Here is a 60,948-nt window from a genome sequence, read left to right on the forward strand (position 1 = left end):
TAAAGTGCTTGCCTTGCAAGTCAGAAAACTGAGTTGACTCTCTAGATCCCACATTAAAAAAAAAAAAAAAAAAAAAAAAAAAAAAAAAAGGTGTAGTGTTCCACACTTGTAGTCCCAGCTCAAGGGAGGCAGAAGCATTGTTGCCTTCCAGCCCACTGGCCAGCCAGCCTAGCTTGCTTGGTAAATTCCACACTTGTCTAAGACTCCTCTCAAAAAAAAATAAGATTGGCCTGGGTATTCACATCTTTAATCCTAGCACCTATGAAGCAGAGGCAGGCAGGTCTGTCTGAGTTTGAGGCCAGACGAGCCAGACTGCTTCCAACAGTATGAACCCGAAGATGGATGGATCCTGAGGATGCGATTTGAAGTTGTCCTGCGGCTTTCATGCACAAACACACAAAAAGGGAAGACATTCCCAAGCCAAAGCTAGTGTGAAGCAGGCTCACTGTGCATTGGTTTCCAACTTTTCTAAGTCAAGCTGGAGAGAATGTCCCTGAACAAATACAAACAGCAACGATGCGCCAGAGGCCTGGAATCCCTTGTGAGCTGGCCCTCCCAAGAACCAGAAAAGCTGCCCAAAGTGGCAGGAAGCTGCTTACCCTTGCTGCACCTCCACCACAGCCAAGCGGGGCCAGAAAACACCGTGTGTTTTCATAATTGGTGTATATGACAATTTAATCCTTCGGGCCAACATATTAAAGGGTCTTCTGTTACGGAGGAAGGCTGGACCAGAAACTAGGCTCTTCTGGCACCCCAGGACTCCAAAGTACTGCTACATCCTGGGACAGGGATGAGCCCACTGATGTTGAATGAATAGCAACCAGACATAAGAGTTCACACTGACTCCATTTACATAAAACAAATTTATATTGCCTTTGGAAAAGGGGTTACAGATATGTTCTAATTTCATTGTGGCTTCATACATGAAGAAATATACCAAAGCAATTTTAAACATGAACAGTATAAGCCGATTTTATCATTTAAATTATTTCAAAAATCACAGTGAGACAACACTTTTAAGCAAATTTGCTAAAATTTGAGTTAGATATCAGTCTGTAAGAGGATGGGAAAGTGGAGACGGGTGGATCTCTGGGACTGGCTGGCCAGTCAGCTTATCCAGGCAAGCTTTATGCGAATGAAATACTCCATCTTAAATGACAATGAGGAGCTGGGTGTAGTGGCACATGCTCTTAATCCCAGCACTTGGGAGACAGAGGCAAGAGGGTCTCCAACTTTGAGGCCAGACTGGTCTACATAGAATTCCAGGACAGCTAGAGCTACATAGAGAAACCCAGTCTTGAGCAACCAAAAAACAAAAAAAAAATCCAGAACCCAACCCCATACCCAAGGTGGACAGTGCCTCTGAGGCATAAACATCAGAGGTTGTCCTTGATTTACAAGCACACACTGGTGGTGGAATTCAGGCGTTAGCTGGCCTGCCTCTGTCACCTGGCAGAATGCACTCAGGCAGTGCCCTGGCCAGCCCAGGGTTCCAGGGCTCCTTGTCTGTACTCAGGTGCAAAGGACCCTTTGAAAGACAGACCCGCCCACTTTCGCCCTCCTCCCTTCTCTTTCCCGCTGTCCTCCTGGAGCAGACAGCACTTTGCTTCTGTCCTCTCTGTCTGTCTCTTTTCCTCTTTCCTCCCCTAGCCTTTCTAATAAAACTTCTCACCCAGGCTGTCTGCCTGGCGTGCTTGGCCCCCGCCTGAGTCACCGTCGCTTGCCCTGGAACCCACCAAGGTTCGTTCCCCTCACGCTTTATCACTAACACTGACAATACTATTGTTAGTAAGGGTGTAATTGGAATATTCTTCTTGGTGGGATACAAAATAGTAACCTGTTTGGGAAAGTTTGACAGTTTATTATAAAGTTAAACATACTCCAAGGGAAAGAGATGTTCACATGAAACCCTGTACATAAAATGTCCATGGCAGGTTTAAAATAAATACCTAAGTGTCTTTTAGCTGGTAAACGAATAAACAATGTGCAGAACAAACACACATGGAGTAACTCGGCAACAGAAGGAAGTGAGCCGCGATGCATTCGGCAGCACAGACCTGAACAGCAGGTATTGGAATGAAAGGAGCCTCACCCAGAAGTCTACAAGCTAATTCCACCTGCACAGCAGTTTAGAAAAGGTAAGAGAAGAAACGAGAGCTGCAGTTGCTAGGAGCTGCATTGACGGAGGAGCTGAGAAACTGGAGGAAGACGGATGGTGGCGTTTGGGGCCGTTGTGTATTCTTTTACCAGGGGACGCAGAAGTGTTTATACAAAGGGATGCATTTTAGTTTTCTTTTAAAAAAGGCATCCCAGAGCTATGCGCCCTCTTCCTACAGATGCAAGAGACTGTTACATAGCAAATGGCACTGATTTAAAAGGCTTGGCAGTGTTATGCTGTGAGAGCATAAACATTCACAACTGTTCTTGTATGTTTAAATATAATCTTAATCCCCGGGTCATGCAAGTATAAACCCAAATGAAACCTTATTGGTAGTTACCTTCAACACAACTGATATTGGTGCTCTCAAAAGATCCAAGTGTCTTTACTATGTTAGGTCAGTAGAAGAGACCAGGTGTATCATTCATGTAAGGTTAAACAATTTAAGAGCTCATGCCTGCCAGGTCTAGAAAATGTCTGAGGTCCTCTAGGAAGCAGACCCTGAGGCAAGAGCAAGTCCCTGCTGTTTTCTGCAGTAGAGTGGTGAGGAAAAGGTCCTCAGCAGGGAACAAAGCTGATTGACAGAATGTGTTTGTTGCCCAGCTTTAGCTAGACAAGAAAAGACACCAGGCAGACCTGGCATGGTATTCTTAGTCTGTACTTTCTCTAGAAGGCTCATTAGGCAAAAACTAAGCAAGTAATACTCCACAGGAGGACAGCGAGGGTGTTTGCCTGCTAGACCGCTCCTGTCCTCCCCCGGGGGAGTGGATTTTACACCTTTTGGACGCCCCCCTCCCAATCGCTGCAGCTCAGTAAGACGGATCCAGTGGCCTACTGTGTACCAATCTGCTTTACTTGAAAGTGGGGTCATATAATGAAGAGAGAGGACTCGATACCAAATTGGCTTGGGAATCTTTGGTTTGGTTTCTTAAGACAGGGTTTCTCTGTGTAGCTCTTACTGTCCTGAAACTCCCTCTAGACTGGGCTAGCTTTGAATTCAGAGATCTGCCTGCCTCTGCCTCTGGAGTGCTAAGAAGTCAAAACAGGGTGTACACTCCCCTCCTCTGCAGAGGGGACTGTCATACAGGATGGGTTCAGGGACTCTTGACGTGCAGACACAGAACCTGAAGTAGCGTGATCTATAAATTCAACGAGACAGTACAGTGTGTAGAGAGAGAGCACTCATTTGGGTAGGATGGGTATGGTTGGGAGAAGACTAGAGAGTGGTTCATACTGTTGGGTATGAATGGCTGGCTGGCTCAGAGACCACAGGACACACCGCAGCCAAACAACAATGAAAGACAGGACAGGGAGTATGACCTAGTACGCCACAAAATGGCTCACTCAGACAGAGGGTACACAATTCACAGTAAGCATTCAGACTGAGGACACACAGTTTCACAAGGCTGGAATTCAGACACAGGGTGCTGGAAGCTAGCTTGTGGGCAGATGAAGAAAGCCTTGGCAGGGAAAGGAACATGGAAAGGACAAAAGCCATTTCACACTTCCAAGCGGAAAGGAACACATATGAACTTGTTTTCAGAATACAATTCAGGGAAGCTGTTAGTTTTAGTGGGAAGAATGTTTAATTAGGATCCCACATGGGATCCCTCATAATGTGAGTGTATTAAAGCTATAATAGTCAAGACATGAAATAACTTTTTTTATTATTAAAGAGCCAACTCTTATAAATTAAAATTCAGAGCCGGGCATGGAAGCCTGTACCTGTGTCCCACTGTTGAGGAGAATGGGGCAAGAAGATTGAGGCCTGGAGTTCAAGGCCAGCCTGGGCAACATACTGAGGCTGTTTTTTTAAAATACATATAGATGATATCTTTATCAGAAAAAAAAATTCTTTTATACTTTATTATGTTTATATAAATCATTTAGGTATATAAATCAGAAGGGAACTGGAGGTATAACTCAATAATACAGTACATGTCTAGCACACATAAGCCCCTGGGTTCAATCCCAGCACCCCCCCCCCCCAGCCCAATATCAGGGGAAAAAAAATTAGAAAAAGAAATCAACCTGAAAAGATTAAATAAAAATATATAGTTTAATCAAAAGTTTCAGTAAAGAAATCCCATGTCCAACTAGAGGTTAAGTTGCCCCCGGGTTAGGGGTTAATGCTAACACAACAGCATTAAATAAGATGTCTCAGCAGTTAGAGCAATAGCTGCAGTTACAGGACCCAGGTCAATTCCCAGCACTCACATGGCAACTCAACTGACTATAATTCCAGTTCCAGAGGGTCTGGCACCCTCACCCTTAAAGGGTGAGCCCTGACCTAATGACTGACATCCTTGGGAAGAGAGCATCCCAGCCTCAGCCTCACAGCACCTGTGCCTGTGTCAGCACATCATGGGAGGGAGTCAAGACCGAATGGGGAAGAGCTGTAGTAGACAGAGGCCACATCAACAGTGAGGTACCAGCCATCTACAAAAGCCAGTACTCGCTGACTCTTTCATCGTGCCCCACATCCAGAACTATGAGATAGAAAATTGCTGTACATTGCATTGCCAACCTGACACACCACCACGGCAGCCCAACCAACCAGACTTGGAACCTAACCTGAACATTTTAGCTCCAGTAAAGTAGTCAAACCAAAAGGGTCCATCACTCACAGAGATCGTTTATCAGATATCGAGGATGAATTTGTGATGGATCAATGGCCAAATGGAAGAGGCAAAAATGTGAAGGAAAGGGGAAGACTTAAAAGAACCCACAACCATGGAGTACTATGGCTCATGGTGACTAACATTTACCTAGCAATTTTAATGTTATCAAAAGCTAGGAAACAGCTGTGAGTTAGGTAGGCTGAGAGCTAAATCCTATGTGCATAGGAAGACTTCATCAACACTATTGCCACAAACTGGAAAATCAAGAAAGGTGGCCTGTAAGAGTATTACTTAAACAGTGGAGGAAAATACACAGAACGACGCAAAAGAACTCCAGCTGGCTACGTCAGACCTGACAACTGGACAGCACAGAAGATGCATTTTACACGGTCATCTCAGGAGCCTTTAAAATAAAAATATAGTTTAAAAAAAAAAAAAAAGCACTACACAGACCTCCAGAAACTTTTTAAAAAGCAGCTGCTTCTTCTCACTGGCCTTTGGATAGTGTGACATGGACAGAAGCCAGATCAGTGTGTGTAAGGTTATCCAATAAGCGAGGTTTTTAGCAAGGTATTAGTAATCCAAAGATAGGGGACGAGACAGGTGGCAGAGCTCATGCCACACATGCCACGGCCCTCTGCAGGCAGTGTCCTCCACAGAAGCTGCTTGCCAAGGTGTCCTTACACCTTCGAGACTGGACACACTTCTCTACCCCACCCAGCTTTGGACTCTTTTGCTCTAGTTTCTTACAATGCTGAACCTTCGCAGTATATTCTGGGGAAGATTCTGCAGGAGAGGGGAAGCACTTTCAATCTGTAAATGTGGCGAGTATAGAGAAACCTTAAGAGCCATCACTTGAGCACAGAGCAGATTAGCAAGAACAGATAAACTGCTGGGTTTCCTCAGGGTCCGACCCCACAGGTTCACAGACAGAGAGAAAATAACTACCATTCGTAGCATCACTTGGTCAGTTTTAGAAATCCTCAAAATCAGAAGGCTGTAGAGATGGAAGCCAATTTGCCAGGCATTCATCAAACACTTGCTGTGTCAAGATGAGCAACTTCCTGAGTGATGAGTACTTCCTACAGCTGAAGTAATTAGCACCTCCAAGTAGCCAGAAGTGTTTCAGAGGAAGGGCACCGTTCCAGTGTGGGAGGCCACCGGGCAGAACCCGAACAGAGGTCTTTAGGGTCAGCACCACCCCGTCTTCCCAGATATCCAAGGGTGCATGGTCATTCCTAGTCTGTTCAACCTTTAAGATCTAGAGGGTTTCCCAAGCCTTCTGGACATTTCTTCCATGTAGGTAGCACTTACCCTGTCAAATAAATTATAATTTAACCAGCACTCTGGTTATTTTGCCCAACTTAACAACCTTCTCTGGTTAAACAGCTAACCTGGCAGTTCAATAAGAGGCTGATCAAACTCCAACCCTGACCACGCAGAAAGAGCCCTGCTCATAGTCCCACACACAGAGTAGGTGGCAAAGAAACTGGCTACTGGCTACGTTTTTAGTAGAAAATTTGAATGGTCAGGAAAAAATAAACCCTTGAATACTGTGTCAGTAACAAAACATGGTGAAAACTATGAACCTCTGCACTTACACATACTACAAACATGGGCAGAGGAAATTTACAGGGAACAGAAAAGGCAATTAAAAAATTTCGTAATAGTCTATCCACTCAGAAATCTGAGAAAAGCTGAAGCCTAAAATGACAAGTGTTCTGGACTATTATAATTATTGTACATCCATCAGCAATGCAATTCATCTTTAAACTTAACACACATTAAAGAATAATAAGAGATTTAAAAAAGTTTAAAAAAATGTTTTAAAAATTTTAATTCCTTTGACCTGATTTAATTAAAAGTCATCCAGCTGTCTTCTGTTTGGCTCTGATCTCAGATGGCCCCTGTAACAGCCAAGCCAGGTGGGCCTCATTGGGCCCATCCCCAGTGTGCTGGGTAGAAAGGTCTCTGGTAGCTACCAGAAGTCCACTTCTTATTCTGGGTTGCTTGGCTGCCATTTGGCTTCAGGTTCCAGATGAATCTTCTCTGTGAATAGTCCTCTCCAGCCGGACCAGGAGGAGGGATGAGGCCTCTCTGGTAAACACTCTGGTTTTGTGAAAATTTTCTTAAACAAGAAGCAATAAATCATTATCAAGATTAACATATCATAAGCTTTGTAAAATAATAGAGATATTCTGATTTTACCCTTTCCTACCCTGGAAAACCGAGCAGATAATCACTTATCTTTCCCTTCGTTTTTCATAAAATGGAGCTAGGACTGGAAAGATGGCTCAGTGATAGAGCTCTTGCTGAACAAGTGTAAGGACTTGGGGCTGGCTGCTCAGAGCCCACAGAAAGTTGAGGAACAGTAGCACGTGTCTGCAGTCCCTAGCACCAAGCAGCAGGCAGACAGGACTCCTGGAAGCTAAGCTCGGCCAGCTGGCCTAGCATGTGCAATACAACAGTGGGCGAGTGAAGGGTAACAGGAAGTCGCCTTCTGCCTCGCACGCACGCACGCACGCACGCCCTGTCTCTGTCTCTCTAGCCCACGCACGCACGCACGCACGCACGCACACGCGCCTCTCACGTAGTCACATTTGATTGGCTGTTTCTTTGGTCTCTATCCCTTTTCACCTTTTTGACTGGTGTTACAGGAGGTTGAGCAGCCACGTGGGTGCTGGGAACAAACCCGAATCTTCTGCAAGAGCAGCCAGTACATTTAACTGCTGAGCCATCGCTCCAGTTCCTGCTACTACTTTTTAATGTTATAAACAACCTTTCATGTCAGTGGCTTTAAAAATGTCACAGTATAGTCATGGTTACTTGGCTGTATCAATCACAGGTACTACCAGTTTTCCTACTATCATTATTTTGGGGATTAGCATCTCAGATACTACTGTATGCACAGCACCTAGCTCTGCCTGAGACAGTAGGATTCAAGAAATAGTCTCAACATGGAATTAACCAGGTATGAGCATCTTTATGGCCATTAAAACTGATTCAAAAGGGCTATTCACACTCTCAGCATCACCAGCAGCATCTTTTTCAAAGTGTAACAATGGGGCTGGAAAGACGAATCAAAAGTTAAAGAGCACTGGCTATTCTTCCAGAGGTCCTGAGTTCAAGTCCCAACACCTGATGGTGGCTCACTACCAGCTGTAAAAAGACCTGCTGCCCTCTTCTGGCCTGCAGGGACACATGCAGGCAACACTGTATATATAATAAATAAATCTTTAAAAAAAAAAAAAAAATAAAAGGTAACAATTTGCCAACTTGCTTTAACAGATGTAGCAGGCAACAGCCATAGTTACATAGTTATGGGTTATGTGTTTTAAAATCTCCAGGTCAAAGAGTGGAGATTAGAGATAAGGTCTCACCCAAGATTGCACAGTGAGGATGCCAGAGTAAGAAGACAAATTCAGACCAGCTGACAGTCACGACCCTCAAGTGCTCATAAAAACCACAGCTAATTCAACAGCCAAAAATGTCTTACACGCTACAATACTTTGGGTAGCATCCTGACTAGAGTAAGAAGCTAAGAAGCTAGTATTCTTTGCATATGTCTACAAGAGTGCTTCTGAAGAAGACTGATGAATGAAGAGTACGGAGTACGAAGGTCTGCCCTCCATGTGGGCAGGCACCGGCCACCTGGCTGGGATTACAACACAACCACAAAGGCAAATTCACCCACTCCTCCTCCCCGCAACCCCTCCCAAAGGCTTCTCAGGCCTTTCCTTTGGGGTCCTGCAGACACCTGCCATGCTCCCTGGGTCTCCAGCTTACAGAGGGCTTGTTGAGGGACTTCTCAACCTACAGTCACACAAGCTAATACTCCAGTAAAGGCCCCTTCTCATCTAATTGCACAGTCTCTCCCTTCTTTATCTTCCAATTCTCTGGAGACTCCTAATAAACTGAGAATTTTTCCATTCCCAAGTGAAATATTTGTATGATTTAATCTTTTCAAATCTCTTGTAACAATTTCTATCAGGATTTTACTAACTTTCAACATTTGTTCTTTCTCTGTTTTGGGGGTGGGGTGGGAGTGGGGTTAGAGTCTCATGTAGTCTAGGCTGACATCAAGCTCACTATACTGCCAATGATGAATTTCTAGTCTTTCTGTCTCTACTCCCAGTGCCAGGATTACAGGAGCCACTACCCAACCTGGCTTCGTATTTGTTCTTTAAATGCTAGTCTTCCCTTCCTTGTTCCAAAAACTATGGAGCCTAAGAGTTCATGGTTCTTAAAGCCTAGGGATGGTTCCATACATGCATGTATACACACGCACACACACACACACAAAATAAGATTTTATTCCCTAATAGCCTCATCTAACCTTTTCTGAATTAAATTAAATTTAAAAATAATAAAAGTTCCTTTCCTCACTGCCTCTGAAGAGCGTTTGATCTGCAGAGCAATGTGAGCCCTACTGACTGTCAGGAAGAGAACACCAACTGCTGGTCACTGCTAGTGTGCTTTCCTGGCATCTCAGCTCCAAGGAAGGGAAGCACAGGTACCTGAATGACTGCTGGGGATTGTGGGTCTGGGTAGGAAAGTGCCGGGGCGGCGGTGGACGGCCAGCAGGCTGGTTGCTCCGTGGTCCTTGGCTCACAGGCTTGTTGGCACTGTGGACTTGGCCCTTAAGATGTGCTGAGTCTTCAGGACCGCCGGACTTAGATGTACTAACGTTGCGGGTCCTGAAAGAGAGTGTCCACAGCGTTACCACATCCCAGCTCCTGTGGCCACTTTAGTGACGATGTACTTTGGTTTGTGAAGACAGGATCTCAACTCCCCCATTCCTGCTTGTTTAGGTTTTACTCAGCAAATGAGCAAGCAAGATGCCAGGGTAATGTGCTACTTGAATTATATAAAAGCAGTTTTCCTAACTGTTAGCATCCAGGCACGCCTTGGCCTCACCCCTTGGGGCGCATGGCAAGCAGTACCCTGACTGTATGCACTCACAATCTCTGCCTACTCCCCCCCCCCCCGACTCTTCCTCTCTCCTTGTCCTTCCCTTCTCATGTAATTTCTGTCTGCACTGCATGTTTGTCCCTCACCTGCCCACAGGACTACCCGCTAAGGTCCCACCAATAACACCAACCACAAATCTGACTCAGCAAAACGTAATAATTACTTTCTGACGTGGCGATTCTGCAGGTTTTCAATGTAATTCTGCCTTTCCATGCAGTGCCCCCGGCACCTGTTGAATACTGAGGAGTGGGTGAAGGAGAACAGTTAGAAATAGCTGCACAGGAAGAAAACTTACCCAGAGAAAACAAACCAAAGCTCACATTCACTGACTAATCATTAAGTTGATTCATCTAGCATATCGCTTGCAGATCTATTCCTTCATAGCTTTTGGCAAAAGACCACCTTATATTACTGTTATTTTCTTTGTTTTGGTACTGAAGATCAAACTCAGGGCTCCACACAGGCTGAGCAAGTGCTTTACCATCGAGCCACATCCCCAGCCCCAAGAAGTAATGTTCCTTCCTTCTCTCTCTTCATCTTCTTCTTGGTATCTTATATTGATCATATGCATTCTTTTTTTTTGTTTCCAAAAACTGAAAAGTGGGTCTACACTTCCACCTATAGCTTTTATAGAAAGGGAAAAACAGTGACACCCCCATACTTACATTCAATTGCATCATCTGGCCTCATGCCTTCTACATCAATCAAATATCTAACAAAACAACATAATGTGGGTCACTTAAATATACAAAAAGAAAAGCAAAAATCAAAACAGGTCCAATTTCACTTACAAGTGGAGACATATAAATCCTAAGAAAATACTATATATCTAACCCAACAGTTACTGAATAACATGCCATGACCATAGAAAAAGACTATTTCAGGATTGGCCAACTTCAGAAATTAACACAGGTACTTACATTTAATAACTAATAAAGGAAATGCATGACCAAACTAATAAAGGCAAATGCTTAAAAAGTAGATTCAAGTAGTCATTTTCATCAAAAATACTTTGTGAACTAAAAAACAGGAGACTTCCTTAATAACAACATGTATTAATCAGGAACCAACAACATATAAATCGAGTGGGAAAAATAGTAACACAGCTAAGAATGCCAACTGCGCACGTCAGAGACAGGAGCTACCCGCTGTCACCCACTGTCCCCTCACCCTCACCTTCCATCTACCACCAGGGTCCTGACAGTGATGACCACATCCTTCTACCAAAATGACTTCCAAGAACCATTATACTCCAATTCATACAAAAACCTAATGACTCTACCCCTCTAGAGCATTCTTTACTCAGCAGAAATAGATGGGCTCAATACACCCTAAAAAGGTTCAACAACACCAAACAGACCCAAACGGTGCTTTGCTTGGCCCAGCTCTGGCTCCTGCCTGCACCGCCTTCCCACGGTCTATGCTGCTGTTTCCACACTGCCCGTCTCTTGCAATGAGGTATGTGCTCTATGCTCTCCTACGCTAGGGTCCTGGCTGAGCCACAGTCCAGTCTCTCTGTGTCCCTACGCAGCTAGCACTAGTTCAACCTTCAGACAGTCTCTCCAGCCTTCCACAGAAACGCACCATCTTCTTGATGAGACAGGTCATGGCTGCCCATCACGGTACCATGTTCCTGTCCTCCTCAGCACTTGACAGTGATAGCCCCCTAACTTATTATTTATTATTGAAGTCTTCCTTATTTCTTCAGAGACACGTTAAATGTAACCCACACAGCACAGCAATTCCCTAAGAACCATCACACTGCATCCTAATTCAGAACCTGCAAGTCAAGTGAGGTTCTGCTGAGTCAGTGATATGTGGATCCAAACACGCTCATACCACTTTGATGTTTTATCATACCCCAAACTTCTGATTTGCATGTTCATTAGTATGGAAACACCAGTATAACATTCAAAAATGAGGCCTCCAAATACTTCCACAGGAAGATACCTACTGCACATTAAATTGTAAACCTGAATGTCTACTGTACTTTAAGCCATACAGCTGAACTTCTATCAGCATCGGTGTAGTCTATAATTGTATCGCTGATGGCAGTCTCTGGGTGGAGACAAGGCTGCTCTATACTTCACCCATTTCTATGTAAACTTACACTGCCATTGTAACCCCACAAACACACTAACCACTTTTGGCTTTTAGGTTGTCAACTTACCTGCAAATGAGGTAACCAGTCCTGTTTAAGCCATGGGTGCAGTGGACGCCAATAAGTTTGTCTATAAGACAGGAAATGCAGAATTAAGTGAACAAGATACAGAATTAAGAAAACAAGATACACCAAAACTAAGTTAAAGACAATTTTCTGAAGAATAACACAAATTAGTGAACTATTACTGCTATGACAAAAAAGTGGCTTAAGAAACACATTATTGAGAATCACCTACCAAAATTTCATCGTTGTGGAAATTTTGCAAGTATTGGTTAGACACAATGATGCAAACTATAGATGCATCCATCAGGTGAAAGCTGCATTAGACAAAGCCATTTGTCTGTTTATGAAGCGGAAACTGGGAGGTGTTTGTGCATGTGCAATGTTGACGTCTGAAACTGGGCCTATGTAAGCCAGACAAGCACTCAACAATTAACTACAGACCTCAGCCCACCTTCATTTTTGATGCTAAATAATAATCACAACTGTACTCAGAAAAACAGCAGAAACATCTGCGGTATGTACGGCAGGCCTGCTTGTGCCCTGATCCCCTGGGAGACTGCTTCACTCCTAACCCTGGTCTCCAAGGGGCTGACAAAAAAAGGGGAACACTCCCATGATATTACACATCTATAACTCAAATTTGTTTCTGTGGCCAACACTTTAATACTACCCAGCTGATGTTTTCAAAGACAACAGATATTATCAATATCAAAAGTCTGGAAACTGCACTGGAGAGATAGTGGTTCAGTACTTGAGAGCACATCTGCTCTTGAACAGCACATATTCAGTTTTCCAGCATCTGTGCTGGGCGGCTCACAATCCCCCGTAACTCCAGCTGGAGGGAATCTGAACCTCTGGACTCTGAGTACCTGCATTCATATATGCACATAGCTACAAGCACACATACACAATTAAAATAAGAGATTTTAAAAAGTCTTCAACTACTCAAAACGTACAACAGAGTTCAGACAGAAAAAAAAGAAAGAAACCACAAGGACTCACCATTATCTTTATTTTTCTTTAAAAACTCTTTAACTGCACATTTGAACTTAGAAATAGTGTTGTTGTTGGGTACCTGGTGGCCAACTGTAAGAATTTTCATGTAAGAAATAGTTTCTGGCAAATCCTACAAAGCAAAACAAAGAAAAATGCATATTATTTCACTTGTAGGTATATATGAAAGACCTGGGGAACATGAGTATAAACTGATAATAATCTTACCATGACAGCAACTCTGACTAAAGTGCCCCTTCTTACAAAGCACTGATTTTCACTGAAACTATAAGTCACTAGGTACACAAAACACACCAAATCCCATGTGAAAGAGGGTATATATGGTGTGACTAAAAATTACGTGGGCAGTTCTAATTATGTCACCTTTCTGTGCCTTCAAAAGCAGTCATGAGAGCAGTAAGAGGAAGAAGGGGCAGGTGAGGGGCTGCAGGTGGCTCAGTGCTCAGAGGGGCTTGCTGCTCCTCCAGGACACACTTCGGCTCTCAGCACCCATGTCTGATGGCTCACAGAGGGTCCAGAACTCTTCCGACCTCAGCAGGCACCTGCACACATGCAGCAGACTCAGACACTAAGACACGCAGACGCGCGCGCGCACACACACACACAGAGACACAGAGATACACACAGAGACAGAGACACACAGACACACACACACAGAGAGACACACACAAAGAGGTACACACAGACACACACAGAGACAGACATACACACACACAGACACAGAGATACACACAGACACACACAGACAAAGAGGTACACACAGACACACACAGAGACAGACAGACAGACAGACAGACACACACACACACACACACACACACACACGCAATAGTCTTAGGGAAAAAAGAGAGGTTAGGTAAAAAATACATGACTGTGGATTGAAGAGGAAAGCACTATCATCATTTTTACACACAGTTCCTACTCTATCCACAAAAGCTTCAGAACAATGTCAGTGTATTAGCAAAAGAATATACCTGACACTCACATGTCTGAAAAATTATCCCCACTGAAAGGAAACAACTCTTTCTGCAAAGGCTGAGTCAGGTTGGGGATTGGGGAAAAAAACTGTTAAGATGAGCCTGGAACTCTTTAATGCAGACAAAGTGATCAGAGATGATCAGGACATATCAAAAGATTAAGGCTAAGAAATGATTTAATCTAGCCGAGGAGCTTTGGCAGCTTAGAGCTACCTAGGAAGGGGGTGTCAGTCTTCTTCAGAAGTGAGGCCCTAGGTACTTGGCCATGCCCCAGAAGATGGCATTGCATCCATGTGCACTTGGACAGCGCTAACTTTGAACTTACTGTGGCATTGGGTAGAGCAGAGAAATGGCTCAGAGGGTTAGTTCTTAAGAGCACTTGCTGCTCTTGCCAAGGACCTGGGTTCAGTTCCCAGCACCCACATCAGGCAGCTTACAACCACCTGTAAATCCAGGTCCAGGTGATCTAATGCCTCCTTCTACCATCCACGGGCACCTTCCAGCATGTCGTGAACATACACAAGAGTGGGCAATACACATAAAAAAGAGGACATAACATTGTGCAAACCAGGGGAAATTAGCTGTGGTGTTGGGGCGATTGTCATCAAAACACAAATTATAAAGGCTTGAAATTCTCAAGATTATTTTTCAAAAAATGTTTTAGGAGCCAAACTATCCAACTATCTAAAGAGAGGCCTCCACCTGTGCTCCAACTGGAAAAAGCAACTGCAGGGGAATTTGTAATGACAGAAAAAATTCAATAAATAAATTCTGATTAGTCACTACTGGCAGGTGCTAGGGACCCAAGATACTACTTTGAAAGTTGTTAACCCAGAGGAAAGAATCATGTTGACATCACTGAGTAAATAAACAAGCAGAAACTTCATTAAATGAAACATGAATGATAACATTCACCTTGAATAGCCTCGTGTGGTGGCATACACCTGTATGTAATCCTAGACCCTGGGAGGCTGAGGCAGGAAAATCTTGAGTTTGAAGTCAGCCTGGGCTACACAGCAAGACCCTGTCTCAAAAAAGAAAAAAGAAAAAAGAAAATCAACGTTTTGAAGCTTCAAAGGAATAGGTTAGTCACCAATAATTACTAATACCACAAGAGATAACCACTCATTATATGCCCCAATGGAAGGACACATGAGCAGCTATGAAAATGTCTCATGTCAGGCATGCTGGCACACCCTTATAGTCCTTGTGTCCAGTAGGCTGGGCAGAAGGACCACTTCAACACTGGAGTTCAAGATCAGCCTGGGCAACATAACAACAACCCATCTCAAAATCACAGACACACTGGAAATTGTGTGTCAAACAGCCACCCCAGCTGTCTGTAACCCCAGTCCCAGTGGGACTCACGCCCTTTCCTAACTTCTAGGTCCCAGCATGAATGCAGTGCACAAAAACTCATGATAGCACACAAACACACACGTTAAAACAAATCAAGGCTGTCCAGAAAAGGAAATCAATCTGGTTGTGGTGGTCCATGCCTATAATCACAGCACTTGGGAGGTTGAGGCAGGAGGATCAGAGGTTTAAGGGTGTCCTCAGCAACTGAGGACAGCCCTGGCTATGAGACACTATCTCAAAAAAAAAAAAAAAAAAAAAGAAAGAAAGAAAGAAAGAAAAAGAAAGATCAAGGCAGGAGGAGTACTGTACACCCATAATTCCATTAGAGACTACCGCGGGGGGGGGGGGGGGGCGCATAAGGTCAGCCAGGGCTACATATTAAGACTCTGCCTCGAGTACCAAACCCAAGACAAAACAGTAAGGAAGAAGTGAAGCAAAGGGAAATGAAGAAGGGGGGGGGGGAGGACAGGAGGGAAGCAGAGAGGAAAGGCAGCCCTGAAGCTGGTGTGGCGCCCACTGAGGGAGAACAATGGGCTCCACCAGCACACAGCTAACATTTAGAGAACAGGACAAAGACAACGTGAAAGACACACGGACAGCAACCTGACTTACCACGTGACAGACACGCAACTTCAAACTGAAAGTTTTTATGGCATTTAGGAGCTATCAGGTTGCAAATTTGACATCAAAGAACTGATATTAAGGAACAAGTATTGTATTTTACATATGTACACACACACCAAAAAATGTAGATTAAAAACAAAGAGCACTTCCCCACAACACACACACACACACACACACACACACACACACACACACACACAGAGAAGTGGGGGGTAAGGAAGGCAGAATGGGGTGAAATGTAGGAGCCATAATGAAACACAGCAGTTACACATAACTTAAATACTGAGCCAGAAAAAAAAAGATTCTGGTATGTGCGTCAATAAACATTGGAGACACAATGAAATAATTCACACAAGACAGTATCACACGCTACTGAAGCTGGAGAGGTGGTTCAACAGTTAAAAGCAGTGGTTCAATTCCCAGGACCCACACAGCAGTTCACAACCTTCTGTAACCCAGATGTAGGGGATGCAATGCAGACTTCTGGCCTCCACAGGCACTAGGCATGCTTGCAGTGAACATACATACAAGCAGCCAAAAACACTAATACAAAAACAAACACACAACAACAAAACAACTTTTAAAAAATTACTGGATGGGTGGTGGTGGCACACATTTAATCCTAGCACTCGGGAGGCAGAGGCAGGCAGATCGATGTGAGTTCAAGGCCAGCCTGCTCTACAAACGGAGTTCCAGAATAGTCTGAGTGGTCACACAGAGAAACCCTATCTAAATAAATAAATAAACAAACATAACAACAACAACAAATTCTCCAGGTAAGTATAACGCTCATACAACAATACTTTCACCCTTCTACGGCACACAGATTACAAAAAGCCACGAGTCAAAATGCAGAGAACTGGCGGGACTGTGCCAGCCCAGCCCCAAATGACACATCCAAGACTCAGAGAGCATCTCAGAAGAGGGAGGCAGAAAGATTCTAAGGGCCCAAAGACCAGGAAGCCAGCTGCAAGACTGTATTTTATGATGCAACAGGGAAGGCTCCACTCATGAAATTCCAACAATACGGGTACTTAAACAAGATCCGGATAGTGATGCCAGCTGACATGCCACCGTGGGTGAGAGCAATTGCAGAGGGCTGTAAGGAGTAAGGTTTTCCTCTCCACCCCTAGGTGAACTAGGTCAATTAAGAACGGCTGAGAGAGGGAGACTTACTCTTCAGATATAAGCACCCTAAAGGGTCGGCCCTAAAAAACACACATACAAGCAAAACTAAACAGACTCAGAAGGTTACATGTGTGCGTTCATTTGCTACATACATGTAGCAACAAAAAAAAGAGTTAAGACGCTATGGATTTGAAAAGCAGGGACTGGAAGAGGTTAAAGGAAGAGGAGAGAAATGATGAAATTAATTTTTTAATTAAATTTAAATTATGTTATGAGGTACCAAAACTGGGAGGTTCATGTCATAAAGCAGGTAAGAGGTTACTAGGGGTCTGAAGTGTAGGAGAATAGGGAATGAATGTTCAGAGGTTACAGAGCTTTAGCTAATGAAGAGAGACTTAGGTACAGTACATATTATAGTTCAAGTCATGTCTCTGTGCTGTGTGTGGGTTGTTCAGATTTAACTACATAATCCAAACTGTCCGTGACCTTGTGACCCTCCTGCCTCAGACTCCTAAGGCCTGGGACTGTAGTCACTCACTACCATGTTCACTCTCCAATCTCACTGCAACATGAAATTAGGGAAACTAGTTGCTTTTCCTTTAAAAATATTACTACCCGTGAATGAGGCTTAGTTTTCACATCAGCACAGGATGGGAACTGTTAAATTACTATGACTCCCCCCCCCCCATTTAGGGGTTCTACTTACCTCTGCTTTATAATAGCGCTGAGTATATGTTAAATCAATTATCAATCCGAGTTCTTCATTTTGTTCTTCAATTTTATTAAAAAGATCCAAAGGAGAAAAGCATTCTTCTGGCATAAGCTTAGCTTCGTATTTCTGTCAGAGAGTAAGGTGAGAGGGTAAACCTGCTTCAAAGTCCTGCATCGCGTTATGCATTTATCCCCACCCCCACATAAAACAGGAAAACAGAGGGCAATCAGGACCAGAGCTGAGAGAATTTAAATTTCTGAAAAACACTGGATTAACTCCCACTTACCTTTTGCAAAGGAACTTTGAAAGCGATGAAACGGGTCCCAGGCATCCGCTGTCCAACTGGGAGATAATCTTTCCACCTGTGACAAAAGTTAGTCAGCCTGAATGTCAGCATCGCCTCTAAGACAGCAGGGCGCCTAGCACGCACAGACTGTCCCTTTGCTCTGCTCCGTCCTTCGTCACTCACTCAACCTATTCATCTTCCGTAAATTAACAACCTTTTCCCCGTTTCCCCATCTTGGAAACAGGTACCAGACTGCACAAGCAGGAAATACCTAAAACCAAAACGGCCAGGCCTTCCATGCCCTAACCAACCCAGCCTAGCATCAAACACCAAGGCGATTGAGATTTGAAGACCAGCGACCTCCGCCTCCGGAGCGCTGGAGGCCTCTGGCCCCGCGCTCTGCAGCCGGCAGTGAGGGCAGGGCGCCCGCCGCGGCTCGCAGGGGCCGAGGGGCTGCCCGTGAGCGCTAACGCGGGCGGAACGGGCCAGGCCGCCGCCGAGGCAGCGGGGCGGGCAGCCCGGAGCGGGAGCGGCGCTCACCTTTCCGGGATGTGGTTTCCCACCTTCTTCCTGGGCGCGGCGCGGCCGGAGAAGCCCCGGCCCCGGCCCCGGCCCCGGCCCCGGCCGCCGCGGCCGCCGTGCCACTGGCTCATGTGGGCGCAGCCTCGCCGCCCTCCCAACGCCAGGCGAGCCAGAGCGGCCAGAGTGGCGACCTCCAGGCCGCCGGACGCCGCCGCCGCCGGATCCAGGGCGCCCACGCAGGGACGCGCGGCGCCGCGCCCGCTGCCTCGCCAGTTCGCGTGCGCCCCGGCACGCCGTGATGACGTCACGCGGCGCGCGATGAGCGGTCCGCCCGCCGCGGTGGGTGATTCCGACACCGCCCCCTGTGGCTGGAGGCCGGTACCGCGCCCTCGCGAGTTAATGAGCTGCGCCTGCAGAAGTGCTCAGGACAGGGGAGAGGTAGAGACCAGCAACGCCCCCACCCCACCCCACACACACTTAACACACGCGCACACTCACTTACACACACTTAACACACGCGTGCACACGCGCGCACACTCACACACTTAACACACATGCACACACTTAACACACTCACTTACACACACTTAACGCACACACGCACACACGCACACACTTAACACGCGCGCGCCCTCACACACACTTAACACACGCGTGCACTTACACACACTCACACACTTAACACACGCAACACACTCACTTACACACACTTACACACACACTTACACTCACACACACAACGCACACCCCTTCCCTATTCACGACGTTGTCAATCCTTTACATTCCGTATACTGTTTTTGGCATTTACTTTCCCACACAGGTGTGCCCTTTTTCCGACGAAAATAAATATACCAAAGGTTTTTATACAACATCACTCTGTGCAGACAGAAGCCTCAGGTCCCGAGCACTGAGCAGGAGAAAGGAGACAATGCTGCCTCGGCAGAGCAGTACAGGCGGCTGCATGGTGGGACAGGGGCTTCAATGCACGTGAGACGCGGCTGCCTCTCCCGCCCTCTCTTCTTTCTCCCTTTTCTGACATTAGAACTGTTCGCATTTGTCAGTTCTGTATCTCAGACTGAAGAATCATTTTTCCCAAAGCCAAGAGCCTGAAATGTCGCCTCCTAAAGAGGTACACAGGGAGTGTGAACAGCGCCTGACAGACAAGGTCAGTGTGGAGATCACAGCGACAGGATCGTGTGTCAGCTCTCTGCCTGTGCTGTGCGGCACCAACGGAGTCTGTGATTTTAACAGACTCGTTCATTTGGGTACACTCGGGCCAATATCTCAAAACAGTCAACCTCCAATGGTGACATGTGGAGGATTCAGCTTATGGGCCCACGAGGTGATTTGAGGACAGACATCTGTGACCTTTTTACCGTGTTTACAGAAAGAGACCTGACCATGATGGACATTCCCACCGGAACATACGGTGTGTCAGATCTCAGCCGTGGGAAGTTTGGACTGGGCTTGGCCCTAAAGCAGTGGTTCTCAGCCTGTGAGTCTCGACCCCTTTGGCAAACCTCTCTCTCTCTCTCTCTCTCTCTCTCTCTCTCTCTCTCTCTCTCTCTCTCTCTCTCTCTCTCTCTCTCAAACTATGGTTTATAACAGCAAAATTAGTTATGAAGTAGCAATGAAAATAATTTTATGGTTGGGGGCACCCAACATGAGGTGTATTAAATGGTCATTCATCTTCCCAGCGTGTACAGCGGGCCTGATGGGGAATAGTTAGTTTTGGCTCATGGAGATGAGTCCAGGGCTCTGCCATGCTCCGGTGTGGGGCAGGGATACACTGCTGTGCGTCTGTCTGCCGGGCTGTTCCGTGTGCTGGTGCTGGTGGCATGCCGAGGGCTGAGCTGCTCTGGTCCAGACATTTCCACAGCACTGAATGGAAGAGGTTTATTAATGACATTTTTTACACTATCTCTGAATTAAATGATCTTCAGGAGCAAAAGTGGAGGCTTTATTTCTGATTGGACACAGCAAAGAGAGATGCTGTAGCTGTGGAGCTGGTCCAGCTGTTCAGCCCACTTACAGAACAACTGTGGATGATACACTGTGGGGAACAGACAATGAAGGGGCGTAGTGATATATTATTTATGATTTATTAAAGCTTGGGTAAGGATTCAGAAAAGCAAAGTCAGCCACAAGCATTGAATCCAGGCACACACCTTTAATTCCAGCAGTCAGAAGCTAGGAGGTGGAGGTAGCCACCTTTAATCCTAGGACTCAGGATTGAGAGATCTCTGTGAGTCCAAGGCTACCCAGATCTACACAAGAGTGAATTCATCTAAAAGAGAATTATAGCTCACACCTTTAATCCCAACATTAGGGAAGTGTATACGACATAAACCTCAGACAAGCTTGATATTTTAAAACTGTGCGCACAGACCAACAGGTTAGTTTAGTGACTCCTTGAGCAAACACCTGTGTGCACACACCACTTTGAGACGAAACAGGAAGCTGCCAGGAGTGGGCGGGATTGGTCCCTGCACCCAGCATCACCGGCTCTTCCTCTGCGCTCGCCCCCTAATGTGCCTCCCATGTGGCGGTAGGACAGTGCCCCATCAGAAGGGCCGGAGGGGCTCCTCTTCACACAGGAACCACGCAGGACTCAGACGCAGGACTCAAGACATGGGCTGGAGGCCCCGACAGACAGACTGCTGCACTAATGTCTCAAGTCCTTTCAGGAACTCTTGGAGCTGGAGGCAGAGTCTGCTGTGAGCAGGAGGGGAGCAGAGAGGGTTCGAGGCTGGAGAACAGTGCGTGCTAGGTTACTGCTTAGACGTCGGGTGGTGGAGGGATTTGTCGAGGAAGACACTGAGAGAAGCTCAGCTTATTTCGAGCTCCGCAAATCAGGAGGACAAGCAGATCGGCCCATTTTCTTCCTCCGCCTCCAGACCCGAGTGTTTCCCTGGCCTGATTTGGGGGATCATGGTGGGGCCAGCTGTTGAAGCTCCTTGGGCCTGCCTTCCTGAGTATATTAGACTTGGCTGGCTGGATCCCTGGGAATTCTTTGCTTGCTTTGTCTTCTCAGACCCCAGTAATGTGGGGGAAGAAGTATGGAGTCCATTAGCTTACTTGATGTTCTTTGTCCTTCATCAATGCCATATAAGATAGGTAAATGTACAGCACCTCATAAAAGAAAGCATTTATTGAGGTTGCTTACAGTTTTACAAGTTTAGTTCATCATCATTGTGGGAGCATGGTGATGTGCAGGCAGACGCGGTCCTGGAGATGGCTCTGGACCCTCAGGCAGCAGGAAAAGGGAGTCACTGGGCTTGGCGTGGGTTTTTGAAACCTCAAATACCACCGCTAGTGATACACCTCCTCCAAAGGGCACACCTCCTGTCCCTTCTCAAGCAGTCCTGGTCCTAGATGACCGCGCACTAAAACCTATGACCTACAGGGACCACTCCTATGGAAACCATATCTGAATGCAAAGGGGAAAACTATGTAAGATGGTAAATTGAGCACATTTGATTCTGGAATTTTGCCTAGAAAATAGGATCTCACCTGCCCAGGAAACAGTTTCTTCTCCCAGGTTGTGTCCTTATAACACACTTAATGTGATCAGTTAGTTCTTGATGTGTCAAATCAGGCTCAGATCAATGAGATTCTGGCACTTTACTTCACATCAGCCCAGACTTTTCCATTGAGTTTGGATTCTGAGGAACATAGTGAGAGGACCCATAAAATATGTAAGAGCCAGGGATACAGGTGCAGAGACCCAAGAGAGGCTAAGATCCTGTTATCAATGTGCTAATGTCAAGAGCTCCTGTGTGTATATATACAGGGTGGTGTATGTATCTATGTATATTTCCAACCTGTGTTGTGCATGTTCACTGGTATGTATATATGGCATACTATGCTCATTCACAGAGCTCAGAGGAAGACACCGAGGTGCCCTCTATTCATAAAGCTTATTTCAAGCATACATTAGAAGTTAATGGAGACTAGAAATCGATTCTCTTAAATGGTATATTTGTTAAAAGGTTAAAATATTTTCTGGCCAGGAACCAGTATGGCTGTAAGGGCCCAATGCACCCACTGCTGGCCCACCTTGGCTGCCTCAGGGTTCCTGGAGTACAGGTTGTAAGCGCCTACACTCACTAATCGACTGAGAGGAATGGCAGTCCCAAAGAGTTCCAGACACAAGCCTACATGTCTGACTCTGCTCAGAGGGCGTCTGTGAGAGACAAACGTGTGTTATGAAGTAAGGCACAGAATTTAAACCTAACTGATGACATGTAAAGTCAAGTTCCTGACTCAAGTGAGCTTGCTTTTTGATTGACTCTAACCCCAGATGAGGCTTTCCACCAATGTACAGTTTCAGGTACAAATGAGGTTCCTGACAGAGACAGCACGGTGTCTCCCTAGGTGAGATACTTGACTAGAGCCTGGTACCCTGACACCATGGAAACTGGGAAAGATGTCAGAGCTTACAAGAGAACATTCCTCTGATGGCACTGGCTGGGCTCCCACCAGAGCCTTAGAGGATGCTGTTTGGGGCTTAAACTCTTCACACGTTGAGCCTATTGACGCTCCAGAGCATCACTTGTGAGATAACTTCCAGAACAAAGTGGACAAGCTCACAATCTCTGTGAGACAAGAGAAGACGGCTGCAGCTCTGCGGTCTGTGTCACATTTGTCTCATGTAGACCCCCACGAGATAGTCCTCCTTCCCGCCTTATATTCAACATCAACGGCTCCAATTGTCTAGTCTTGCAACCAAGTCATTCTGATGACCATCTTCCTGCCTGCACTATGGCCACCGAACACAACACAGCACACCACCAAAGTCTGTCTGGCCTAGAGAGAGCACTCTGTTTGCCTGAACATGTTTCCTTGAAGTCTGGAATTGCTCTGAAGTTGTGATGACCTCATCATTGAAGGTAGTGTTTGCTTCTGTCCTCCAGTAAACTTGGTGCCCTGCAAAGGGATGACAGGACAAACACACTGTCAGAGGCAGACCACTGTGAACATCCTCTCCACTGCTTCTGCTAATACTGGCCCTGCCTAAAAGGGGAGCTACCCAGAACACACAGTCATTGTCCATGAAGTTCAAAGAAACTCATATTTTATTTGATATGTGTGTATTTTCAAGCAGATTTATATTCTAAGAATGTGTTATTTAATTCTGCAATAAAAGTTAACTTCTGTGTCATGCTCATGAATCGTTGCTCTGATCAGGCATCACAGAAACAGGATGTGATGTGGGGTGTTGGTGGCACACACCTTCAGTCCCAGCACTCGGGAGGCAGAGGCAGGTGGATCTCAGTGTTAGCGGCCAGCCTGGTCTACACAGTGAGTTCCAGGACAGCCAGGAAACTGTCTCAAAAAAACCAAGGGGGAAAAAATGAGGATGCGATTGTCGGCCAATGGGCTGGACAATGCTGGAGGGCAACCCTGTCCAACTTCTGTTCTTTTTCCTTCCTTGTTTTTTATTATGTCTGGATATGAGTGTGATGCAAGGTCTGGCCCTGAACACACTGAGGAGACCAGGTTGGTCTGGAACTTGCAAAGATCACCTGCTTCTACCTCCCATGTGCTGGGATTAAAGACTCCTGGTGCTGTAAATTATAAAACATATTCTTTGACTTTATTCTCTACGTCTATAACGTGTCTTCATCATATTAATTCCTCACTGCCCTCTTGTATCCTCCTCCAGCTCCTTCCAGAACCCCTATTCCCAATGTATGTTTATTTACATAGACACGTAGAGGGAGGCGTGGGGGCAGGGCGCTAGCCAAGCATCAGTTCTCTGCTTCCACCATGTGGGACCCACCCCAGGGTTACACTCTCAGGCTTGGGGGCCAAGGGCCCAGACCCCTGAGGCCAACCTGTCTGCCCCATTTTCTGATTTTGGACAAGCCACTGAGTTTAATCAGGCCTTTTTGCATGAGCATGCTTATGGGGTCCTATTGGGTCCTGGGCAATGTCCCAGTCTGTACACCCCTAAAGAAAAATGACTCCTCCTTCCCACAAAGCTGCTAACCACCAATAGCTTCTCAGTTAGGGGTGGAGCATGAGCCCCGCCCCATGAATGCTGGAACACTGTGAGGCTTTAGTGGAGGTAAACACAGCTGCTGGATTTTCCTGAGTGCAATGGCCTTGTCCTGTCAAGAAAGGAGTTTCACAGCATTCCAGCCCAGCCCAGCCCAGCCCACATCTATTAATTGTTTCTATTTCATTTTACACCATGCCCCCTTAGCAGTGAAGTAGGGTGTGTGTGTGTGTGTGTGTGTGTGTGTGTGTGAGAGAGAGAGAGAGAGAGAGAGAGAGAGAGAGAGAGAGAGAGAGAGAGAGGTCTTATTTGGGGCCAGATAACACTTGTTCTCAATAATGAGTCTGCCTGTGGAATAACCACTCCCCATGCAAGAGAAGATTCTCTGGCCAATGTGAAAAACAGCACTAATCTATGGACATAAACCAATATTTAGGAGTCGTTTTCCCAACATCTCCATTTAGAACATTGACAGTAACGTATTTCCCTATGAGCATTTATGACCTAGCATGTGGGCTTAAGATCAGATTTAAAGCACCAGGCCTGAATTCTATTCCATGAAGTGGCCAAAATCTCAGCCACAAAGTAATGAGTTACTTCTCTAACAATCATACCATGGTTGCATCTGGGGCCATGTCATTCCCCATTCCCCTGAAGATCAGCATTGCAGCATTCAGAATCCACTGCTGGTCAGAATACTGATGACTGATTTCTCCCGGCACTAGGGTTAGCCACAACCTGCAGAGAGAAAGCTGGGCAGCAAGGAGGAAGTTTTCCTACCAGTTTTAGTTGATTTCTCTCTGTGTTAAGACCAAACTGTGTTATCTTCAACAATAGGGTTTTGCCATCTAATTCCGGTGTGTACTCAAGAGAACAGTAATAGCCTGTGTGATTTTGGAAGCCCCCGGCCTCCCCGACTAAAAATGCATATGGTGTATCTCACACCCGGGACTGGAATTTCTCTGAATAACCCATGGCGTGTGGGAAGCTGTGTGAGGACACCATGCGGGTCCTGTCAAGTGGGTCTCCGTGTTTACTTCCTTCTGACTCAAGATCTTCAGCTTGGGTGTTGAAGCCTTTCCAGAGTCCCAATTACATTCAACTTAGTGGCTGCTTGCCCAGACACCACCCTGCTAAGCTCACCCCTTGACTCTTCCAGGACCACACCCAGGGAAGTGTGGGAAGCTGCCTTTCTTTATGAGCTGAGCAGGTGTCCCAAGGTGGCCTAGAAATTGTGAGACTAACAGGACAAGAGTGAACCACATTAGGCAGGGAATGACTGCTACCGCGATCCTCAAGCACAGCCAGGGGTGGCAAGCATTGCACAGCCATCCCTGCCTGAGGATAGTGAGCCCTCCCTTCTCTGCAGACCAACACTCAGCAAACAGACGGTAGAAGGGAGCCATACTGGTGACCAGGTGGTCACACAGTGCATGCACTGATGCTGTGGGTGTCTCGGCTGGGCCAGGGCGGGCAGTAAGTCTGTAGGTGCTCTCTTTGCACATGCTCACATCCCATCCCCACCCCTGCCCCACAAACCCTTCTTTCCACGGCTCCAGCTCTGTCCTCCCCTCCTGTACTCTCCCCTGCTGCTTGCCGGTCTGGCCTAAGTGAAGACAGAGGCTATATTTTTCACATTTCAGCTGGCCCTGGAGACACATCCCCACCCCACCCAATATGCTGTGGGCCAGTGCAGAGTTAGAGAGAGGTTGCTCTGTTAGTGCAGGACTGGGCTGAGTGTCCCAGGTGACCACGTGTACATGCTCCTAGATCAACAGGACCAGTGCTCTCCAGAACAGCCCTTACTTTAAAGACAGTGCGTGGAGCTCGAGAGAATCAGTGTTTGGGTCTCAACACCCACGCAGTGGCTCACAGTGCTCTGTACTCCAGTCCTAGGGGATCTAACTCCCTCTGGGGACCTCAGCTGTCACCAGGAATGCCTATACCCACACAAAACGAAGTCTTCTTAGTAAGCAAGAAAAACAGTAACCCACATGCACATAACTCTTGAAACTTGCTCCAGCCTATAGGTCTTGCTAGGTGTGCCAAGTCTTGAGGCAGGCCCCTCATTCTGCATTTCCCAGCACTGGGGGACTGCTGGAGCAGCTCCTGGAAGGAGGCCCGGAGGCTATGGGGTTCTGGTGGAAGTCTGATGTGCCTGGCTGCCCCAGGGCTGAAAGACCGTGGAATGCGTGGGAATTTTCAACAAGTGCACATGGAATGTCCTCTCAGCCTCCAGGCAAGACAAAGCCGTGACATCATTCAGTGGGCACCTCAGACCCTGGGGTGGTAGGCAGAGGAGGACACTCCTTCCAGCCCTCCGAGGCCTCACTCTGGGAGCTTATTAGGCCTGGGATGAACTTTGCTTATGCACACATGTTCTTGAATGTAGTAGATGAAGAATTTAAAGTCTCTGAAGGCTCTAAGTTCACTGTGGGATGAGGGAATTCAGCAATGAGGGAGGGGAAAATGCCCTGGGCGTCATGCTGCTTCAGGGCTAGAAGATGGCTAATATCTTCTCCTTACTTTTCACCGAGGCCCCGGCAATGGGGTAACTCATCCAAAAGGCAAAAAAGCAAAAGCTTGCTGGGTATGCTGGCTCACACCTGTAGTCCTGGTACAAGGGATGACAGTTTGTTTCCATGGCTTTTAGCCTGTTTGGCTAAAAGTTAGACCCTGTCTCAAACAAAGGCAACCAGAGAGGAAGTGACTTACCTCCTGAGGTTCTGCTGCTTCTCCAACAGGTGCCGAGAACCTCTCAGGTGCTGCCCTTAACACAGGTGACCATGGCAGTCCAGCTCTGCCCCTGCCATTCTTCCTGTTGGCACAGTAGCATTAGTAGTTGCGGAGTGTATTGGCATTTCTTGAATAGACACTTAGTTGTGACTTTTATTTTTCAGGTAAGGTCTCTATGTAACCCAGGTTGGCCTTGGGTTTTTGGCCATTTTAAGGACTACGGTTGTTCTACCTGCCGCCTGGTCTTGTCCCGCTGCCGCACCAGCCCCAAATAATGCACAGAGACTCTGTATTAGATATTATACTATTGGCCAGGTACTAGTTTCTTATTGGCTAGCTCTGCCTTAGTTATTAACTCATTTGTGTTAATCTATGTATGTCCACGTGTTCTTTTTACCGGGAGCCGGCTGTCGCATACTGATCTCTCCAGACTCTCCATTTTGACTCCTCCTTCCTACTTCCTATTTCCTCCTTGTCTCCTAGTCCCTCCTATCTTCCTTTCCTATTGGCCAACAGTGTTTTAGTTATTAACCAGTATGAGAAACATATACAGAATGACATCTCCCATCAGGCCATTCTCTTGCTTCAGCCTCCTTGAGCCTTGAGATGGGGGTGATATTAGTGATATTTAAACCCGAGCGCTCAGCATCTGGGTACTGCCACTCTGGAGTAGCAAGGAGCCACAAATCAAATCATCACTCCGCCAGCATAGCATCAAAGGTCAGTGGAGAGGTTGGGGACAGGGAAGATGGGCATGAAGGACCCCTTACTGATTGTAACTCTGGGTCAGTGCTCAGGTGGATCTCTAAGCTAACGGCCAGCCTGGTGTACAGAGCCCAGGACAGCTACACAGAGAAACCCCGCCTCGGGGAAGGGGGAACCTAGCACAACATCATCATCAAAGTCAGAGGGATGAAGTCATCTGAAGATACTGGTCCTCAGTAGACTGCTCTCTACTGAGGCCCGCTCTGGCTGCCCTCTGAGAACTTCATACATCGACCACTATATGACATGGATTTATTTATTCGTGACAGTAGCAGCCTATAGCACCGGCCACAATACAGGTTGTGATGTTGGCATTTTGGGGTCTTACCCTCTCACCCAGAGATTTCTGAAAGCGAGAACCCAATTGACAGACCATACACTTGCCATGAAATGACTCCCCATCATGATTTTCAGTCAAGGGAGAACATACTAGAGACATTTGTCACACTATTCTTTAAAGCCTCTTTAAGAGTGTGTGTTTGTGTGCGTGTGTGTTTGTCTGTCTTTGCATCCAAGGGGTTTTATACAAGTATGTGTAGTAAGAGCATGTATATGGGTGAGTGTGTTTATGAGTATGAGTGTGTGCTTGTGTTTATGAGTGCCCATGCATGCCTCTGTGTGTGTGTGTGTGTGTGTGTGTGTGTAGAGACAGAGAGAGAGAGAGAGAGAGAGAGAGTGTGTGTGTGTGTCTATGTGTGTGGGGGCCTGCACATGTTTATTTTGAAGTCAGAGAACTACTTTGGAGTCATTTCTCTTTATCCATCTTTACATGGGTTCAGGAATTCACCTCAGGTAGCCAAGGCTTTCGCAACAAGTTCCTCTACCTGCTGAATGAACTATCAGAAAAACACTACTACAGTTCCATTCCTGTTTATTACAAAGTTCACCCTGATCTTGAATCTCGATAAGGATGGCTGGTAGATTAAAAGAAAGTTTACAGTATACTGTCTTCCAGTTTACTGCCCCTCCCAGCTCCTTCGTACTGTGATTCTGTGCTATATTTTTTTTGACCAATCCTGCTATTCAGTCCCAGGACCCTCTGTACCCTCCCACCCACCCAATAGAGGAGCATCCTATAGAGTCCTCCCAAGAGCCAGATATCAATGGCTCTACTGCTGTCCTGGGAAACTCTTAACACAGTCAAAGGGCACTAGTGCCAGAGAGAGAGAGGAGAGAGGATGGACTGCACTTGGGAGGTGGGAAGACCCATGAGATTTAGAAGAGGGATGCTTCTGTGGATTCTTCCTGCAGGGTGAGGCTGTGAGCTGCAGTGTCTACTCCTCAGCTGCCCCTTAGCGCGATCCTCTGCATGTCCCAAACAGCTCTACCCCATTACCATTGGGAGGTGTACACTGGTATGGGTGTGGTGCACATGTGCCCAGCATGCAGGAGGTGTGGAGGTCAGAGAACAAACATGGGTGTTGGTTTTTAGCTCACATTTTGAGACGAGGTCTCTCAGTGGCTTGAAACTCTGCCACGTGAGCAAGGCATAGCACGGTGCCTGGCTTCTCCGTGGATTCCAGAGATCCAAACCGAGGTCTCCAGGCTCCTGAGGTCGAGCACTTTGCGGACTGCGCCTTCTCCTCAGCTCTCTGTCGCCTTCCCAGCCTCCCCAAAGTCCTGCCTGTCCCACAGTCTTCCCTACAGATCTCTGGGTTAGAGATCAAGGCCCTCCTCGGGTTGTTCATATGCGTCTCACATCACACCTCTAAAATGGTCGCCTGAACTGGGTCAGCCCTCAGGGTCACGCCCTCAGCAATGACTTTCCCAGCTCTGACAGCCTTCTGCACCCTCCCGCTGGGCCCTCCCTCTCCATCTGTCTGGACAGTAGCAGAACCTACGTTCTCTGGTTTAGAAACCACCTTTGCCTCAATTTACCTCCTGGGGCTGTGCAGGAGAAGAGGGATGGGTGCGGCTCCGCTTTAGCCAGTGTTCTGCGTCTGTTTGCTCTATGGATTGGCAGTAGCTAGAGAAGACCCTCTGGTGGCGAATGTGGGAATTGCAGCCCCAAACCCAAGACCTTTCACAGAGCCCAGAGGAGGGAGCATCATGGGAAGGGGTTTTATGAAATATGACATTGAACTAAAAAGAAAACAAAACCTTGAAAACTTCACATATTTAAAGCCGGATTGCACACTCCCAAATCTTCCATTTCAAGAAACAAACATATATATATCCAAGTATAAGTGTGTGTGTGTGTGTGTGTGTGTGTGTGTGTGTGTGTGTATATTTCAGTGTCTGCCCATCCCATGCCCCCATCGCTTGTGGCCTTGGAATCTGATGTCACATATTACCTGCTCATTCATACTAAAGTTCTTAGATTCACCCAGGCATCTCTAAAAACTCAGTAGTTCAGATATAGATTGTACCCATAGATTTCCTACCACTAACACTCAAGTAGGCAATCGTTAGCAATTCAGCCCTGACTCACTTTAGCACTGACACAAGAAGCTAGTGAAAATCACGTGTAAGTCACAACAGAAGCACTAATCAGTGACTTAAAAGCAAACAGAGCTCACGGTAAGCTGGGCCGCAAATACCTGACCTTGCACATGAGGCATGGTGTAACTTGCCGTACCGCGTTTCTCTTATGGTTTTGATTGGGAGCCTAGCCTTTAAGGGCTGAGCTATCCCCCCAGCCCCATACTGAATTTCTCAAGTGCCGTTCTTTAGTGTTCCCCATGAAGTCCACCAGATCAAGCCGGTTCATGCTGCTTTGAAATCTCCTCATGAGAAAGCATGCAGTATGCCTCACCATGTTGCTTTCCTTAAAAAATAGTAATAGAACATGAATAGGAAAGCATACATGTAGTAAAACATGGGCAGAAAACAGCCTTTAAAAATCCAAAGCTTTAGAACAATGGACACAAGAGGACTCTGACCTAATCAGTGTGCTGACCTCATGGCAAGGTCAAAGTGTGGCGGCACACCAGAAAGCAGGATCTTGTTAAAGATGCTGTGCTGCAAGCTTTAAAGCTTGGATTTTTACTTTATTTATTTATTTATTTTGGATTTTTTTGAGGCACGGTTTCTCTGTGGTTTTTGGAGCCTGTCCTGGAACTCGCTCTGTAGAACCAGGCTGGCCTCGAACTCACAGAGATCCGAAAGCTTGGATCTTAGTCCTGCCCCTTCCAGTCGCTCTACATTAGTCTCCTCCCCCCCCCCCTTGATGCCCTCTGCCTCACCACTGCTCCAAAGTGGGGGGAGGGGACACACAATGGTGCTCTGAAACATCTGTAACTCTAAGCCTTTCAGTTACCCCCTGTGGTGTTTGTAACCACGAAAGAATCTGGTTAAGTGAAGAGTAAAGGCAATCCAGGTTTTCTGCGGAACAGACATTCCTCTTAAAGTGCTTTACCCAGCACTACTCAAGATGAAATTATTTTTATGTGAGTAAGTTTTTGTTGTCCGGGTATGGTGGTGCACGCCTTTAACCCCAGCACTTAGAAGGCAGAGGCCATCAAATCTCTGAGATGGAGGCCAGCTTGGTCAACACAGTAAGTTCCAGGATGGCCAGCGTTACCCAGAGAAACCCTGTCTCAAAACAAAAGAAAAAAAGAAGATTTTTGTTGAGCTGCTGTGCATGAGGTCCGGGCTTCAATATCTACCACTTCAAAAAAATTATCTAAGGATACAGTTAAATGGGTTAAGTCGATTAAGAGGATACAGTTGAGATAAGGCAGTATCTTTGTTGTTTTTTTTTAGGTTACTAAATATGAATTATGTGTAAATAAATATCTTTGTGAACAATGAAAAGTGACTTACCACCTACACGCATGCTCATGGGAGACATGACATGAGAAAACATGGTTAAGATTCTCTCTTCAGTGTGCAGATTTCACAACCATTTCTGGACTCTCCTGATATATAAAACATCAAATTGCCAGTTCTGAAAATACAAAAGGAGGCAAGTTGTGTTGGCTCCTTTCCCACAGTAAAACAACAAAACATCTACACAAATCCCCTTTTATTTTCTGGACCTGTACTTTACCTGGCCTTCACTTGGTCTTCTCTCTCCAACTTTTCCGTTTTTTTGCCTGGTCCTGCACCCAAGGTCGGTACAGAATGCTGGAGAGTCAAGATTCTATACTGGCAGTTTGCAAGCAGAAGTTAAGTCAGTTATAACTGCCACACCAGCTTCACCCACTGAAAGAGAGAGAATGGAGCTGGGCAGGTGACTCAGACCTGTGGTCCTAGCACTTCTGAGACTGATGCAGGAGAATCTCTCATGCATTTTAGGCCTGCTCAGGCTACCTGGTGAGTTCCAGACCAGAGTGGGCTACAAAGACCGTGTGTCAAAAAAAAAAAAAAAAAAAAAAAAAAAAAAAAGGACAAGGAAAGTATCTTGTATCTTTGATGCTTGAAAAGCATGAAAGACCCAAATGCCTAGGGAATAAAAACAAAACAAACAAACAAACAAGAAACCAAAACTAAAACAAAACAAAACAAAACAAAAAACCCTGCAGAGTACAGGCAGAATTCCACCCAATAGAAGGAAAGCTTGCAGTCGGCTGCTTCTGGCTCTTTGCTGCTTGCTTCTAGTGGGCAGAGAACATTTTCAGAGCATCTTGATACTGGAAAGAGTGACATCCATGAGTTTAAGAATGTGGAACAAAGGCTTTCCCAACAAATATTTCCCACAATAAAGGAAGGAAAGAGGAAGAGAATAGATCTATGCCCAGCCTGACCTAGCCCAGCACAAAGAACGCATTGTTAAGTGAAATGTAAGAAGTTTAGACCACATCATCCAGAGAGGCACCCAATGGACTTCACCAAACTCCTGACCCAAGCTTTAAAAAAAAAAAAAACTTTAACCCCATTGTTTGGTTCTTGAAAGCTCCCAGCAGTACAGGGACCAGATTAATTCAATCTAGAGGTCTTTTCTCCCCAGGAACAGATTCTGTCCATGTGATAGAACAGGGAGAATGTTATGTGATTGATAAGTCCCTTTATTAGAGAACATTTAAATACTGAACCAGCTCCCTCACTTAAAAGCCTGGGGAGAGAGGGACTGCCATGTCTGTCTGTCTGTCTGTCTGTCTGTCTGTGGAGAGAGGGACTGCCATGTCTGTCTGTCTGTGGAGAGAGGGACTGCCATGTCTGTCTGTCTGTCTGTGGAGAGAGGGACTGCCATGTCTGTCTTTCTGGGGAGAGAGGGACTGTCAAGTCTGTCTTGCAGGCTTCCACCATCATATCTGGTTTAAGCATCCATTTCAACAAGACAAACACACGTTGAAGAACTTCCCAATGAGTGCAAGAACTTAATTTCCTAACTAATTTGTTCTCGGTTGAGTGCAAGAACTTAATTTCCTAACTAATTTGTTCTCGGTGGCAGGAAAGGCCTGCCTTGGGAGAAAATGGAGCTCAGAGCCACGAGCCCATCTCAGTGTTGCTAAGAGCTGTGCCCTGGGAGGCTCGAGCCAGCTATTGGAGGTGTGCTCCATAGCTGGAGAAAAGCACCAGGCATTACTGTCTGCAACAACAGTGCACAAATTCAACACCTTGCTGCCCTTTGCTGTGCTTGAACCTGTAGAGCCACATCACGGTTCACCTTTTTGTCCCTTAGGGTCCCAGTGGGCTCACAACAAAGAGGTCGATACTGCGGTCAGTTTGTCTTTAGAATCATCACACGTCTCCTCACGAGCACGCTCGCCCTCAGCAAAGCCTGAGACAGGCTTGTGCCGTGCCGTGGTGCGGGGAGCTCACAGCACACACCAGCGCGCTTCCCGCGGCTGCTTCTCAGTCCTAGTCCCTGCCTGAAGGCTTTCACAGCAGGAACTTGTCTCCTGCAGGCACTTACAACCTAACAAGGGCGCCCCATCCCACTGCCTTCTGCTCTGAGTCCTGATTGTCTCATGATCGGCGTGGCGTCTCCACTTTCACAATTCATTAGTCCATCCCTGCAATCTTTATCTCAGTAACACCTGCACATCCAAGAATATGTATCGAGTTTGGGACCACAGGCCGTTGTGAACACTGGGCATAGAGGCGTAAGTCATAAAATCTCCTTTCCTTCAAGAAATCGTATTTTAGGAGAATCCCACGGTGGAGGGGACTGTGAAGAGAATTACAACAGGACTAACTCGGGCTGGTGAGATGGGACAGAGGGTAGAGAGGCCTGATGACCCGGGTTAAGCCCCTAGGACCCATAAGGTATGAAAGAAACTGTCCCACAAGCTGTCGTGATCACTATCCCTTGCAGCACGCTCCCGCCCACCGGTGCGCGCGAACACACGCAAGCACACGGTAAAAATGAATGTAAGTTAAAACAAAAGCAGACTCTAGTGACAGAGGGTGGCTGGGAGGCTGCTTGGATGGGTACTCGGTGAAGTTTTGTTCAAAGAGCCGTAAATGTCAGGCTAGACAGCAATTCCCCCATGAAATGTGCAACTGCTCCCACTCCGATGGCGGAGGCATCGGCAGGAAACTGCAGCTTCGGAATAATTCCCTAAACACACGGGATCGGCCCTCAGTTCCGTTCCCTGGTTCTCTCTTCTTCCTGGTTCTTCTCCCTTTGCAGAGAGCTCAGCGGCAGAGCTGGTCCTCATTGGTGGAAGATTGCAGCCCCACCCACCCGTTCTCCACGCCAGGTCTCAAATCCTTGGAGTGTAATTGAAGGAGTGGCGAGGGGTGGGCGTGTCATCGGAGGTGACGTTTCCGGAAGCCCCGACTGTCATCCTTCACGAAAGGTGGGAAGGGTCCCGGGAACGCTGCGGGACGGGGGAAGCGGGCGCCGTGGGACCCCGCGGGGAGAAAGCCATGCGTGTGGGGCCCGCATCCCTGGCCCTGGCCCGCCGCGCGCGGGCTTGCGGATGGCCCTGTCCCCGGGGCTGGCTCCTGACCAGCCAGGCCCGGTCTCCACACTCCTTGCATTTCTGAGAAACCTGACTGAGTGCCTCCTGGAAGGGCACTGCCAGCTGTTAACAGCTGGATCCCTCTCGGATGCACACGCCCCTCTGCTCCTGCCCCGTTCCTGTCTCCTCCCCCCTCCCCCCCATCCCGAGCACCGTCTTTCCTCAGCATGGTTGCCGAACCCCATGTTGACCCAAGCCACTCGGTAGCTTCCGGAGGAGGGTCCCTTCTCTATCCCCCCCACGTGCCTCCCCCCAAGAGGTGCCGAGATGCCCGGCAGTGCCCGGTTCAGCAGTTAGGGACAGGGGCGGGTTTCACACTCGCAGGAGGAGATGTGTTACACTCCCAACGCCACCACATTCCTATCAGCGCCCACATGTTGCTAGGAAAGGAGGAGGGAGGTTTAGTGGGGAAGAGGTACCACCCAAAGGTTGAAGGACGCTAAAGTAGAATTGGCCTAGAGAAAACCACATCTGAGGACAGCTGAGCAGAATTCAGAAAAGCAAACGAGACTAACCTGCGGTTCTGAGCAGGTGGGAATCCTGGCCGAGGGCTAAGGTACAAAGATGGGAAAAAACAAGGCTACCGTGTTCCAGAGTAGGGCTGGCTGGGGTGTTCTGTGATCTTACACACAACCACCTCCATTCCATTCTGAGTTATGTGGAATGATGGTGCCCTGGAGCCCAGAGCCTGAGCCTAGAAAGAAATGCAGACTCACTAGAGTTTGGATTCCAATGATCAGGAACCCCTAGAGGGCCCCACCCCATCTGACATAACTGCCACTTTGCTTGCCTTGTGGGGACAAGTACACATTGAGGTTTCTGCGAGCTATTTGGCCTAGAAAATGGTGAATGCGGTGGACCGAATCAGAGCGTGCTTTAGTGAGCATCGTTATGAACATTTGCCCCAGAAGGAAGTCCCCCTCCCTGCCACACACACTCTGACCTTGTATCCAAAACCGAGGAGGTGTACCGTGGTAAATATCTCCTATTCGCCAGCGATATGAAATGGGCAGCATGAATGAACAGAGCGGTAGGTGTCTGGCTAAAGGAGGAACAAGGAATAAATGGCCGATGCTTCTTACCTCTGCAGCCCTCTAGGTGGCCTCCCACTGAAGAAGACTGAAAAGCAAACAGGAGACCCAACCCTCACTGGTCTATTCCTGGCCGAACTCCTCGTGCTAGCAAATCGTGGGGCAAGGGCTGATTTTCTTTATTTTTTCTTTTTTGCCTGTCAGTCCTCAAATCAGGATTTGGGTGTTTTAGGGGGTAGGAGGGATAACTTACTGATCAGAACCACCGAGCATAGTTTTTTATTTTTCTCTAGTTTGTGTTTGTTTTGAGACAGGGTCTCTCTGTGTAGCCTTGGCTGTTCTAGAACTCGCTGTATAGACTAGACTGGCCTTGAACTCTGAGATCTGCCTGCCTCTGTTCCTCAAGTGCTGGGATTAAAGGTGTACACAACCATGTCAGGCTCTTTCTATAACTCATCCTGTGCTAGACCACTGGGAAGATATGACCCTGGCTTTGACGTTATCTCTTTTCTCTCCCAGGACTTATTGGTCCAATGTCTGACCATGGGGATGTGAGCCTCCCACCCCAAGACCGGGTGAGGATTCTGTCCCAACTTGGGAGTGCAGTTGAGTTAAATGAAGACATTCCACCCCGCCGTTACTTTCGTTCTGGGGTTGAGATCATCCGCATGGCGTCCGTTTACTCCGAAGAAGGCAATATTGAACACGCCTTTATCCTCTACAACAAGTACATCACGTAAGACACCCACAGGTCTCTTTTCCCCTCCTGTGACTGACAGCGCTGAGTCTACCCTGTGCTCGCCTGTGGTCCTCATGGCTGCCAACAGTAGGGAACTTGACAATGTCAGCCATCAGTCAGGGTCCCACCAGGTAGTTTTTTACATGTGAGTTGCCGTTCAAAGGCACAAGACTGATGGTAGCCTTGTTTGACTCAGGAATTTCCCGAGTAGGAGGCTTACTCCTCGGCCTGTGCCCACAGGTCGCTGCTGTTAGACACAAGCGCTAGCAGGTAGCATTGGCGGTTTCTTTGCCGATCACGGGACCGTTGCTGTACTCATCCTGCCCGGAGTCCTGTACTCATCCTGAAGCCTATTGAATGGTGTAGGAAAGAGGTTTCCTTCTTAGTAGCTTCTCTGTAGTCACATAATCACCGGATTACTATGGGCCACTAGCTGTCTGACTTATCACAGTAAGACGTTTCCTGAACTGTGTGTTCATCACAGTTGAGTAGGCAGCGTAAATACAAGGTCTCAAGGCTGTCGCCAGAGAATGACATCTGCAGCCCCCCGGTGACAAGGACGCTGTGTGGCTGAGGTAGGGGGTGATAGGAAAGGTCTTACTTGTCAATTCTAGTCTGAAGTTTAGTGCAGCAGAAGCTACGGAGTTTCCTGTGGCTGAGCAGGGGCTCAGGAGGGATTCCCGGCATCGTCTCCTTGATCTCCCATGGGGTGGTGTGCACTAAGCAGGCACACCGCCCTCCAGTTCTGTTTTGCAAAGAAGCAAACTCAGGGTTAAGAATGAGCTTGGGTTTCCATTTGTAGTGACACCTCCTATTTCAGGCTTCGTTCTAGAACATGGGTTCTACAGAAGACGGTCTCTTGAGATCATAGTAAATCTCCCCTTCCATCCCTCTCTGCACAAGAGACGCCAGCTCTAACCAGTTCCGCGTGTGTCCTCACAGACAGACATACACACATCGGTCATCACACTGCGTTTCTTATCAGTGCATCAGTCCTGACACTGGGTTTATCAGTGTCCTCAGCACTGTTTCTGACACAGCAGGGAATGCTTCCTAGCTCTGTGACTGATCTGGGTGTTAAAGGTTAGCAGTATCCCCCCCTGGCTTGTGCCCACTGGGTGACAGCAGAACCCCTCCCTCCCTCCCTCCCTTCCTCCCTCCCTCTCTCTCTCTCTCTCTGTCTGTCTGTCTGTCTGTCTCTAACCCCAGTGTCTGGAGTTTTCCTGGTTGTTTCCTTTGTTTATAAGAAGAGATAACTAGCTGCTGGATTTGACCCATTAGTTTTACTTTGCCAAGTCCTGGTGTAGACAGGTTGGTTTTGGTTTTGGTTTGGGGGTTTGGGTTTTTGTTTGATTGTTTTAATTTTGTTGAGACAGAGTCTCCCCACATAACCCTGGCTGTCTTGGAACTCACTATGTAGACCGGGTTGACTCACAGATTGTCCTGCCCCTACGAGCTAGGATTAAAGGTATGCTTGACAGCTCTTTGTAGAAACTTGGGTAAGATACAAAGTAGAGTAATACGGAGGCTGCTGAGTGCAGACGGCAGACGAGAAGTGTGCCTGTGCTTCTCTACATTTTAAGATGGGAAATTCTAGTGCATGGGTTTGGTCCCCCCCCCCATAAATAAAAGATCTTGTGAAAAAGAAGAGCTAATGGTCCGAGAGAGGGTTAACTGTAACAGCTGGCCCCTAAGAAATAGAATTGGATGTATTAACGCTGTTGAGAGTCCACGGAGAGCTGCGGATACAGCTCAGTGGCACAGAGCTTATCTAGCAGGCGGGACACCCTGGGTTTGGTCCCCAGCACCAGCAGCATCAACAAAGTGATACTGATGGATGCTTAAGAAATTGGTTTTTCCTTTTTTTTTTTTTTACTATGACCCAGTGTTACCCTAAATGACCAATATTAGCGTTTGTGGGGAGGCTAACATGGGGTGGGGTATCTGCTCCTGTACGCAGTGAGCTAGGCCTGGGGCAGGGTTATGGATGGGGTGGGGGTTGCATTTCATTTACTTGATTTGTTGGGTTTGGGATTTATAATTTGGGCCTGCACTGAGTGGACTAGGACTGAAGCATCGGTTGTAGCCACCCTCTTGTCCTGGCCTCTGCTTTCCAGAGCTTGACCCTGAGTCTGTGAACTGACGTGGGCGGAAGGGAAGTTCCAGCCCAGTGACTCTCAGCTCTCAAACTGGTTTTCCCTTGGTCTTGGTGTGTTCCTGCCAGCGTTCATCAGGCGGCTCCCTCTACCAGTCACTACAGCTTGGGGAGAGGGGGAGGGGGCAGGCAGACATCTACCTCACCCCCACCGCCGTAAGAATCTTGTTCTGGATCTTTGGTGGATGCTTTAGTTGAGGATTTAAAAGGTGCGCCTGTCCTTCCTCCCAGACCAGTTTAGGTATCCTGATGATCTCAGGCATATCTCCGGGCTTGGTAGTAGTTTTCCAGCCGAAGGAATGTGTTGCCTTTTGCAGACCCCAGTATAGAAGAAAGATTCTGAGCATGTGGGATCAGTACATACTTTCACGATGAGCACAGACAATAAGCCAGGCCAGGGATTCCTTCACAGCTTTTTATGGGCATCAGAAGGCTGCACAGAAGGGGACTTAGTATAGCCAAGCAGTTCCTGCCTGCTGTGTTGTATGAGCACCCTCTGACACAAATCCTCTTTCAGCAAATGAGCTGTACTGTTCTGAAGTCACCTGTACTGAAGGCATTTACTAGGACAGGGGCTTATAGGCCAAAGAAGGGGTCTCCTGCTTAGCGCCTCTTTGAACATTAACTTTGGAAAATATGAGATAAGGATCCTTAATGCATCCATCTGTTTTATTGGGTGTCTACTTTCTGAATAAGTTGGTTTCATACGAAAACACTTGTTCATGATAATTTTCCTTCAGATATTAGGAGGGAAGAATTCAAGATAAAGCAAAAATTAAATGGCAGGCTGGTGCCATGCATGTCTCAGTGGGTAAGGCATTGCCATGAAAGTGGATGGCGTTCGATCCCTGGAATCCACGTAAAGATAGAGGAGAGAGCTGACTCCACAACTGTCCACACACAATAGTGATAATGATGATGATGGTGACGATGTCCCATCTATGGACTTGTTCCTACAAGATAGCATTTACGCACACGCGAGCATCCATGCTCCTTTGTCCTTAAATCGTGAATGTAACTGAAGTCTGTATGGGGCCACATGGGGCTTTCTCCCTCTACCTCAACAGTCTCCTGGATCTCTTGATAGCCAGCTCCCTGTAGTCCTTACTCAGATGCCATCTCGTACGCTTCCCTGAGCTACTGCCTCCCAAACCCGCTCTCCAGTCACTGCCTGTCTTCCTTCCCTGTTGATAATGACCACATGTATTCCCGGTGCCAGAGGAGACTGTCAGATCTCACGGGACTGGAGTTAGATTGTTGTGAACCTCCATGTGGATGCCGGGAGGGAGTCAGCCTCAGGTCCTCTGGAGGACCTGCCATCTGGGTGAGCCATCTCTCCAGCCCTAATTGCACTGATCCTTTGATGTACTTTTAAAAAAATGTCTGTTCCCCATTGTACTGGGAGCTCCATAATGTATCCCCAGCCCTCAGAACCCAGCTTGGCACCTTCTAGAAATGCCCAGTAAGTAGTTGTTGGATGAGTGAATGATTGATAACATAGCCTAACATTCAGATATGTAATGATTTATTCAGTTACCCTGCCTTGACAGACGATGTTTTTCCCCTTGCTTTTGTAATTCCATACTGAATCTTCTTGTAGAGTACCTTGGTGTATGCATATATGCTGTACGTTGATCTTTTCCATAAGTTTCTCGAGGCCATATTGTGAGTTCCATGGGTATGTCCATCTTCCGTTTTGAATACTTATCTCCCATGTTTTCTTCCCAATAAGCAAAAAAGGTTAGATCTGTTTACAGTCTTGCTAACACACGAGAACACACATTTTCCTACACCTGCACTTACACTGGGCACAGTCTGCCTCGAAGCCTCGAATCTGCTGGTGGAGCTGCTATCTCACCTCTACTTAGAATTCCCTTCACTGGAGGTGAAGCTGAGCACCGTCCTCCTGTGTCCACTGCCTGCCCCTTCCCATCTTTGCCTCCTTTCCAGTTGCTAGGTGAGGTGCATTTTGCATGTTTGCCGATGCGTCTTTGTTGTGATGGATTTGCTTTCTCTAGTCTGCAACCAGATATAACCCCAAACAAAAGCATCCGTCTGGCCACTGCCGTGTTGTGTTGGCACCTAGGAAGTTTCCAGCCCTGGTGTTAGATCTCCGTGATAATTCTCGCCCCCTTCTTTTGTTCCTGTGTCTACCACCGACTCTAATCGCATCCACGCATGGCAGATATTGGCTACGTGTGCAGGCCTTTAATTTTGTATTATATTATTATTATTATTTAATAGGAATAGTATGGGGAGGTATATGGATAGCTTGCCAGGTGCGTGCTCAGAGGTCGGAGAACAACTTTCAAGAGTCGCGTCCGTCCTCCTGGATGACCCCATCTTGGCCTGACAGGCTTGCACAGCATTCACTTGCCCACAGAGCTACCTTGCCCCTTGTCAGCCTGTGTACTTTGTCAGTTTGTGATTTCATGTTGGGCTGTCTTCACAGTTAGCCTTAGTTAGTTGCATCTGCCTGCAGACCACAGGCTGCACATGCCTGGAAGCTTTCCCACACTTGGTTTGGTACAAAATACTCTCCTCTGAAGGATTACGAGTCCCAGGAAACCTTGTAGTTGGTCAAGGTCACAGGAGCAATAATGGTCAAGGTTTTTCTTGGCCTCCTACCCCTGGCTGCCTGGCATCTGTGTTGCTGTAATAAACCATTCTGACCAAGAGAAGCTTGTTGAGAAAGGGACTTTAGTAGCTTATAGGAAGTCAAGGCAGCAATCGGAAGAGAAAACCAGTGAGGGTACTGCTTACTGGCCTGCTGTCTGGCTCGTGTTCATCTGCCTAGGGATAGCACCACTCACAGTGGACTAGGCCCTCCCCCATCAATTAACAATCAACAGTGTCCCATGGACAGGCCCATCTGATCCAGGCAGTTCCTCAGCTGAGGTCCCTCTCTGCAGGTGTCTCAAGTGCACAGCCCAGATTAGCCAGACAGAATGATGTCTGATGACAGAGGCTCTTTCTGCCATGTCACAAGGAAAAGACCTTTTTCTTTGGAGTTACAATTTGAGCATATCACAGGCTTTCAATTTGGTTTGGGGTTTGGAAGGCCTCTCTCTCTTTCTCACTCTCTCTCTCAAGACATTCTCACTAAGTAGTTCAGTCTAGTTTAAAACTCACATGCCTCTTTGGGGATGGAATTATAGGCATCAATGGATGCTACACCTTTCCTGGCCGTTGTTTTAAATTTACCGTTATATATAATTTTTGTTGGGGTGGAGGCGCCCGCAAAGCGAGAGCGGTGAACTACTTGAATGAACCAGTTCTCTTCCTCCACCATGTGAATACTAAAGGTTAAACTCGGGTCCTCAGCCTTGGCTGCAAGTGCCTTCAGCTCCTTAGCCATCTCACTGGCCCGGGCAGGTGGCTGTCCTTTTTGATATAGGAATCTGGTGTTTGCTGTTACTCCCTGCTTGTTGGGGGGAGGGGGAGTGATCAGGACTTATGCAGGAATAAAGCTGGCAGGGAACAAGGCCTGTGTGCTGTGCCTGGTCTCCCCAGGACCCCCAGAAACTCTTCTTGCAACGTCTGCATTGTCCCAGGGTCTGTGTGCCATTTTCTGTGTACCTTAATCATTCTGCTCTGTTTCCTTAGGCTGTTCATTGAGAAACTTCCAAAACACCGAGACTACAAATCAGCTGTCATTCCTGAGAAGAAGGATGCGGTCAAGGTGGGTCCCTGTTTTCAGCGGTGCCCGGCTCTAAGAGGCATTCATGTGCCCATCAGAGCCAGAGAGCAGAGCTGGGCTGCCTCTCCATCACAGGAAGGGGCGGCGGGGGCGGCGGGGGCGGCGGGGGCGGCGGGGGCGGCGGGGGCAGAAGGGTTCAAATCATGTCACTCTTGACTTGTCCTCTTTCTCTCTTCCTTGGCTGACATTAGAATGTTCTGAGTCTCAGGTTTGGTTTTGTATTTCAGAAATTAAAGAATGTTGCTTTCCCTAAGGCAGAAGAACTTAAGGCCGAACTCTTGAGAAGATATACCAAAGAATATGAGCAGTATAAAGATCAAAAGGTCAGCCTGAGCAGGGGAGAGACCGGAGGGTGGTGCCTTAGCCTCCCAGCCGGTCCCAGGGCTGTGCTCCGCCATGGCACGTGTGGAGTCTGTGATTTCTAACAGGCTGGTCTGTTGGGGCGGGGTGGGGGGTTCACAAAGACCAGTGACTCAAAGGAATTACCCAGAGTGGCGATATGGAGGATTCTAGCAGATTCAGCCTGTGTGTCCAAGAGGATGACTTGAGGACAGACAGCTGTCAAGAGCAAGAAACCTGACCACAGTGAATGATGATGTCACTAGAACATAAGGTGTTTCAGCTCTCAGGAGTGGGAAGTTGGGATCGTGCACTTTTATCCCTAAAGCTTTGAACGGTCACTGACCTTCCCAGCCATGTGCGATGGATCTCGTCTAGAATAGTTTCAGCTTGTGGAGAAGCACACAGGGCCCCCGGTGCTCCCTTGTGGAACAGAGGCAGTGCTGGAGAGCACCCACGTGCTAAAAGTGTAGCTGTCTGCTGCTGTTCTCCACACTGGGGCTGACTCTCAGCAGAGGGGTTAATAGTTCTAAAGCGTTAAAGGGGCCTGTTAACTGACATTAGTTCAAATGTCACTGCATTTAAGTACGCACTAAGAGAGTTTGGAGACTCCTGAGATTTGTCCCCTGAGCACCACACGTGAGCCTTGGCACATGTCCCCACTCTAGTAAACGTGTAAGTAAATGCAATTTGAAAATCAAAAACAAAGCAAGCATGCTGGTGCTCAGCTCCCTTGGTTGTACAGTAAGCATCCCCTGCACAGGGAGTGGTCCCATCCACGATTGGGACGGTTCAAGGTCATCCCCTACACTCAGCATCCCCTGCACAGGGAGTGGTCCCATCCACGATAGGGACGGTTCAAGGTCATCCCCTACACTCAGCATCCCCTGCACAGGGAGTGGTCCCATCCACGATTGGGACGGTTCAAGGTCATCCCCTACAGACATGCCCCCAGAGTCTTGTTCTCAAAGTGATTCCAGGGTCTGTCAAGTTGGCAGTGGACACTGGCTTTCACACCAAGGTATCTTGAAGATAGGAACTCTAGCTGTTGTTGAAAAATAGGTATATGGTGGCTTCAGGAGTATCTAGCGAAACATTGATTGGGATTTGGAGGTCAGACCAGAGCAAAACTGCATTTTGGACATCTCTGTGCCCTGAATGCTTTCTTCTGAGAGATGAAGTGTCAGCCAAGACCCTTTTCTTCCTCTGTAGAAAAAGGAAGAGGAGGAACTTGCCCGGAACATCGCCATTCAGCAAGAGTTGGAAAAAGAAAGACAGAGAGTTGCCCAGCAGAAGCAGAAGCAGCTAGAGCAGGAGCAGTTCCGTGCCTTTGAGGAGATGATCCAGAAGCAGGAGCTGGAAAAAGAGCGGCTAAAAATTGTCCAGGCGTTCAGGAAGGTGGACCCTGGCCCGTGTGGGCCTCCACTACCCGATCTGGAAAAGCCTTGTGTAGATGAGGTCCCCACCTCACCCACGCAGACTTCAGACTGTAACAGAACCTCGAGGCCAGCTAAGCCGCCTGTGGTGGATAGGTCCTTGAAACCTGGAGCACTAAGCGTCATAGAAAGCGGTGAGTCCCACCACTGACGCCTTCTTCCTTCCCTCGTGGCCCTGTGTCCCACTTACTTGGTTCCGCCAACGGAACCTCACTTGGCTTTTGACTGAGGTTAATCTGAGACAGTTCCTGGAAGACAGACCCTCAGCTTTTAAGGGTTTTGCAGAAATGTGAGGTGTTCAGCGAACTAGAGGTCACAGGTGGCACTTCCTGGGAGCAGTTTTAAAACGTTTAGTGCCACATGCAACTCCGTGCCTGGCTTCTTTTAAGGCCATGGAATCACTACCCTGGAGAGCTCCTCATCAGTAAGGAGCTTGGCCAAGGAAAGTGCTGCGGATTGTAGGTGCTTGCTTGTTTCCTTCAGAAAACCTTGTGAGCCATCTTCGAACGTCTGGAAGGAAGGAGGGAGGGCTGTGCCCCGAGGGTTGGCCTTCAGACCTGCCCCGTTCCGAGTCCTCTCTCCCTGTCCTGCCCCTTCCCGCACATCCTGTGCTCTGGGGACGGCTTTGGTAGCTTCCACCTAGCCTTAGCATCTGCCTTCTCTGCTTCTCCTGTCCCTCTCTGATTGATCCACCCCATGAGACTCCCAGGGACCCTCTTACCCTCAGTATTTCAGAATCATTTCTGGGAGTGCCATCACCTTGTTAATAGCTAGATCCTAACTTCCTGCAGGCGAGGCCTTGAGTCTTTCTCGTTCTGTGTCTCCTGTGGGCTGAGACATGCCTTCTGAGACTGGACTGAGTGGCCGCTGGAATTAAAGGAAGATGTGCCCCACACTAACCCATCACCCACAGCCGCAGTTGTCAAACTGCTGTTGCTCTGTCTGCTGCTCTGCACGGTCCCCTCTGGCGGTTCAGGTCTAGCAAACCAAGATGCTGATGTGCCACATCTGTTTCACTCTTCGTTCTTAACAGTGTCTGCTTCCCCTAACTCGCTGGTCTCACATGGCTTGTCTGTGGAGTTCACAAAAGGATCCACTCTAGGCATCCTGGATAAGTTTTACAAGCTGCTTTGGTGACACCTTCTCAGAGAGCTTGACGTTTAAGCTTTCTTTCACAACACACCGGGCACTCAGCAGCTTCCATCTTATTTGAAACGGGGCCTCTTTGCTGCCAGCTGTGAGCTTCATCGGGCCTTCTGTTCTTGCCTCTCATCCTCTCGTAGGAACACCAGACCTGTAGATGTACCCTACTGTACCTGTATTTCATGTGGCTCCCGGGGATTCAAACTCAGGTCCTCATGCTCATGCAGCAGTGGCTGTGCCCGTGGAGCCTTAAGCCTTGATGTGTAGACTGACTGGCCCTGAGCTTGTCACTCCCCTGTCACGGTATCCCGAGTGCCGAGATGACAGTCGTGTGCCATCAAACCATCCTTTTCAAACAAAACAAAACAAAACCCGAAAACCTTTTTAAAAAGTAGATCCTTACCTTGAATGGTTAAAACTCCTCTTGAAGGATCGGGATCATAAAGCAAAAACCCAAAGTTCCTTTTAAATCAGCTCAAGACACGGGGGTCAGCCCCCTCTAGCTGTGAGCTTGGGCAGCCACGGATCCGCATTTCCAAAACAACAACAGAGAGGCAAGAGTGAGCAGGACAGGGGTGACTGGTCCAGAATCGTGTCACATTGGCCGTTCCTACCACCCTGCCCTGAAGGGGGAATCTCTGTGGAACTCTGCCCTTGAGACAAGCGCCTGTGTGTTTTTCTAGGCAGTCTGGAACGTCTTTTAAAGTTCAGGTGGGGTTCCCATGGTGGCGCAGTTCTTGGGGGGAGTGGCCAGTACGGCTGAGCATCTCCACAACAGGCTTTGTGCAAGGAGGGAGCTCTGCTATACCATAGTTTGGCTCAGTCTGTGTCTGAAAGGCACAGACCAGGGAAGCCACTTGTGTGACGTGAGCCTCAGGCCGAGATCTGAGGATCCAGTGCGTGTCCACAGCCCAGAGTCTAAGGACAGTGACAGAGCATGGGTGTCTCAGGAGAGACGCACAGGAGACCTTTCTCTGTTCCCTACAGCCCCCAGCTGGCTGCATGCTGTCCACCCATGTTGACCATTGAGCCCAGGCACCGCCCACAAACATACGTTTCCTTAGAAACGCCTCATGGCCACCTCCAGAAATAACGCTCCATCCAGTCTGGTTGATACTAAAGAATGTGGTCACAGCCTCCAGTCCGCTGTGGCTGGATACTGGAGAAGAGACTTCAAATCCCCTCTGCGCTGCCTTTGGGAAGAGAGGGGGCTCATGGAGGGGATCCCATGATGTAGCGTTTCTCCACGCTGCCAGCTCTGATTTCTGCTCAGGGACTCCTGGTCCTCCGGCCTCAGACTTCTACCCCTTGTCATTTTAGTTCCCACGATCGAAGGCCTACGCCACATCGTAGTGCCCCGAAATTTGTGCTCGGAATTCCTCCAGCTTGCCAGTGCCAATACTGCCAAGGGCATTGAAACGTGTGGAGTCCTCTGTGGAAAATTGGTAAGGGAGTGTAACCTGCCTGAAGTGGGGCTGTTCCCTTTGAGTCTCCTGTAACTCTCAGACTGGACATCTGGGGTCTGACTCTGTACCAGTCTCCTCCTCCACAGAGACTGCACCCATGGTCACTGGGGAGGGGAGGGACAGGGCCCTCAGGGTTATGGGCCAGACAGACAGCCTGCTTTACAATTCCCAGGCCAATAAGAGGACACAGTTTTAAACAAAAATTAACTGGGGCTGAAGAGATGGCCCAATGGTTAAGAGCACTGACTGCTCTTCCAGAGGACCAGGGTTCAATTCCCAGCACCCACATGGCAGCTCACAACTGTCTGTAACTCCAAGATCTGACACCCTCACACAGATATGCAGGCAGAACACCAGTGCAAATAAAATAAAAATAAATTACGTTTTAAAAAAACAAAAATAATTTAATTGAACATGAAGAACAACACACAAGAATTTCCTTCAGCTTACACACACGTGCAAGCTCTCATACACGCACGCGCGCACGCGCGCACACATACACACACACACACACACACGCATACACACACACATGCTGTAATACCAGTCAGGGGTGGTGCCTGGCCTCACGCCTGTAATCCTACCCCTTGGGAATCGGAGACAGAAGGCTTTCCTCAAGTTTGAGGTCAGCTTGAACTGCATAGTGAGTTCTGACCAGTGTTGACTATGGAATAAGACTTTGTCTCAGGAAAGGAAAGAAGGGAAGGAGTAAGGAAGAAGGAAGAAGGAAGGAAGAAGGAAGAAGGAAGGAAAGAAGGAAGGAAGGAAGAAGGAAGGAAGGAAGGAAGGAAGGAAGGAAGGAAAGCTTAATTTTAACTGAGCGGGAAGGCTTGTGTATTTTCTCTTCTCCTCTTTTTAGCTCCCCCTGAGTGGTGGGCCTGGGACTATAAATCATCTAAGGTCTTGTTTGCATGTGTCCATAAGTGTGCAGTCCTCCCTGGGATAGAGTGCTGAGCAGTGTGTCCAGTAGGAACTGTGAGGAAGGCAAGGCCAGGCCACTGAGGGAGAGGCTCACTTCCAATCAACCCAATGAGTGGGCAAGTGAGCCTCACCTAGACCTCAATGAGGAGGCCGGAGCAGGGAAGCTGCTTTAGGCAGCAGAGGGGTGAAGCTCTTTCCAGAACTCCTCAAGAACCCTGAGTAGATTATGCCATTGGCCCGGCCTGTGCTGAGAGGGAGATCTGGGGTTTGTCTCGGCTTCATCAAGCACCCAGGCAAAGCACATGAACACAGGGATTCAGGGAGGAGTGAGCATCATGCTCAGGGGAGAGGGAATGGGGTTGAGAGCCCCAGGGTAGTATGACCTCTTGTTTTCTCCTTTGCAGATGAGAAATGAATTCACAATCACACATGTTCTCATCCCCAGACAAAATGGTGGGCCTGATTATTGTCACACAGAGAATGAAGAAGAAATTTTCTTTATGCAGGATGATCTTGGACTTCTCACTCTTGGCTGGATCCATGTAAGAAGATCTGACTTTCCTGAGAGGGCGGGGCGGGGCGGGGCGCGGTTCCCCTTATGTTAGAGGCGCAGTGGCTGCTTCTCTCCCTGAGCAGGGTAAAACCTATCCAAATGATTTGTTTCTCTGCGCCCGTGGCCACCAGTGCTCCAGTACGAACTCAGAGCAGTGCTGAGAGCTTTCAAAAGTTTCCCTCAACTTTACCTTTTACTAAAAATAGTTCTTCGATGCTCTGGTGTCCCTGGTGAGGGGAAGCTGGCCTCGGATTTGTGGACATGGCGTGGAGACCATGTACCTAAAAGCCGTGTAAACGAAACGGATGTAAATACCAAGGGAGTCCATCCTGAGGGTCGAACCCTGACTTCACCAAGCAGCACTTGCCTTTGCTACAGTTCTCAAGTGTTTCACCGGAGGCAGCGCATATACTCCTTACTCCTTAGGAGGGGACTCAGGGCACTGCGGGTTTCAGAGCACGGTGTATGTCTGTGGGGGAGGGTGTGGGTCAGAGCACACCTGGGTGACTTAGATGACTTGTGGTGAGGGGCCGACGGAGAGTCTCATGGGGGAGGGGTCAGTGCTGGGCAGGTCCCCTGAGCTCCCGCATGGCTGGAATTTGTGGGTTTGCCTCAGGAAGGCTTTGGTATTGAACTAGCCCAGGCAGCCTTGGGGAGAGTGGACAGCAAGAGAGGCAGGCTACTGTGGGAGCAGAAAACGCAGCGGGTGAGGTCGTGAAGGGAAGGTGTGGGGGTGAAGAATGTGGCAGGAGCCGCAGAGCAGGGCCATTAAAAGACGGGCTTCAGGGTGCTTCGCCGGCACTGGGCTGGAAAAAGACTGGGAACCTAGAGCTGGGCGCCCACTGAAGACATTAATCCAGTGAGGCCCACTGTCGGCTCTGGTTATCCTACTGCATTGTATGTCAAAATGTAGCCTAGTTGCGTTAGTAATGGACTAACTCTGCAGTTCAAGGGCTCCTTCTGCCAGCATCTTTGTGCACACAATACCTAAATAAGGAACCAGGACCCTGCCAGGACCTGCTCCACCCCCCCCCACTTCCTATCTGCAAGAGTGACCCCCCTGCTCCCATCATCATGTCCGAACTTTCTTTAGAGTTCACCCCTTAAGTCTGACTCCCTACGTGCTGTCCTTCTCTGCTTGGGTCTGACCTTGAACTGCAATTGTAAGATGTGTCATTTCTTACATCCAGCTTCCTCTGCTTGGCCCCTTCAAGATTTATCCACCCTCTGGCATGCAGCTGTCTGGTATGTGTGTGTGTGTGCACGTGTGTGCGCCATGTGCGTGTGTGTGAGTGCGTGCCCGTGTCTGTGCGCGTGCGTGTGTGCACGTGCGTGTGTGTGAGTGCGTGCCTGTGTGCGTGCGTGTGTGTATGTGTGTGTGTGCGCGTGCGTGCGTGTGTGTGTGGAGGAGGGGAGAAACGGCCGGCAGGGCACTGTGACCGCGGGGACAGCGGGGACAGCAGGGACAGCGGGGACGGACAGCGCCACAGCAGGCGCATCTGCACTGGGAGAAAGCACCCAGCGCTCAGAGCCAGGGTTGAGGTCAGAGCTGAAGACACAGGGAGGTGGGTGAGCTGATGGAAGGAGTCACAGCCCCTTGTCAGGTGCTGTCACCTCAGTGAGGTTGGAGTGGGGTGGATGGGGAGGGCGGGAAGCAGAGGAGGTTAGAAGCTGGAGGAGGCTCAGTGCTTAGAGCTCTCGCTGCTCTTCTGGGGATCTGGATTTGGTCCCCCAAACCCCTTCTGGCCAGCATATACTCTCCCATAACTCCAGCACCAAGGGATCTGACACCCACTTCTGGCCTACCCAGGACACAGCCTGCCTGCACACGCGAGACGTATATTCACACACACGTGTGCACAGAAACATAAGTGAAACCATTTTTTAAGTAAATCTTTTTTTTTTTTTTTTTAAGAATGAAAAAGAACTAAAGGAGAGGGCAGGCTCAGACTCCAGGAAGAGCTGAGCATGGATGGGCAGGGGCCCAGCTAGGAACACCGGGGTGGGGGTGGGTGGGGAGTGGGGGTGTATTTTGGCTCATTTCACCTCTGTGACATGTCTGCACCATTTCTTCGTGATTTGGGATTGAAAACAAGAGGACTGACCAGGTGGCTCAGTGTGTAAAAGCATTTGCTGTCAACTCTCAGCTGAGTTCAGTTCTCTGGCTCACTTGGCAGAAGGAGAAAACTGGCTCTCACAAGTTTTTCTCTGACCTGCACACACACACACACACACACACACACACACACACACACACACACAGAGGCAGACACACGTTTGTGAGGTTGCACATACATACATACATTCATACATACATACATGTAATTTTAAAAAATGAAAACAGCAGTCTATAGGTCTTCTTGGAGCCTTAAATTTTAGGAGGAAGACGAAAAGGCCAGTTGTTTCGCTCCGCTCCCACAGAGATCCATCTATTCCCACACCTGACCGACACCCCTGACCTTGACCTCGCACATCTCTGTGCTCAACTTCTTTCTTCTATTTCTCAGAGCTTTCAAAAGCTGATTTTAGGCCGGGCAGTGGTGGCGCACACCTTTAATCCCAGCACTCAGGAGGCAGAGGCAGGTGTAAAACTGACAAATCATGTATAACGTGTTTTGAGATATGTATACGGTGTGAGCGCTGAGTTGACTCTGGCCTTTGGATGAGATGTGGCCACATCCGTATTGCAGTACTTCGGAGACTGGGGCAGGTGGTGTTTGGGACCAGCCATGGTTACATAGTAAGTTTCAGGGCAGCCTGTTACACAGTTAGACCCTGTTTCTAAATAAGTAAAAGACGGCCTCAGCCATTTTCAAGTAAATGGCTCGTGGTCTGAACTCTACAGGCTGCACGCTGTGTTAACAATCTCTTGATCTTTGAAGGACCTGTGGTCTGCACACACTGATGTAAGAGTCATTTGTTCCCAGTGCTGGGAAGGAACTGGGCATGGGGGTCAAGTGTGTTCCTTATGACTGCAAATGACTCTGTGCTTAAAGAAGGGGCTGGGGCCTGCTCACGGGCTGTCCTGGGAACTGCCTTCCTCAGAGGGCCAGGCGTCTCTGACCTGTTTGACCTTTTCAGACTCACCCGACCCAAACGGCCTTTCTGTCCAGTGTGGACCTGCACACCCACTGCTCCTATCAAATGATGTTACCAGAATCCATAGCAATCGTCTGCTCCCCCAAGTTCCAGGAGTGAGTACCAGCAGAAGCTCTTCTCTCTTATGGAAACCAGCCGTGTGTTTGCGTGCATGTGAGTGTGTGTGTGTACGTGTGCATGTGCGCATGCATGTGTGAGTGTGCGTGTGTGCATGTGTGTGCGTGTGCATGTGTGAGTGTGTGCACGTTTGCTTACATGTTTACATGAGTATAGGAGGGTGCCTGTGCACAAGTGTTCACATGTTTGTGGAGGCCAGGGGTTGACACGGGATGTCTTTGTTGCTTTTCTACCTTACTGTTTTTGACACAAGTCTCTGGCTGAACCTGGAGACCACTGGTTTGGTTGGAGAGCGCCACTCTCTGCCTCCCTAGCTTGGGGATTTTAGATGTATACCATCACACCAAGCTCTTTTGTGGATGCCGGGGATACAATATCAGGTCCTCCCGTTTGTATACCAAGCATTTTACCAACTGAGTCATCCTTCAGGGCAGACCTTTTAAAAACTAAAAATCATAAACTGCCTTCACTCACTGTTCTGAAAGGCTTCCTTTAAGTCCCATATTCTGATGGACACAACCTGTCTTTAAAAGATGTTAATAATGCTGGTTTTCTAGGAAAAAACCTTCAAGAAATTCGAACTATTTGACTTAAAGTGGCAGGATCTCAAGAGCCTGAGGTTAAAGGCTGAAAACTCCCACATTCGAGATCATCTCCCAGTGTTAGTCCTTTCCGTTCCGGACATCCTCTTCACTGTGAAGTCCCCAGCAGCGGTGAACGAGCTTTTCATTTCCATGGTTTTGAAGCTCCACTTCTGTGGCATTTAGTGTTGTGCCACAGGCCTTGTGACCCTGTTCTTGCCACCCCACCCTCTGCTCCTCAGACTGAAGAATCTTAATCGGCCTAAGGCATTGTTCGCTGGTGCTTTTTTTTTTTTTTTTTTTTTATTCCTACTTAAATCTGTTGTTGATTTGCTCAAAGGAATTTTCACTTTTAATTCCCAAGTGGAGAGTTCCTGTTTGGAGCCTGGACAGATGGCTCAGCAGGTTATGCTTGTGCAGAGGACGTAGGTTCAATTCCATCCCCAGCACTCACACAGTGGCCCACAATCACCTGTAACTCGTAGGATCCCAGCAACCTCTTCTGACCTCACTGAGTACCGGGCATGTAGGCAAAGAACTCATAAAATAGAGTTAAATAAGTCTAAGAAAAAAAGAAGAATTCCTGTTAGATTCCTATTTATAATCACCAGAAAATGTGTTCTTTAACCATGACCCATTCCCCGGAGGAGAGAGCTATAAGCCAGATAAGCCAGTGTAGTGTGAAAACTGCCCCAAAATTCCTCTGCCCTGCTCAGCCAGTGTGCTCGCCTGGAATGTGTTGAGGATGCGGCAGGCAAAGACAGGGAGAACGTTAGGATTGAAGGGAGGGAGCCTCTGAGGGAGGGAACCCTTGACTCTGACCCTGCCCCTTCTTATTTCAGAACTGGATTCTTTAAGTTAACGGACTATGGCCTTCAAGAGATCTCAACCTGCAGGCAGAAAGGCTTTCACCCTCATGGCAGAGACCCGCCTCTGTTCTGCGTACGTATCTATGTAGAAGTCTGCACGCACGTGAAGCCCACAAAGGGCATGGATGGTCCCTTCTGAGGCACCTGAGTTCAGCCCCGTCACTCGCCTTCCCAGAGTTCCACAGTCAGCATGGACACAGGAAGCAGTGGGCGATGGAGAAGGGTTGGGATGTCAGCTCTGTCAGCCCGCTACTTCCCAGTCTCTGAGGTCCTGATTCTTCCTGGGTCTTTCATCTGATACTGCAATAATAATGACACTTAGGTTACAGGGTCACTGAGACGATGGAGTGAGTGGGACCCCCCGGTAGCCCAGGCAGAATGAGTTGAGCATGCATGAGGCTCTGGGTTCAGTCCCCAGCATCACTGGAAAAGGAGGTCATAACAGAAATACCTAATGCGTTACCTGCTTGTTAAATGTTACTTTGTTCAGTGTCAGTTACAAAGTTTCAGTCTGCGATCCTAATGCAAAGGGAAAAGCCATGTCAGCTAGGTAAACTCAGAGTATTCCATTCTGGAGTTTTGCACAGAAAATAGGGTTCTCACCCCCCCCTCCCCAGGAAGTGGTTTCTCTTCCCAGCTTGTGTCCATGACAACTGGTTTAGCTGACCAGATATCAGGGTGACAGATCAGCCTCAGATCAATGAGATTCTGGTACGTACTCCACACTAGCATGAACTTTTACCTCTTTTCTGTGGGGGGGGGGCAAGGGGGTCCAGAGAAAAGCAAGCAACAGAGAGGATGGAACCAGAATCCTGAGCCATAAAGCATGAAAGAGCAGGAAATATAATGAAGAAAATCACAGAAGGCTAGGATCATGGGCTCTGAGAGCTGATTTTATATGATAGAAGTAATTTTACACACACACACACACACACACACACACACACACACACGCACGCACGCACAGCCTACTGGGCCCATTTAGCTTTGCTCATAAATGCATGTGTCCTGGGCTGACCCCTTGGGATTAGACAATGTATGCAGGAGCTCATCCCTCGAAGAAACGTCTCAGAAAACAACGACCTGAGGCTTTCATCTTGGGGGGGGTGGGGGGAGCAGTGTGAAATTTTCTTCCATTCATGTTGACAGGTTAATCTGGTGTTGTCAATTATTTTGTTTGGTCTATGCAACCGTATCATTATTTCTTGGATGTGTTTTTCCCTGTCAAGCCTAGTGGGTAACTGGGCCACACAGTCTTTCTGTTGTCTTCTGAGATTTTCCCTAAGCCTTGGGTTTCTTGGTTGCCTTGTAGATCTGTTGCTTACTTTTGTACTATCTGTTGTAGTTCTCTAGCAGCCTTCATCTGTTGCGAAAGGAAGCTTTATTTGTGAAGGACAAGAGCCACACTTACCTGTAGGTACCAGGGTAAGAGTTTAGAATGCAATCAGAACCCATACTGGTAGGGAAATGGCAGTGATAGGTTCTTCTCTTAGGTCTGCGCCCTCTCCAGCCATGGCTAGGGTTACAGTACCAAGTATGAACCCCTCCCCCACCACACACACACACTGAGAAGGGTTTTTGTCCAATTAGACGGCTGATGGTCACCCCCTAGATAAAAGTGCTCCTGTAGCACCTTACCCATCTGGGCATTATTGTGGGCCGTAGGCTGTGGAGCTGGGTAGGACATCCGATTGCTCCTCTCCCTGAGCAGCTTGCACAGTATCTTTCCACTCTGAGAGCCAGCCCTCTACAAGGAGGTTTCCCAGGTTCATTTCCAGCGTGAATCCTCCAAGAGTACTGTGTCCAAAATAGTGTGGTATCTCCAGCAATAGAGTCTTACATGTGAGTTCTTGAAGGCAAGCAAGGTCAATGACAGTAGCTCATATTGTTTGGGAAGACTTGTATTTGTCCAACCAACAGTGTGAATTGGGGGTGGGGGTGTGGTTGGGGGGTGAGGTTAGAGACAGGGCCTCAATTGCCTAGTACTCACTATGTAGACCAGGCAGCCTTCAACTCACAGAGATCCACTTGCCTCCTGCCTTCCAAATGCTTGGGTTAAGCGTGTATGCCATCATACCTAGCATATAACCCCCATGTTTTCAGGCACCCTTAGTGTTAGCTAGTTGTTCTCTCCTCTCTGCCTGTATTGTCCTTCCTTCCGCTCCCCAGCTGAACCCCTTGTAATACTTGACTCCTACTATTCCGCTCTCTAGAGCTTGTGGGCCACCCTCCCTGCCATGGTCCCTTTCTGCTCTCCTGGCTTCCTCTGACACATCAGGGTGTATACTCAAATGTGAAGATTCAGAGCTAGGATCCACAAATAAGGGAGACTGTTAGACATTCGTCTTTCTGGGTCTTGAGTGGGCATTTTCAGTGAGAGGCTTAGGGCTGGGGATGTAGCTCAGCTGGTAGAGGGCTTTCCTCACAAGCCCCAGACCCCGGGTCCAGTCCCCAGCACCAATGAGTGTATACCTGTAATACCAACACTCTGAGGAGTGTGTGCCTGTAATACCAACACTCTGAGGAGTGTGAGCCTGTAATACCAACACTCTGAGGAGTGTGTGCCTGTAATACCAACACTCTGAGGAGTGTGAGCCTGTAATACCAACACTCTGAGGAGTGTGTGCCTGTAATACCAACACTCTGGGGAGTGTGAGCCTGTAATACCAACACTCTGGGGAGTGTGAGCCTGTAATACCAACACTCTGGGGAGTGTGAGCCTGTAATACCAACACTCTGAGGAGTGTGAGCCTGTAATACCAACACTCTGAGGAGTGTGTGCCTGAAATACCAACACTCTGGGGAGTGTGTGCCTGTAATACTAACACTCTGAGGAGTGTGAGCCTGTAATACCAACACTCTGGGGAGTGTGAGCCTGTAATACCAACACTCTGAGGAGTGTGTGCCTGTAATACCAACATTCTGAGGAGTGTGAGCCTGTAATACCAACACTCTGAGGAGTGTGAGCCTGTAATACCAACACTCTGGGGAGTGTGAGCCTGTAATACCAACACTCTGGGGAGTGTGAGCCTGTAATACCAACATTCTGAGGAGTGTGAGCCTGTAATACCAACACTCTGGGGAGTGTGAGCCTGTAATACCAACACTCTGGGGAGTATGTGCCTGTAATACCAACACTCTGGGGAGTGTGTGCCTGTAATACCAACACTCTGGGGAGTATGTGCCTGTAATACCAACACTCTGGGGAGTGTGAGCCTGTAATACCAACACTCTGAGGAGTGTGAGCCTGAAATACCAACACTCTGAGGAGTGTGTGCCTATAATACCAACACTCTGGGGAGTGTGTGCCTGTAATACTAACACTCTGGGGAGTGTGTGCCTGTAATACTAACACTCTGAGGAGTGTGAGCCTGTAATACCAACACTCTGGGGAGTGTGTGCCTGTAATACCAACACTCTGGGGAGTATGTGCCTGTAATACCAACACTCTGGGGAGTGTGAGCCTGTAATACCAACACTCTGAGGAGTGTGAGCCTGAAATACCAACACTCTGAGGAGTGTGTGCCTATAATACCAACACTCTGGGGAGTGTGTGCCTGTAATACTAACACTCTGGGGAGTGTGTGCCTGTAATACTAACACTCTGAGGAGTGTGTGCCTGTAATACCAACACTCTGGGGAGTGTGAGCCTGTAATACCAACACTCTGAGGAGTGTGAGCCTGTAATACCAACACTCTGGGGAGTGTGAGCCTGTAATACCAACACTCTGAGGAGTGTGTGCCTGTAATACCAACCCTCTGAGGAGTGTGAGCCTGTAATACCAACACTCTGGGGAGTGTGTGCCTGTAATACCAACACTCTGGGGAGTGTGTGCCTGTAATACCAACACTCTGAGGAGTGTGAGCCTGTAATACCAACACTCTGGGGAGTGTGAGCCTGTAATACCAACACGCTGAGGAGTGTGAGCCTGTAATACCAACACTCTGGGGAGTGTGAGCCTGTAATACCAACACTCTGGGGAGTGTGAGCCTGTAATACCAACACTCTGAGGAGTGTGTGCCTGTAATACCAACCCTCTGAGGAGTGTGAGCCTGTAATACCAACACTCTGGGGAGTGTGTGCCTGTAATACCAACACTCTGGGGAGTGTGAGCCTGAAATACCAACACTCTGGGGAGTGTGAGCCTGTAATACCAACACTCTGGGGAGTGTGAGCCTGTAATACCAACACTCTGGGGAGTGTGAGCCTGTAATACCAACACTCTGGGGAGTGTGTGCCTGAAATACCAACACTCTGGGGAGTGTGAGCCTGTAATACCAACACTCTGAGGAGTGTGAGCCTGTAATACCAACACTCTGGGGAGTGTGAGCCTGTAATACCAACACTCTGGGGAGTGTGAGCCTGTAATACCAACACTCTGGAGAGTGTGAGCCTATAATACCAACCCTCTGAGGAGTGTGTGCCTGTAATACCAACACTCTGGGGAGTGTGAGCCTGTAATACCAACACGCTGAGGAGTGTGAGCCTGTAATACCAACACTCTGGGGAGTGTGAGCCTGTAATACCAACACTCTGGGGAGTGTGAGCCTGTAATACCAACACTCTGAGGAGTGTGAGCCTGTAATACCAACACTCTGGGGAGTGTGAGCCTGTAATACCAACACTCTGAGGAGTGTGAGCCTGTAATACCAACCCTCTGAGGAGTGTGAGCCTGTAATACCAACACTCTGGGGAGTGTGAGCCTGTAATACCAACACTCTGGGGAGTGTGAGCCTGTAATACCAACACTCTGGGGAGTGTGAGCCTGTAATACCAACACTCTGGGGAGTGTGTGCCTGAAATACCAACACTCTGGGGAGTGTGAGCCTGTAATACCAACACTCTGAGGAGTGTGAGCCTGTAATACCAACACTCTGGGGAGTGTGAGCCTGTAATACCAACACTCTGGGGAGTGTGAGCCTGTAATACCAACACTCTGGGGAGTGTGAGCCTGTAATACCAACACTCTGGAGAGTGTGAGCCTATAATACCAACCCTCTGAGGAGTGTGTGCCTGTAATACCAACACTCTGAGGAGTGTGAGCCTGTAATACCAACACTCTGGGGAGTGTGAGCCTGTAATACCAACACTCTGAGGAGTGTGAGCCTGTAATACCAACACTCTGAGGAGTGTGAGCCTGTAATACCAACACTCTGAGGAGTGTGAGCCTGTAATACCAACACTCTGGGGAGTGTGAGCCTGTAATACCAACACTCTGGGGAGTGTGAGCCTGTAATACCAACACTCTGGGGAGTGTGAGCCTGTAATACCAACACTCTGGGGAGTGTGTGCCTGTAATACCAACACTCTGGGGAGTGTGAGCCTGAAATACCAACACTCTGAGGAGTGTGTGCCTATAATACCAACACTCTGGGGAGTGTGTGCCTGTAATACTAACACTCTGGGGAGTGTGTGCCTGTAATACCAACACTCTGAAGTAGCAGCAGGAGGACCAGGGCCATCTGGGTTGCCTTTCATACAACCCAGACTCAAATAGGAATAAATAGATGCTCTTGTTTTTAATGACTCAAAGGGTTTCCCACAGGCTCATTGTTGTTCTTCTTCCCTGTTCAGGACTGCAGTCATGTCACGGTCAAGGACAGGATTGTGACCATCACAGACCTTCGATAAATCCCCGTCACCATCCAGGGAGGTGGCTCATTGGGTAAAGGCACTGACCCCCAAGCCCGACGGCCCAAGTTCAGTTCCTGGGACCCACATGATGGAAGGAGAGTACCAGCTTCCCCCAAGTTGTCCTCTGACCTCCACATGTGCACTGTGGTGTGTGTGCACCCACACACACACACACATTAAACAAGTAAAGAGATGTGATTATCAAAAGGACTCCTACCCTCCTCCTGAGCTAAACACCCTGACCAGTTTATTATCCCCACCCCCACTGAATTAAGCTTTTCAGACAGAATAGGAAAGGGTCAACACTAATGGGAGACGGTTGGTCTTTAATTTATTATTTGAAAATAAGTCATTTTATTTTTTTTAAGGCAAATCTGAAAGTGAGCAAATCACACCAAGCAACTAACTCAAAAATTAGGATGCCAGAGAAAGCACATCTCTACCCACTGAACGCCAAACACTGGCCTTTTGCCCCTCTAGTGATTTGTCTACCAACTTGTTCATCTCTATCTTTGGACTGAATAAGGGCATCCATGTAAAACTGTGAACGCCATTTTGAAGGATTTGGCTGTCTCTTGTTTGTGGCATTACTGAGGTTGCCTATCGCTCTGGTGGGAAGTACATGAGGAGCTCACAGCCCCCATAAGTTGATTTTGTGTGTGTGTGTGTGTGTTTTTTTTTTAAAGAAAAAAGTGTGTTATTTAAAAGGTTAGGGTGTTCTTGTGTAATAAAACAACTCACTGTGTTGTGGTCTAGAGTGATCCCGTCTGATCATGTGCATCATGTAAACATTTTACATGCAAACTCTGATGGTGTGTCTAGCAGTGGACTGCAACGCAGTTCATTTGTGATTAGCCAGCGTGGTTTGCCTGCCTGCCCACTGTCTCCTTCCTCGGGCAGGAAGTCGCCTCTTGTTCTGGTGTTGTCCCATGTTCTCCTTAAGCCTCATAGCCTTTAGCCAAGGTGCCGAGCCTTTCAGGTGCTAAGTTCACTGCACTGGCTTAGTCTTCAGAAATGCCTAGGATGGTGTGAGGCTGTAGACCTCACTTTTCTTCACAAACCGAGCTGGTGCTTAAAGGTAGCCTAACCCTGTGATACCAACATGAAAGAAGAGTATGTTAGATAGTAAAATTATTTTTTTGGTGTGTATGTGTGCGTGCGTGCATGTGTGTCTGTGTGTGTGTGTGTCATCTGTGTGTGTCTATGTGTGTGTCATCTGTGTGTGTTGTGTGTGTGTCTGTGTGTGTGTGTGTCTGTGTGTATGTTTGCGTGTGTTTGTGGGTGTGGGTGTGTGTTGTATGTCTGTGTGTATGTTTGTGTGTCATCTGTGTGTGTGTGTGTGTGCCTTATGTGTGTGTGTCTGTGTGTATGTTTGTGTGTTGTGTGTCTGTGTGTATGTTTGTGTGTTGTGTGTCTGTGTGTATGTTTGTGTGTTGTGTGTCTGTGTGTATGTTTGTGTGTGTGTTGTGCACCACATGCATACAGGTGTCTGCAAACCCAAACAGAGCTTTGGATTCTCTAGAAGTGAGGTTATGAGCTGCCATGAAGGATGCTGGGAATAGAACCCAGATCCTCTGTAGGAGCAGAAAGTGCTTTTCTGCTGAGCCATCTCTCCAGCCCCAATGAGCCTCTTGCCTATTACTGCAATGCTGCCTTCCTGAAACGCACGGACACCTGCATTCAGAGAAGGATGGGTTTGTATCAAGGGGTAGGATTATGAGATGGTTGTCTTTATTTTCCCCTCTATCCTTTAAAAAATTTTCCCATCTATAGAGATCATACATGGCATTCTAACTTGACGAAAAGAATAATACCCCCTGTTTTCCAGAAACCAAAACTCCACTGCCCCCTTAATGTGGGATCCCAGCCAAGCCCTGCTTCCCTGAACAGCTTCAGTGAGGGGGGCCTTGGTAACACTCTTGGGCAGAGCAGCAGACACATGTCATATATGGAAACCTTCCACGAGGCTGATCTCACTGTTGGAACCTGTTCAACATAAACCTTGCCTTCAAGAGCTAGCTGAGATCTTCGGACAAAGCCTGGTGGATGGAGAGCTGCAAACTACCTAAGCAGTGACTGCGCTTCTGGGCTGAGTAAATTGCTGATGGAGTCCCCTGGGAAAGCAGCTTTTCATGTCACCCTCCACCTGAGGGGAGCTGCCACAATGGCCGACCACTGTTTCTGGCTCCCGAGCTTGGCGAGGACGCAGGCCATTACTTAAACTGAACACTACACTGGTTACTGGTGGGTGATGGGAGTGGAACCC

The 60,948-nt window shown here is 48.0% G+C and overlaps 2 protein-coding genes across 3 annotated transcripts; one reads left to right on the forward strand and one right to left on the reverse strand.

The window, feature by feature from the left end:
• Positions 1-6,591: 6,591 nt before the first annotated feature.
• On the reverse strand, positions 6,592-18,754 carry Dusp11 (dual specificity phosphatase 11). The gene is made up of 9 exons (XM_051202936.1): positions 18,558-18,754; positions 18,018-18,093; positions 17,726-17,857; positions 12,920-13,043; positions 11,921-11,981; positions 10,416-10,462; positions 9,914-9,989; positions 9,297-9,476; positions 6,592-6,907 (listed from the first exon to the last, which is right to left on the reverse strand). Exons 1-9 carry the CDS (start codon positions 18,668-18,670, stop codon positions 6,712-6,714), a joined length of 1,005 nt encoding a protein of 334 aa, XP_051058893.1. The 5' UTR covers positions 18,671-18,754; the 3' UTR covers positions 6,592-6,711.
• Positions 18,755-32,233: 13,479 nt separating this feature from the next.
• Positions 32,234-59,441, forward strand: Stambp (STAM binding protein). 2 transcript variants are annotated; one of them, XM_051203004.1, is made up of 10 exons: positions 32,234-32,301; positions 36,449-36,665; positions 42,430-42,505; positions 42,751-42,846; positions 44,075-44,432; positions 46,762-46,886; positions 48,233-48,370; positions 51,463-51,575; positions 53,021-53,120; positions 58,623-59,441. In XM_051203004.1, the coding sequence occupies exons 1-10, from the start codon at positions 32,256-32,258 to the stop codon at positions 58,677-58,679; spliced, it is 1,326 nt and encodes a 441-aa protein (XP_051058961.1). In that variant the 5' UTR covers positions 32,234-32,255; the 3' UTR covers positions 58,680-59,441. The 2 variants fall into 2 exon arrangements, with proteins under 2 accessions (XP_051058961.1, XP_051058962.1); XM_051203005.1 differs by lacking the exon at positions 32,234-32,301 and adding an exon at positions 34,582-34,733.
• Positions 59,442-60,948: the final 1,507 nt, after the last annotated feature.

This window comes from Phodopus roborovskii, unplaced genomic scaffold, assembly GCF_943737965.1.
Source record: "Phodopus roborovskii unplaced genomic scaffold, PHOROB, whole genome shotgun sequence".
NCBI classification, from domain to species: Eukaryota; Metazoa; Chordata; class Mammalia; order Rodentia; family Cricetidae; genus Phodopus; species Phodopus roborovskii.

Coding starts and splice junctions, on each gene's coding strand:
- Dusp11 (XM_051202936.1), bottom strand. CDS start 18,670: ATGAGCCAGTGGCACGGCGGCCGCGGCGGCCGGGGCCGGGGCCGGGGC. Junction 9,990..10,415: donor GCCAGATGATGCAATTGAAT/GTAAGTATGGGG, acceptor CCCACTCCTCAG/TATTCAACAGGTGCCGGGGG. Junction 9,477..9,913: donor CAGAATCGCCACGTCAGAAA/GTAATTATTACG, acceptor ACTCTCTTTCAG/GACCCGCAACGTTAGTACAT.
- Stambp (XM_051203004.1), top strand. CDS start 32,256: ATGCAGGAGAATCTCTCATGCATTTTAGGCCTGCTCAGGCTACCTG. Junction 36,666..42,429: donor CTCTACAACAAGTACATCAC/GTAAGACACCCA, acceptor CTGTTTCCTTAG/GCTGTTCATTGAGAAACTTC. Junction 42,506..42,750: donor AGAAGAAGGATGCGGTCAAG/GTGGGTCCCTGT, acceptor TTTGTATTTCAG/AAATTAAAGAATGTTGCTTT.